Source organism: Alnus glutinosa, chromosome 13 (assembly GCF_958979055.1).
Source record: "Alnus glutinosa chromosome 13, dhAlnGlut1.1, whole genome shotgun sequence".
Lineage (NCBI taxonomy): Eukaryota > Viridiplantae > Streptophyta > Magnoliopsida > Fagales > Betulaceae > Alnus > Alnus glutinosa.
Genome location: NC_084898.1, coordinates 1,131,051 through 1,194,780, shown reverse-complemented (window position 1 = coordinate 1,194,780; position 63,730 = coordinate 1,131,051). Strand labels below are relative to the sequence as shown.

General features: G+C 36.0%; 5 protein-coding genes across 6 annotated transcripts; 1 reads left to right on the top strand and 4 right to left on the bottom strand.

Annotated features, from left to right (window-relative positions):
* Positions 1–10,149: 10,149 nt before the first annotated feature.
* On the bottom strand, positions 10,150–15,572 carry LOC133854062 (protein KINESIN LIGHT CHAIN-RELATED 1-like). Its single transcript, XM_062290092.1, has 3 exons — positions 14,647–15,572; positions 11,744–12,652; positions 10,150–10,635 (listed from the first exon to the last, which is right to left on the bottom strand). The coding sequence occupies exons 1-3, from the start codon at positions 15,291–15,293 to the stop codon at positions 10,401–10,403; spliced, it is 1,791 nt and encodes a 596-aa protein (XP_062146076.1). The 5' UTR covers positions 15,294–15,572; the 3' UTR covers positions 10,150–10,400.
* A 14,116-nt stretch (positions 15,573–29,688) lies between these two features.
* Positions 29,689–36,677, bottom strand: LOC133854206 (beta-amylase 1, chloroplastic-like). Its single transcript, XM_062290292.1, has 4 exons — positions 36,016–36,677; positions 31,089–31,299; positions 30,883–30,999; positions 29,689–30,726 (listed from the first exon to the last, which is right to left on the bottom strand). The coding sequence occupies exons 1-4, from the start codon at positions 36,561–36,563 to the stop codon at positions 29,932–29,934; spliced, it is 1,671 nt and encodes a 556-aa protein (XP_062146276.1). The 5' UTR covers positions 36,564–36,677; the 3' UTR covers positions 29,689–29,931.
* Positions 36,678–38,401: 1,724 nt separating this feature from the next.
* On the bottom strand, positions 38,402–43,302 carry LOC133854036 (importin subunit beta-1-like). Its single transcript, XM_062290062.1, has 3 exons — positions 43,146–43,302; positions 39,518–41,943; positions 38,402–39,405 (listed from the first exon to the last, which is right to left on the bottom strand). Exons 2-3 carry the CDS (start codon positions 41,935–41,937, stop codon positions 39,207–39,209), a joined length of 2,619 nt encoding a protein of 872 aa, XP_062146046.1. The 5' UTR covers positions 41,938–41,943; positions 43,146–43,302; the 3' UTR covers positions 38,402–39,206.
* Positions 43,303–47,824: 4,522 nt separating this feature from the next.
* Positions 47,825–52,155, top strand: LOC133853770 (endoplasmic reticulum chaperone BiP). The gene is made up of 8 exons (XM_062289793.1): positions 47,825–48,041; positions 49,213–49,480; positions 49,568–49,782; positions 49,869–50,111; positions 50,398–50,877; positions 50,974–51,128; positions 51,220–51,302; positions 51,395–52,155. Exons 1-8 carry the CDS (start codon positions 47,984–47,986, stop codon positions 51,894–51,896), a joined length of 2,004 nt encoding a protein of 667 aa, XP_062145777.1. The 5' UTR covers positions 47,825–47,983; the 3' UTR covers positions 51,897–52,155.
* Positions 52,156–53,516: 1,361 nt separating this feature from the next.
* LOC133854711 (glutamine-dependent NAD(+) synthetase) lies at positions 53,517–62,660 on the bottom strand. 2 transcript variants are annotated; one of them, XM_062290967.1, is made up of 14 exons: positions 62,496–62,660; positions 62,171–62,404; positions 61,403–61,708; positions 60,739–60,962; positions 60,410–60,513; positions 59,647–59,781; positions 59,247–59,415; positions 58,289–58,424; positions 57,464–57,602; positions 56,957–57,133; positions 56,412–56,579; positions 55,088–55,183; positions 54,051–54,179; positions 53,517–53,951 (listed from the first exon to the last, which is right to left on the bottom strand). In XM_062290967.1, exons 2-14 carry the CDS (start codon positions 62,362–62,364, stop codon positions 53,727–53,729), a joined length of 2,202 nt encoding a protein of 733 aa, XP_062146951.1. In that variant the 5' UTR covers positions 62,365–62,404; positions 62,496–62,660; the 3' UTR covers positions 53,517–53,726. The 2 variants fall into 2 exon arrangements, with proteins under 2 accessions (XP_062146951.1, XP_062146949.1); XM_062290965.1 differs by having other exon boundaries at positions 62,171–62,660.
* Positions 62,661–63,730: the final 1,070 nt, after the last annotated feature.

The window sequence follows — 63,730 nt, the reverse complement described above, 5'->3', positions numbered from 1 at the left end:
TATTAAAATGGGAGCAAAAGAAATTGCATGGTTAATTTACTCGCTAAAAAAATATATATATTTTGTAATCTTTAATATTTTTTGCTCCTAATAAAAAATAAATAAATAATTGAGAATAAATATTTAAATGGAATAGTAAAAGTGGAAAATTAAACTAAAATAAAAGGTGCGATGAAAAAGTGAGTAGTTAAAATAAAAAATTGTGATTTTTTTTAGTTAAAATAAGAGAAGAAATTTGCTTAGCCGAATGTGAATGATGTTAAATTATCACTTATCTTAAAAATTTAAATGAATAAAAAATAATATGTTTAATTATTTAATTAATACGTTTAACAAAAGCTAAAGAAGATATAGTGGCCATGTATGGAAATGTTTATGGCATATATTGGATGGATGGCATCAAACACCATAATGGTTTTGCTGATATCTCTAATGGCCGGGTTATATCTAATGCTTATGGGCAGGTGGGTCATGGTTAGAATGTGAGTTGAACATGCATATCTAATGTTGCATATATCAGGTGGTTATATTAATTTAACTCTCGATCTATTTAATTATTTGACTTTTTTGGCAATTGGCATTAATTAAGGTTTATATAATTAAAGAGACGTGTTTGATTTCATTTTCTACACGTCGTTTTTAATTTCTTTTAAATCAATCATTGAATTTGTGGGTCTACTTGTAGATCATAATATCTCATAAATTTAATGATGAATTTACACGTCTTAGTAATATATATATATATATATATATATATATATATATATATATATATATATATATATATATTCAGGAAAATAATATATACAGTGAATAATCACCATCTACGTACATAATCTAATAGCAAATATTAGTTAGTGTTATTGGTAGCAATGTGAGGCTGCTTAAAGAGGAAACAAAAGCAAAATCAAATTTGTCCTTTACTCAAGTACTTAAGCTGCATGCTTCAAGTCTCAGACGAATTCCAAACATTAATATTACAGTTTCTCTTGCAGGAACAACAAGGCAATGCATGGAAATGCATGCACGTCGACGTGTGTCTTCGATCGTGTTCTTCCATCGGAACTTGAACAAGCTTTTTCATCGTATATATATGGAGCAAAAATAAAAGAAAAAGTTTCAAAGGTGAAAAACTCGATCTCATATATATGTGTGTATATATATATATATATATATATATATATGTTCCACACTAATGAGAATGGAAGAAAAAGGGTCATGTTTTTTCAACTAGATTTTTGTACATACATTCGTCATACAATTGACAAAGTGAGAGTCATTAGGTCAGACTCACACTCAGACTGGTCATTGACTCGAGGATGACTCCATAGTCTTCAAAAAATTATTACTTTCGGCAGGCAGGAAGAAAAGTAGTCATGTGGACAGTGGACTTCGACTGTGCTGAGAACCGTTAGGCAAGCAGAAAAGAATTGTCTGCAGTTTGTTAATGTGTTTGTGAGAATTTTTTTTTCTTTTTAGTTTTAAAATATATATAGGGAAAAATATATATTAGCCCCCCAAACTACCACCCTTTCTCCGGATAGCCTCCCAAACTACCAATGCTTAAATTCTGGCCCCCCAAACTATCACTTTCTGATTTTTTGGCCCCATCCGTCTATTTATGCCGTCAATTTTAAACATAATTTCGAAAATACCTCTCCTACACTTTGAAATTCTCATGGCTAAGGGAGGGGTATTTTCGAGTTTTTGGCCAAATTCTGTTAGAATTAACGGTATAAATAGACGGATGGGACCAAAAAATTAGAAAGTGGTAGTTTGGGGGTTATAAGAGTGCAAGTGTTGGTAGTTCGGGATGCCATCCGGAGAAAGGGTGGTAGTTTAGGAGCCTAATATATATTTTTCCATATATATATATATATATATTAACGTTACATAAAAGTAAAAACAGTTAGTTTTGAGTATTTGGTATTTTTGGTTATTTGTTAATTTTTTTGTTTTTCTTTAAAAAAAAAAAAAAAAAAAAAAAAAAAAAAAAAAAAGGAGACAAAAGTGAGAAGGATAAGGTTTTAACAAACAAAGACAATATGACTAGGGGAAAAAAGAAATCATGTTAAATCACCACTAATAACGGTGGATCCGCCATGCATGGGAAAAATATGTTGACTATTTGATTAAAATAAGAGTATACTGTAGAGTTAAGGTTCAAATTCAAAATCGATCTCAATTTTAATAACATGCAAATTAAATCATCACTATTTATGTAGCTTGTTAAGTTTTTTTTTAAGATAAATAGTGATTTAACAAGTAGCATGGATCTATGTGATTTAATTTTGAAATTTCTTATTTGACATGCATAATCAGATCAGAATACTTACGCTGCTAACAGTAAAGAAAAGTTAGTTACGAAAATATTCACGTACATGTATAAATAATAATGAATTTTATTATTTAATTAATAATTTAACACTTTAATTAATATTAATTTTGATGTATATCTTTGAGCATATATACGGATATGACTTTTTCGCCAACATGTGGTGGAGAGGAAAAGATGTTCCATTTATAAGTTAATGTAATCCACGTTTTAGCATACATTGTGTGAGTTAGATTGTGAGTAAAGAAATTCGAGAAGTACTTGCACATATACAGATTCTGAGAGATGAGTCCCTTTTAACTGTTTGAAAAATGTTAGAATATATATATATTATTATATTTCATATTACAATGTTGATTTATTTTCTTATAATAATATTTTGGAAGAACTTTATTTAAGGATACCAAATTATTAGCCTATTTAACTTAAGGGTATTAAATTTCAAAACGTCTCAAACTAAGATATCCAATTTTTAAAACATCTCAATAACAAGTACTCCGTTAGGATTTGCAATTAAATCCTGCCAAAATTTTTAAAATATTCATGCATGTGTTTAGTTTTTTTAAAAAAAATTATAAAAATTTTCAAAGATTCAGGCATGGGTATTTTTGTGAATTCCGTTAAATTCTAATTAACACCTAATTCCTATCAATTTTTTTCACCCTAAAAAAAAGGGGGTATAGTTTGAGAATTTTGGCAGGATTTAAGTTAACAGCATATCATAATGGAGTACTTGTTATTGAAACATTTTGAAAATTGAATATCTTAGTTTGAGGCATTTTGAAGTTCAGTACCCTTAAGTTAAATAGAACGATAGTTCGATACCCTTAAGTGAAGTTCTCCATAATATTTTTTTCATATTCAATCTACAGGTACTCTTTTACAACACGTGTCGACAAGTGATTGAAGGTCGATCGGGTGTTAAATTTTTTTTTAGTGCATGACCGATCGATGTGACTCCAATCGCATGCTGGTATATATGCATGTGTCAACAAATTCTTAAAGACTGGTAAAAAAGTTGAAAGTCTAACATTACTCTTAACTGCTCACCCTAATTACATAATCCCATTAGCTAGCTAGGGTGGAAGCTGACTTGGACATTCACCAATCTTTTGACAAAAACTTTTTTGCCCTTTTTTTTCTCTGGTTCTTCGAAAGTGTGAACTACTTTCTGTGTGAACTTAATTTGTCCTCTTTCGTAGGGATAAAGAGTTATTCCCCATTTAACTCTTCACTAATTTTCTTCTTTTCAAAAGAGTAGGTGATCGATCATGAGAATTATAAGATCCAAAGCATTAAGCTATTCGATCTGCCAAAGAAGCTAGCCACCACCATCCATATTCTAGAAATGCACAGAAACCCTTAACAGTTCTCAGGGGACTTTGTCAATGGAGATCGACCAATGCTGGCCTTCCAGCACACCCGGACATGGAGTAGTGGTAGAAGAATTCAGTCCCTATCAAATGATATGTGGGCATCATTGTTCAAATCAACCAAAACCTAACTAGCTCCATGAATATATTCCTTGCCTAAGGAATATATATTAATGTGTTTAATCGTCTCTCATGCATGAATCAAATTCTGATATGATTGAAATGAAGAAGAAATGTGTTATGGAATTAATATGGGGATAAGTTACTAGTCAATCATGACTATTTTAGATAGTGGTAGTTATCTATTTAAATTAGTCATTTATTTACTTGTAGCACTATGTTGCAGAAGACATTTCGTAGTAGGTTTCTATTTTTCTTTGTAAAAGTTTATCTTCAATTTATATGAGTTATTTCCAACTAGTTTGTTCGTCGTAGGAGAGTTGATCTCTCATTAGGAGTTTATTTCCATATAATAGTTATCTCCATATCGATGTTATCGCTTATAGACGTTTAGTTCCAATGGATGTTTATCTTCACTTAATCGAGTCATGATAAGAGTTGTTTTCCGAGCTATGGAACTCAACTCTGCATAAGTTATGTTCCTCTCTATTTAAAGAAAGGAATTCATTAATAAAGTAAAGTAGAATTAATCCCAAAACATGTATTTAAAAATGTCTAGCTTAATTCCCTTAGAATCTCTAGTATAAGTAATTCCCTTAGAACGTAACAATTTATAATTTATCTCATTATGTTTTTGATAAATCATTCGCCTAACAAATGAAAGGACACGTGTAGACTCAATGGACACACCCTAGAGGCCAGGCCGATTCATTAGTAACGCTAAAAAGCTTGAAGGGACATGAGCGTAGACTCAATAGACACACCTAAAGGCCCATTCATTAGAAACGCGAAAAAGCTTAGAAGCATCTACAATGACGAGCAGTCAAACAAATAATCTAAGATAAAGGAGAACATAAGAGTCTCTTCCTTTCTAAATTCTCTTTATTCGTACTTATCATAGGCTCCCCACCAGCCTCCGACTAGCACCACTTCGGTGGTTGTTTTCTTGTTTTGCAGGTGGCCCAACCACCAACCCGGAGATGCAAAAATCTGTTTTAATTTGCAAAGTACGTGCATATATGCATAATGCATGCCCTTTTTTAACTTCCAAACGGTTGGAAATATACAACAGGTATGGAGAAATTTTCAAGTTATCCAACTTCCTTGATATAAGTAAAGGCTAACCAATAATTATATATACAGTCGCCCCATATTGTGTATTATATATTGCACTGTCCTTGTTAACGCTTCAAGCTAAACCAGTATGTGTTCATTAATGACCATGATCATCTTGTTCCATTTTCTTTTTTCTGAATCGGCAAATTTTAATTTTACTTTAATTTAGAGTCTAATTACCTATTTCATGTAAATTAGGTACAGTCATAGACGGAACCTGAGGTACGTACGTTATGGGGCCATGCCCTCTCCTAATTTTGAAGTTGAGTTCTATTTGTTTTTGTGTAAAATATTTTTTATATTTTTTTGATTTTTGGTGCGATGAAATAATAGTAAAATTGAAAATATTTTAGGTTTAACTGAATTTTTTTTTTTAATTTCCGTAAAATGGTTTCCCTTTTAAAAAAAAAAAAATCATTTTTTTGAGTTTGAGCTGGACCACATTTAGACCTCGACCGAAGTTTGGCCGGAACTCTTTCAAACCTCTGATGGACTACCATCAGACAATTGTCGAACCATCGTTGGAGGTTGTCAGATATAGAAACTAATAATAATCTAGGAATTCAAATCAACACCAAAAGTCTCCGGCCGTTTTTCATCGTAGCTCATTTTTTGTACTAGCCAAACATCAAAAAATATTTTTAAAAAAAATCATTTCTTTAATAAAATTTAAAAAAAAAAAAAAAATTGTCAACAATCCAGAATTTAAACCCGCAATCTCTCACTCAAATCTTGGAAATCATTATGTTTGCCAAAAGATCAGGGTGGTCTTGGATTCAGACTTATGAAAGATGTAAATTTATCTCTAATATCAAAACTGGGATGGAAACTGCTCTCCAATCACAACAGCTTATGGATTTCTCTTTTTCAGCAAAAGTACATTAGGTATGGTAATTTTTTATCTTCTCATCTTACATCTGGTTCATGGATTTGGAATGGCATCAAGGCTACTTTCTCTATCATATCTGCTGGAGCTTGTTTTATTCCTCATAATAACTCAAGCCTTCCTATATGGTCCGCACCATGGATTCCAGCATCCCCATCTTTTAAACCTATACCAAGATTGGCTTCTATCCCCTCTAATCACCCCTTAGCCATTTCTGATCTTATTCACTTCCCTACCATGTCCTGGAAGCTAAATATCTTGCATTTCTTGTTCGATCCCACTACTACTTCTGAAATTTTAAAAATGAAAATTCGTTCCCACTCTGACTCCCTTCTCTGGACCCCTTCTACCACTAGTGTTTTCTCAACCAAATCCTCGCATCACCTCATTAGCTCTCTCTCCCCTCCCGCTCCCTTCCCTCTCCCCAAATCTTGTTGGAAAGCTCTCTGGAAACTCAAGCTAAACCATCGTTTAAAACTTTTTCTTTGGAAGATGGTGTGGAATATTATTCCCACCAAATTTCGAATTTCTCTTTCAGACACCAGTTGCTCCCTTTGCTCATATCCCACAGACTCCATTTCTCATCTCTTTTTCACTTGTCCCATTGCACGCGTAGTTTGGTGACAATCTTTTTGGCCTTTGAATACAATTGCATGTTTTAAATATTACTAACATGACAGATTGACTCCTTATTATTCTTCATCCACACCGTATGCTTGGAGTTCCTCTAGCAGAGACTCATAGGTTCCAAATATTTGCTATTATTGCATGTGACTACCTTTGGTTTATCAAGAATAAAGCTCATCATGATGGCATTATCCGGAATGCTCTTTTTATATCTACTACAATTAACAGGACCGCTCTGGAGCACTATTCTGCGTGGAAAACCAAACATGATAAAACTCTTGAAATCTGGAAGATTCATTTCCGTCCTAATTTTAAAATAAACTATGATACTGCTATCAGAGTTACCTTTTCTGCTCAAGCTGCAGTTTGTAGAGACTCTACTGGTTCTATAATCAAGTGTACCTCCATTATTAGCTAACCTTGCTTTGCTCTTCTGGCTGCTCGTTTGACAGCTTTATTAGGATTATCCTCTTTTATCTTAGAGGGTGATTCTCTCAATGTCACAATGGCGCTTCAACAACCAGCAATTACTACTGATTGGCGAATTGATTCCATCATCTCAATCATTCACTCTACCGTCCCACAAACAGCTAGCTGAAAAGCTAGTCATATAAACCGAAGTACAAACTTCTGTATCTATCATGTGGCAAATTAGGCTGCAACCAGAATTCATTCTAGCTGCATTCCCATCATTTTCCCTCTATCCATATCTTTTTCTCAATGTTTTGGAAAAGACTCCACCTCCACTTTCTTTATTCCATAAGTTTTTGTTTTTTTCTTTTGGTTTCTTTACAATGTACTCAAAATAAAAATAAAAATAAAAATAAAAATAAAAATAAAAATAAAAAATCCAAACAAATGGTGAACAACCTCAAAATTCAACCCTTCTGAAACCCATTTAACTCACAACTCATTGACTTCTATAAATTTTGCACAAATAAAACATAAAATCCGATCGAACTGGCTTATGGAACATGTCTTTCTCTCTCTCTAAAAAAATAATCAATGACATGGCCCATGGACTTTTCAAAAAAGGCATGTTTTTACTTGTGATTTTCGCTTTGATTTTCCATATAGGACAAAATTAGACTTCATAACAAAATTGAATACGATCCACTTTCTTCTCAAAAAAAGGAATGTGTTTACTTTTGATTCTCCCACTAATTTTTCATATCGGAAAAATTAGACATAGTGGCAAAATTGAATACGAGTTTTTGACTCATTTTTTTATGCTCTCCATCGAAGGAGAAATTGCTACGAAATTTAGTAAAGTTACAATTATAAATTATTTTTGAGATCTAAATTAAAGAACTCTGGAGTCGATTTTAGCTTGTTATTGAGTTAAAAATTAAAATATATTAATAATTTGTGCCTTTTATTTTGTTAACTTTGTATTAATTTTATTTTTTTATTTTTGTAAGTAGAATTCATTAAAAGAACAAGTCAAAAAAACAACAGCAAACAAAAGCTCAAATCAAATAGAAGTTAGAAGGTAGATCTTTGCCACTACAAATAAGAAAAGAGGAAAAAGGATAAAAATAAGTGGGTATACAGTTAGAGTAAATATTAGCCGCCGCCCAATAAACTGTACGGTGGGTGCAGAAATTTGAACTTCTATAAACTTCTCGAGTAAAAAAATTTCATTCATGATTTAAATTTTTATTAAAAAAGATTCTTATTCGGTCGCGGGTTACTATTTAGAGAGTGGTGCATTTTATTATATATATGCTTCTTATATTCTCCTCCTTTTTTTCTTTTCTTTTTTTTTTTTTCTTTTTTTTTAACAACTTATATTCTCCTTTTTGTGATTAGACCAATGACCAAATGAGAAAGCCGAAAGGCAAATGACGAGTTGTCCTTCGCATGGACATCATTGGAATTTGGACTCCACTCCACATTCTTTTACGAAAATGATTCAATGTCATCATCACTAATGCCTAGACTACCTAGCAACGAAGTGTGCCAGCTCACCTTTGAGAATTGAGATGGACGGAATGATTATGAAGAATATATAATTGAATGGTAAGAAAGACAGGCTAAGCTAAGTAGCTAACACATGGCATGTCGGCCACATCAATACAAGTTGAAGGTACATGTTTTATCGAGAAGAAAAATTATTCCATCACAATTTTTTGCACAATTTCTATACAATCGAGATATATTGGTTTGATTCATTCATAGGAAGACTCACATGTATAAGCATCACTCATTATATTTTGATTGTGTGAAAGATATAGAAAAGGGATTTTACAAAAATCATACCCTATCGAAAATGTCATTTGTACTGCCACGTTAGTTAATAAGTTTACGAAACACTTATCAAGCTAACTACTAAATTTGATTACAATCAACATGACAATGCCACATAAATTGTCGTATCAATTCATATAAAAACTGTATCAAGCCGATTTAGCTAGAACTTAGAAGTAGGTTTGGCAATTTTTGATACGACCCGTGAACCCGGCACGAACACAACACGAAAAAATCGAGTTTAGGTTTAACATAATCGTTTATAATCATGTTTGGCGTGTTGACCCGCGAACACGATTATGACATGGCTACTTAAAAAAAAAAAAAAAAAAAAAAGTGAAATGTAAACGGAGAAGTGAGAACCCTAACCTCACAAGTTCTGGGTTTTGGCCATTTCTCTTTCCCTCATTTCTGCCTTCACAGAATCACAGCTTCATTCGTTTATTGTTCATGCAGCCGGTAGGGACAGTCACAGCCCACAACGCCTCACCGGCTTCAGCCTTCACGCAGCGCCCTTCACGCTTCAATTCACCAGCTCGCGGCCATGGCTTGGATGCAATCGCGATGGGCTTCACAGTTCACGCTCATCTTCTTCAGACGAAGACGAAGCTTCTTCAATTCTTCTTCTTCAGAGCTTCTTCAGCTCTGTTGAAGGGTTTGGTGCAAAGGACGCCAAGGAGACTGTGCAAGAGTGCATCTCTGAGTTCATAAGATTCATACCCAGCGAGTACGAGATTGATATTTATTTTTGGTTTTATTTTTAGTTTTCTTGTTTTGTGGGTTTAATTGGAGGGTTTGAACTTGGAAGACTACATTAATCCGCTGGGCACCGAGAGAGAACAATGAAATGCTTATCCTAAATCATCTTTCAATTTCTGGGTTGTTTGGACATTTGATTTGTGATGTAAATTCTTCTTGTTTGATTTGATACTTACGAGAATCAAGGTTCTTTTTCAGAGCTTTTTCAGCTCTTCTTCAGACAGGTTACCCCGGGTCGAATAACTCGGTTAGCAATCAGGTCGTGTTCAAGTTTAATGATTCAACCCGATTAATAATCGGGTCAGGTTAGTATTAGACCCAATTGTGTAATCAAGTCAGTCAAGTCGACACGAACCTGACCCGCCGACCTGAATTGCTAAGCCTACTTAGAAGTAACTTCCTACTTTGAAGAAGGAACATCCTTTTATAGTTGTATCGAGTCCTAAGATCAAGATTTTCTCTATTTCAAGTGAAATAGAGATGAGTCATTCCATGGTTCCTATTAGACTTAATAGATCTAATTAGTGTATATATAGCCACGTGGCGAAGATCTTGCCACATAATTTGAAATTTAATTTTTTTAATGATATATATATATATCTCAACAAAACAAAATCTTGAAGACCAGATCTCGCAATTAAAGAGTGTCCAAGAGATGTTGGAGGAACAAATGGAGCAATAAATGACCAGGAACAAACATTGTAATCAAATTTATTCACTCAAATGGGCATTTCCTTTCGGTGAACAACTTCAAGCTCACAATACCGACATTCAAAGAAAAACAATGAACATATCACAAAATAATTGGGGATTTCAAAGCTCAAGAAACAGAAAACCTCACCAAATTACAACTTCAATCCTGTACATGATCTTCTATGCTACAGAATGTGCACGTGTAGAGGAAAGCAGAAAGATGTGTAAGAGGGATGTTTTTTCAAATTCTGAAAGCCAAGCTCGGCCACCTCTTTGTCACTTCTTTCTTCGTCTTCTTTGAGCTGGGATCGATGAGATTTTCAAGTGATTTTGCTTTTCTGTCTCGGGTCCTGCCTGCCTCTTTCAGCAGCTCGGCTAGCCGCCTTTTCTCATCTTCAAAGTCGGGATTTGCAATCCCAAGCTTTTCTTCTCTTAATTTAAGGACATTCTCCAAGATTTCAATTGCATCTTCTACCCTGAAATGTTTTGATAGAGTATGTTAAGAAAAGGAGAATCATCATAGCAGAAAATTGTTCACGTTCTTGCTTTAAGCATTGGTATAAGAACTAACACTAAAAGATATTAGTACAACGATATCCTGAAATAGGCAATGATCTGAATCCAATCCAAAAGAAAAGGCAACGATTGAGGCAATTAAATATATCTGATTCATCATGAAGTCTCAGTCCCGAGCATGCGGCGTACAGATGATTGCAGGAAGGGATTAAAAAGAATGTACTGTAACACCCTGTCTTAATGTTATAATCTCATTATAGCATTAAAAAGAATGGTGAAATGTTGCAAAAATGCAGAAGTCACCCCAATGATACGAGGAAGCCCATCACCAAAAATAACAAACATAGAGAAAGAATAAAAATAGCAAGTCAAATACAGCTCAACAAATGTTATGAATATATAACATTGAATTACTCCTATTGTTGAAGTGCAATCGAGCTCAGGAAGCAAGAAAAACAGGGAGAGATAAGATTATATGCTAGGTCCAACTCCAAAATGATAACAAGAAAGACTGGAAATGCTACAATCAACGAAGAAAATATGATAACTTCCTAATAAGGACAGTGTCTGTTTTTCTGGATAGCTGGATTGCCACTTTTGGCGGCATGACAGGAGGCAGAACACAATCCTTACCATGAAGTTGTTAATTAACATTAATTACAGGTACCCATTTGTAAGGATTGGGACAAGGATCCTCACAACTTCATCGGAAATGAGCCATTTCATTTGTCAGGATTTAATGTTATAGCATCTAACAGTGTAAACGATGTCACATCATTTAAATTGTTTGAATGGTATGATACTATATTTATCACGTAGCATTATATACACCACTAGATACAACAATATTAAATCTCGACCATGAAATGGATCTTCTCTATTTAACTTGAAAGAGAGAGAATCCTATTCTAATGATTGTAGATTTCTCAATTGCAGAGAGAGGAACCCTGTAAGGCCCCTAGCCAAAAATTGAAACTCAACTTTTGGCTCAAATAATCAGGCGCATCAGCCATAAGCAAGCAGCTTGCGCCAACAATGCAGGATGAATAAGTTAAAATTATATGTTACCTCCCCATAGCATCATAGGTTGCTGCAAGATTGCTATATAGCCCAAGGGTATCTTGATGGCATGGGCCACACTCCTGTTCTAGAATCCCCCTCGCCTCTTCAAACAACTCAGCTGCCTCATCAATCTTGAACAACTGCACACAAGCTAATCCCATTTGGTTCAACACAACCCCAAAGAAGGCTGACTTCCTCTCCCCACTTGCTCTAAGTTTTCCTATAGCACTCTCAAAAGAGTTCCTTGCTTCTTCATACCTACCAACCATGTAAAGCATCACTCCCATCCGTGCTTCTATTCCTGCAATCGTGCTTTGATGTCCTGGTTTATCCTCCAACATTTTCACTGCCTTCTGCAAAAGCTTCAGTGCCTCCTCAGGCTCATCTACAGACTCATAAATGGCCGACACTTCAGTCAACCCGCCAGCAATCTCTTCTGCAGTGGTTCCAGGCACAGGCTTCGCATATATCCTCAGGGCATTTTCGCAGTAGGACTTGGAGTCTCGGAGCTTTCCGGTTCTGTGATATAGGTCAGCAAGGCGTACAAAGACAGAGGAAACAGAAGGGTGGTTGTCACCCTTTGATGATTTGAAGACGGTGAGTGCCTTCTGGTAGGAAAAGAGAGCCTCATCATAGCGACAAAGAGAAGTGTAAATGTTGCCAATGCTGACATCAATAGCAGCAACCTCAGTGTCTTGCCCATTTGCAATCATTGCCATGCTGGCAAGGACAAGGTGCTCAAGGGCTGTTTCATATTCTCCTTTTGCCTCAAATATGAGAGCCATCAGCCGGCGGTCAGCTGCTTCTTCAAGAGATGCTGGTTCACTGTGTGCACGGTGAATTTCAAGAGTTTTCTTGCACAACTCTTCTGCCCTAGCAAACTCCATTGCTTGAACATGGGCCTCAGCTAAGTACCTGCATTTTCAATATCAACCAACTTAAAAAATGAGTTCATCCACTGATCCAAGAGAATCAGGACACTGAAACCCACACCCTGATGTGATCCAAGCATGGAAAAGAAACAATTGTGAAAGCAATCTACCATTCAAATCTCTAAAGGGGGTAAGAGCATCTCCAGCAGATGCTCTATAAACCCCATATTGTGTATATTTAGCTAATACGTGGGAAAAATCACGTCCAACAGCTTATCTTCAGCTTACATAAAACACATTTTTTGCTACAGTGATTCTCAACTTGTAGATAATTACTGTAGCAAAAATTTTGTTTCATTTTATTCATTCTCATTGCTCAACAACAAATTTAGGTTATTTTATTGTTTCTCTTCTCAACACCCACGATGGAGAAATATGACCGTTGGGAAATTTTGACCGTTGGGAAATTTTGACCGTTAGAAAAATATGACCATTGGAAAAAATAAATAAATAAATAAACATATATATGTATATATATGAAGACCGTTGGAAAATATGACCGTTTAGAAAAGATGAATCTCTGAAAATATGAGTGTTGGTAAGAATATAATTAAAAAAGAATGAGGAATAATATTTAAAGAAAATAGAGAAGAGCATAGAGAATATGTTGAAGTGTGTACAAAAAAAGCAGTAACTAAAGTAGAGAATTGCACTTTTTGGTTAAGTAATTTACATTACATTGTTGGAGATGCTCTAAAAGCACTAATAGCAGCTTTCCTTAAATTTAGGAAACCAAACTACTTTTTGCTTCCCTATTCAAATAATCTTCACGATAACTTCTCTTATCCATTCTTTATACCATTTAAATATTATTTAAATTAAATGTTAGGGAAAAGAGAAAACCATTAAAACATTTTTCCAAATAAATGCTAGACGAAAGAGCAAAACCTTTTTATATTAAAATAATGGTAAAGAGCACTAGCACTTTTGGTTCCCTTGGTTTAGGGAACACCAAGGGAGTCTGTTGAATATGGTTTTTTAAGAGTTCTCCCTACAATTAGGAAAGGGAATGGGACTTGGGGAAAATGCTGCTAGTGCTCTTAACATAATACATTTAACCATGCAGACTTCACTACTTCCCTCCCAAAATAGCCCAATTGAGAAAAAGAAAGTCCCATAGAGTGCATAGCCATCATGACACACTCAGGAAAATTCACTTTGCATTAACTTCTAGCTGTTATCTTTTCCAAACAGTTCACACTAAAACCAAATCCTGAAAAGGAAACTTTCTTTGCATTGTCCTTGCCAGCAATACTCAAGTAATGAAGCCCATGTTCTAATGTATCGTTCCATCATAGAATAAAAACTTCATTCATGGTTATGAGCTGGTTAATTTTTTGCCAAAAAAAAAAGAAAAGCCTAATCCCCAGAGAATTCAACCTTCGGCCAGCTTCAATTCACCCCCAATGTAGCCATTGAAGAACATAGAAATGACACACACAAAAAGAAATCATATATCTCCTGGTTTCTTTAATTGAATAGTCATTTCCTTGACTTGTCAATGATACTATATATATATATATATATATATATATATATATATATATATATATATATATATATATATATATATATATATATATACACACACACACGCACACATAAAAAGGAAAGAAAAATTCACAGAAATAAACATAAAGAAGTCAATGTTCCATTTTCTAGTAATTAGCAAACAAAATTCAGAATTTCTCCAATTTTCTAATGTTTCAACTTTCTAGAAATTAGCCAAAAAAATTAGGAAATACCAAGAATGCCAGTCACTAACAGTCTCACTAATTTTCGGCAAAATTTTCAGTCAAAGCCTAACCTAAATTTTCACACACCGTCCATTTCCACTAAAATTAGACACATTTCTAAACTACGCGATCGGGTCCGAATCTAAAATTTCCGCAATTGTATAACATAATTAGCAAATTGGTTTTTTACAAGATAAAACTGAAAAACCACGATCAGTACCATACGAATACAAACACGAACCTGCATGTCTCACCGACTCTCGGATCGGACTCTCCCAAGGTCTCGATCTGGATCTTCAGCCCTTCCTCGTAGCAAGCGATCGACTTGTCCACCTGTCCAAGCATCGAGTACGTGTCCCCAAGCTGCATGTGCCCCGAGAACGCGGCCAGCGCGTGATCCGCACCCCTCGGAGGGTCCGGGACCTGGATCGCCCGCTCCAGCACAGGCACCGCCTCGTCGAACCTCCCCAAACTACAATATATCGCCGCCAGCACGTGCAGGCTCATCACCAGGTCCAGGCTGGGCTCGCCGTCCACGGCGCACCGCTCGAACGACTTCGACGCTCGGAGCGCGTAGTCCAAGGCCTTCGTCGGGCCCTCCCCGGACGCGATCGTGTCACGCGCCAGCTTCAGTAGGAACGGTCCCAGATCCGGGTTGTCGAGCGCGGACTCCGAGTTCGGGTTCATCTCCGGGTCGGGCGGAGGCTTCCTGGGCGAGAATTTCGACCTCGAAGGCGACGGCGAAGGAACTCGCTTCGGTAGCGGAGAAGGCGGTTTGGCGCTCCCGGGTTCGGATCTTTGGGACTGGGCCTGGGTTGGAGTTTCGGGAACGGAGATCCGAAGCAACGCCGTTTCTGGCGGCGTTTTAATGGAAACTAAACCCGGCATCGTTACCGCCGATCGCAGATGTTCGGAGTAAGTGGAAGACTAAGTGGCTGTGATTGTGAATGCCAAGCGAAAGAGATAAAGAAAGGAACGGATTAATTAAGGTGGAGGGAGTGATTAGGAGTAATCACTGGGAGCGATTAGAACTTCTCAACAAGAAATTGGTGATTGATTGATTGATTGGATTGAATCATTTGATAGATCAGGTGTCTCTGCTGGCAAAGTGTGTGAGTGAGGGGGAAGTTTCAGGTTTCAGTATATCGGAGGGCAAAATGGTCAATTGAACACTTGTACTTGCTTGTTATTTTGGGTAAGGGAATTGACTTGGAGAAGGTTGGGCTGGCGTGTCGGCCTCGGGCTGCGATGGAGGGTTGCTATCTTCGCATTCTGATCTGTCCCAATTGTCACGAAACGAAACGTGTAAGAAAAACCTAAACCTAAAAACATTAATTTATTGGGTGATTTATTTTTTTAAAAAAAATTGGGTTAGAAATAAATCCTTCTAATATATTATTATATGACTGTCATATAATTAAGATGATTTTATAATAAAAATATTCTTCTTTTTTTTTTTTTTTTACGAGTGCTGATCCAGTCAATATTTGTTTTCACGACTACATCATCAAGTTGTATAACAATCGTATAATAATCTACTAATTATTCATACAAGTTATGTCCTTAAATGCATGTAAAGATTATATACTTTAAGGATAGATTTCAATTTAAATGGATTGAATTGAAAAAAATTTCCTCCAACTCAATTTTTTTTTTTAACAAAAAAAAAAAATATATATATATATATATATAAGGGTAAGAAGAGTAGTTTAGAACCCATGCTATAGAAATAACTCATATTTTACCTTCATAGTCATGGGGTGGTTCGACTGCCCAACAGTCCGTTCTCAAGTGGCTGACCACTTTGCTCTAATTTTTTATTAATTTAAATTAAGTTAAAGTTATATTTGTAATTTTATAAGATTTTTGTCAGAAAAATCATCAAAATTTTTAGGAATGGATTATTTTATTACAAAGGCATAATAGGGATTTATAAGTTAATTTTAAAACCACATGGATTTATTTGTTATAATGTCATCCTACATGGACTAATTTAACAGTTTTCCTAATTTTTAACTAATTCTATATGATTATTTTAATTTTTGAATTATTGCAATCCATAATTTATTATATGAGGTAGGTTGAGATTTAGATTTTAAAATGTTATTAATTTATGGTAAATTAATTATTGTGTGCTGATTGCATGGAGTGGTTAAAGCATTATTGCACTAGTTAACTGAAATTTGCAGTGTAACTTTACCGGTATGGTCAAAGGCTAAGGTAAAAACGAGTTATTACTACGTAGAAGCAGCTAACGTTCCTTAGCTGGCTCTGGTCCGTTGGATTATTAAAGGTCAGATCAGAGTCTTGTGAATCTCGAGAAAGATGTGATCGGACGGTATGGAGAGCTCACTAGATGGGAACAAGACAAGCATATAACACTGATCCGTCAAACACGTTGACGGGTCTACTGCGCTCGGTTGGTCAATACACGTTATAGTGGTTGAAGACAGAGTCAGATATCATTGAATTACCGGTTTAATCAATATTCATTTTGGATAAGGATTCCTAAAATTTCAAAGAAGAAGATTTTTTTATTATTATTATTTTTTATTTTTTATATAAGTCGGAGGACTAAATTTTTAAATTACGTGAATTAATGCTTTTTTTTATAACAAATGGCGTGAAAAATATTAGCTATTAAAAAGTGGTATGTTAACAATGAAAACTAAGTCTATTTTCATCAGATTCTTTCTTTTTATGTTGTAAAAGAACTTTGATCTAAAAATTGTTTTTTGGGTTTATTAAAGAATAATTATTTCTTCAAAAGTAAAAAAATAAATAAATAAAAGCATTTTAGAAGGAAAAAAAAAAAAAAAAAATTGGATGCCTTGGTAACATGCCACCATTTTAGTAGGTAGCATTTTTCAAGTTGTTCGATCAAAGGAAATACCGAATTTCATATAATTTTAAAATTTACAATTTCAAAGAAATTGTAATGAATTCTAATCCACTCATTTCTTCATATATAACAAAAAGATAAAAATGAAATTTACATTCTGCCCCAATGAAGAGACACCTCATTAGCACTTAACCCCCAAACTAACATTTATGATGCATGACTCCCTTAAACTATTATTTTTTATGCAAAGAGTCGCGTATGGTAAATACCACGGAAAAATGAGCATGTGACGACATGTATGTGCTCATTTTTAACCTAAAATGTTGAAAATGCCCTCCTAGTAAATTAAAAATTATGAAAAAATAAATAAATAAACCCAAAAATGTTTAGTGATAACTCGGCCATCCTCAAGGGTGGTTTTGCCACCTTAGCAATGCTCCGCCATCACTTAAGAGGTTGCAACACCCCTAGGGTTGGTGGCTAACTACTCCTCTTTCTTTTTTCCTAATTAGATTATTAGATAAGCCAACTACTAAGTGTAGAAGGAGCAATTGCAACCGAAACTCAATATATAAAATATTTAATTGAAATAGTATGTAAATTTTAGAGAGAGTATTCAAACTCAAGATCTCTATTTTGATTCTATGTTGATAGGAATTGACAAGCCGTTTGATTAATCTGGTCATTTGGGGGAGGCCCCGAATTTTTTATATTTATTTTTTAAAAATGTTATTTATTATTTATTTTTTATTTTAGAATGATATTAATTAATGAGGCATATGGGACATGTGTCACATGACTAGCATTGTTTGTGGACTTGACGTGGCACACTATTAAATTATTGGATACAAGTACTAATTCCGTTTATTAAATGAAATTAAGTACCATCTACAATAGTTTTTGAAACCGAATAATATGTTTGATAACGCATTAAACCACGGATAGTAAAAGAGTAGCTATCCCTTAAATTAATATTTTAACACTAGTTAGCTCTTTTTTTTTCCTCTTTTTTTTTTTAGAACCAAGGAAAAAATTCCTATAGAAATCTTCAAAAACTACAAATCAGGATCCCACGACACTAGTTAGCTCTTAAGTAAACGATTAAGATATACATATTTGTCGAATCTCAAAGTAATTGAAGAGTGCTTCCTTTGTTAGATTAATTATTCATTTTCAACTTGTCCATGAGTTTAAGAGAAGTAGTCTAAGCACTCATTGCATGGCAAGAAGAGTTACACATTCTTCACAGCTATAATATCTAGCAAAACCCATGAACAATATTGTTCTCGACAAAAGCTCAAAAGCTGTAAAATGAAGCTTGAGTTGCTCAAGGGTTATTGCCTCCTTTACCACCAGAGCTTCCTTTCTTCGGGTCATGTATAGGATTGGCTGATGGGTCTTGATAATCCAACATTGCTTCAAGTCGTCCTATAAGCTTTCTCGCCTTCATTTGGATCGTCACCTTCACAAATGAAAGGGTAAAAGCCAACAAAAACAGAATATCAATAACATTTGCAGCGGATAATTAATCTAATTTTCATACATGCATGCAACTAAGCTTACCTCGCCGCGTGGGGATGTTAGCCGATCCATGCCATCTTTGAAGCCAGAAGCTGTGCCTACAAGGAAGAAACACTCTATCTCTGTTACCCCAACTATACAGTTTTTGGAATTATTTTACTGCTGTGAAACTTGCTTACCTGGGGATGAGCAGATGAGGAGTACAAGAAGGATGATGAGGATAAAGTTTTTGATCCAAGGAAGCAATATTGCTGATTTCTCCATTGTTTTTAAGGTGTGATTTGTGTCTTAGAGAGGGTGATTCAAGTGTGTTTATATTCTCAGTTGGGAGGGAATGCAGCCAAAATAGCTTGTCATAATGACCTTCCCCAAAAGCTTTGTGAAATGCTTCACCCCCCCATTGTCCACTACCTTAAAGTCAACTGCATGCACTAAATTATGTTACTTCAAAAAGTCGTGTCTCCTTTTATCTGCCAGAAGCAACTAGTAGTGTGAATGTGGGGGCAATTTTGCTCACCCTTTTGGAGTTCAAATTCCCTTTGATATCTTCTTTCAATCTGCTTTCAGTACCAGGGGCCATTTTCTCCTGTTAGGTATCATCCCATTCATATATAGTTAATGCACTCACGTCCTAGTAGTTAGTGCCCCCTAGCCTGATCATCATATACAGTATAAAACACACTTGTCATTCAACATGGGGAGACAAACATAAATTATTGTTCTGGAAATGAAATCATGGTGATGCTCCTTTGTGCTTAAATTAGGTAAACCTTGAATTCTAGCAATAAAATATTGATACTAATTTAAGGTAGAATTTATCTTTAAAAATTGGCTTAAAAAAAAAATATTTAAGAACTTATATACATATAATTAAGATCGTACTTAAGCCTGTAACATATTATTACACTATGTAATCGACATCCATTTCGGTTCACCCTATCATATAAATTGTTTTTTTTATGACTCGAACTCGTAACGAGATATTTATATTTATCGTGAATTATTGTTATTAATATGATAAATATTAATGAAATAGCCTTCCAGCTGGTGGATTGCATGTTGATACTGTTCTTGTACAGCTAGTAGGTAAAGGAATAGTAATGATGAAGATTCCATTCCCTATGCTTGTACAACATGAGGTTGTCGGCAGAGTTGACAACAAAGGCCTTCTCACTTCATATAACAAATAAGCTGTCAAAATAATGACTCTGTGCTCACCCCCCCCTGGTTCTTTAGAAACAGAGACGGAAAATTAGTTCTTTTGAGTTCAAATAAGTTAAGGATTGTTCAGATAGGTAAAAAGTAAAGAGAAAATGGAGAAAAAACAAAACACAGAGAATTTACATCAGTGCATCATTGTGTTAGTTGACAGAAATATATATTGAGGCATAGGACTATAGGAGTGATGGTGGTTACATCATTGCATCCAAAATACTTCCTCTAAAGTTGACATCCCAACTTTGCCAACCCTATGGTGGAAAACTGCAGTATTTACACTAAGCTTTAATGCCATCCAAGCACATGATGTATGTTTACTGCATAATTCTTCATATCAAATAGTACTATCCACACTGCCTTGACCCCAATTTAGCTTGGTTAATTAGATGTTCAAATTAACAATCCTGATGGAGATGTCATTGACAACATTTAGGGTAGGAAACTCACTTTTGGATAGGGCCTGTAATTTTTTACACGCTTCGCGAACCCTGTTAAAGTCCATTGAGTCTTACTATTTCACAAAAGGCACCTTAAGAGAAAAAAGTTTGTTCAAGGCTTATAAAGCTCACAACTCATGTATACCTTGACAATGTGAGACTTTTGACACGTCCCCTCACGTGTGGCATGTTGTAATATGTGTGTTACAAACATTATTTCATTTTTAGCCATCTTTAAATGTTTTACCATTTGATATTAAAATATATTCATGAGTTTTTATGGCAAAGAAAAAAATTGATTTATTAAAATATATATTTATGAGTTTTTATTTTGTAACCGTTGGTTATTAAAAAATTGTTTTTATGGCTTTTTGATCTTCAAACATTTTGTCATTATTAAAGTTTATTACTTTTGATTTGTAACGGTTAATAGTTATGAGTCTTTTGACTGTTTGTTATTCATGAGTCTTAAAAGAAAATCTATAGTGCTAACATTTTTTGACCGTTTATATAAATTGAGTTCCCAATGCATTTGAGAATAATCTTCTTCTTTGGCTAAAACCTCTAACATATTTTTCTAGTGTGCATTCATATATTCCAACGTGAATTTGGTTTTAAGCCATAAAGCTATTGTTATATTATTAGCTTTTCTACAAGAAAAATCATTCTTAAGTCCCCCATCTACTTTGATTAAAGGGTTGTTTTATTTGATCTTCGTTTTTGGAAGTGTGTCCTTAACGAAGATAGACGCTATAGTCTAATCCCGACGGTTTTACCAAAAAACGTCCAGAATTTTTTTTTTATAGACGGTTTTTAAAACCGTCTATAAAAAAACCGTCAATAATTCCCCTTTTTTTTGTAGTGATCAACCTTTAAGGACAACGCTCTTGCGTGATTCTATAGTATTGTGAGATCTTTCCTTAATTTAATTTTAATCTCTTGTACAGTATTTATTTTATTATTATTATTATTTCGGATCAATTTGGTCTAGTATCAACAATAATTTTTCAATCAATTATTTATTTAACAATTATTTATTTAATTGTTAATTTTCATATTGATATTATTTTATTTCAATAAGAACTTTGTGCACCATCCAAAATTATTTCCAACACTATTGTCCAAACACGTGTACAAAGGGAGGGAAGGTCCAACATTGTCTAAGGCCCTGAAGCTCTGATGTCATGTTAAAGTCTATTAAGCTTTACTCTTCCACAAAAAGCACCTTAAGGGAAGATATTTGTTCAAAGCTTATAAAGCCCACAACCCATGTATATATTGGCAATATCAGACTCTTAACAAACTCAATACGAAATTAACATATTAGTTTGATTATCCTATACACATGCCTCAATACGTCAACACGCGACATTTAGGGCTGGCAATTTTTTTATATAAATTGTAAACCATACACGAATATAATACGAAATTAATAAGTTAAGGTTGAAAAGTCTATAATTTTATACTGATACCTTGATACAATCCAAACACAATCTGTCACCCTCACTTTATTTCATCATGTGTAGAAATATTTGGAGAATATAGTAGCAAGTTAATCTTATTATCCTATACAAATGCCTCGATACGTCAACCCGAACTCAACTCGTGAGATTTAGGGTCGACAGTTTTTTATATAACTCGTAAACCAGACAAGAACATAATATAATTTTATATTAATAACTCAATGCAGTATAAACACAAATGGTCACCCCCACTTGATTTCATCGGGCGTAGAAATATGAGGAGAATATAGTAGTAGATATAATAAAGGAATTAGCAACTTAGCAGTACAAAGTACAAACTCATTCTTTTATTGCATCAAACAAGCCCAAGTGGGTGCACTACCACTGAACCTGTTGTAAGGTTTAAAGCTCATTTAAAGCTCACACATCTCCAATTTATTATAAAGAGATATCTCAGAGGCATTGGAGAGAGGGCAAGCAGGTCAGGGATTAGGATCAGCCACCACCACCAGGCTTCCCCTTCCAATCGTGCTTTGGATTGTGTTCAACTGATGAATAGTCATTAGTAGCAACTTCTACAAGCTTCCTTGACTTTATCTGGATAGCGACCTTCAAAGGGCACATGGTCTATGTCAGCTAAATAATTAAAGAATTTGATATAATAATTAGAAACATTAAGCAACAATATCCCCACTAGGATCTTAATCTTAACTTGACTTGCATAGATGATGAAAGCTTAATTAAAGAGAGAAGGGCTACGGACCATCTGCTCCGAACAATTTTTGTTTCGGGGTCAAGATTTTTTTATTTCTTTTAGGAATAAAAACATTGAATTTGAACAAAAATTAATTAAAAATATTAAAAAATAAAACTAACACACTCTGTGCTAACTTGAAGCTAACACTCGAAGGAATATGAACAAAATATATATATATATCACTCGGTGTTAACTCGAAGCTTGGAGTTCTGACGAAATTTTTGTCAATTTGACATTTTGACTGGGTGTGTTATTTTTTTTTATTATTATTTTTTTTTCCCGTTTTCTGTTTCTAAAATGAGAAATGATCCCTACACTCATTTTTCACAACAGTCCCACAACAAGCTGACGTAGCTGGTAATATTTTATTATTTTTTTACAAAAAGAAAACAAAACAAAACAAAAAAAATAATAAAATATTACCAATCACGTCAACTTGTTGTAGAGCTGTTGTAAAAAATGAGTGTCGGGATCATTTCTCTTCTAAAATTGTGAATATTTAAAAAAAAAAATCAAATTATGTTTGAATGGTTTAAAAAACACAAAAAAAAATTAGAAAAATATGTTTGAAAATGCAAATTAAACTGAATATATTACACAATTTATGTTTGGTTGATAGTAGTTTTTTTTTTTTTTTTTTTTTGGCAAAAATCAAAGCAAGGTAAAGATTAGAGTCTCAAAAACAAGGCAAAACTAATGATCGGGAATAAATTGTATGTACTTTTTTTTCAATTAAGAAAACCCAAAAATTAATTTCCAATTCTTCATCAATTTAACATTTTGGGTCCATTTTGAACAATTTTTTTTTTTTTTCTAGCTTATTGAGTTTATACATTCTGAATGGGTCTTTTGTCATCACTTTAAATAAAATAATAAAAAAAAATGGCATATAATCAAAAGATAGGCATGCAAGACCTATGGAAATCTTTCTGAACCAATCTTCATTGCATTTTGGACTGAAATCTTCGTCCATTTCATGAGCTGTTGAGCTCGGTTTCTATTCATCTTGATCAACGGTCAAGATAGAATTTTATTTCATCTAATGGTTTGAAATAACTCATTAAACATCCATATATGTGCCTTGATCTAGCTAATAGTATTCCCCCTTTGCTTTTTTTCTTTCTTTTTTTTTCCTAAAAAATATGAGTGATATTTTAGAAATTTTGGCACCCCTCCGTTAGGATTCAACGGAAAATCCTATCAAATGGGTGAAATCGAGAAAAAAAATTTGAAAAATTGATACACTAAAATAAGAGTTTTGAAGTTTATTAAGAAAGTTCATGGGAGTTAAAGTGAAATTTCTCCCATCTCTAATAATATGGAATCCAAATCCTAAGTTGCATATATAGAGTTAACCCAGGCTTATTTTGAGATGGTATGCTTCTTTTAATTTACTCTTTTGTTTCTAATTAACAACTCTAGTACTCTAAATATCAGCTGATGACCACTTCACCTCCAAATAAATCACATTTACTATGTTAAGCAGGTACTTATAGAGTGGAAATTATGTGATTATGCTCAAATTCTCCAAGAGTACTACTTATTAGAAATGTGTTTGCTAATTGGATGCAGTTATCATGAGTTAATTACCTTGCTTGGGGGGTTTGTAGGATTCACACCATCCATAAAGCCTTTGGCTCTGCCTACAGGAAATAGAATAATTAATCACTCAAGTTGAATAATCTTCACACATTTGCTTAATTAACACAATTATGAGAACCTGCTTACCTGAAGACATAACAGTAAAGAGTATGATCAGGATTAGAACAAAAGATTTGATCTTAGGAATCATGGTGGATGTTGGGGTAGTTGGTGTGTCAGAAATCAGAATGGGTCGATTTTGAGATGGTAGCTAGGTAGGGAGGCTGTGCTTTTTATATTAGGTGGGAGCCTGGAGGGGTTGAATTCATCCATAGTTTTCCTTCTGCAAAATCATCAAAACCTTTGTTGTGGAGTGATGACGAAAGAGCAGTTCCCATTAGTGATCACCACAGAGTCAACTAGACAAACTCTTTTGTAACATGGAAAACTAAATTGATTTTTGCAAAACCTTCATTAATAATCCATGATGTTTCATTATTTTTGCAGTATTCAAACTTTAAAAAATATCAATTTAGGGTTTCTATCTTTTAATATTTTTCAATTTCAACACTCCGTTAGAATTTTCCGTTAAATCCTATCAAAATTTCAAAAATACCTATGTGTAAAACTTTATAAAAAATTTCAAAGATTCAAGAATTGATATTTTTGCAAATTCCGTTAAATCCTGACTAACACATAAATCCTTAACAATTTTTTTCCTAAAATAATTATGGGTATTTTGAAAATTTTGAAAAGATTTAATAGAAAATTCTAATAGATGATTGAAATTAAAAAGAAAAATTAAAAGATGTATACCTGATACCCTAAATTAACATTTTTTGTTTGAGTACTTAATTACAAAAGTGATGAAAGATCGAGAGTTATAAGTGAAGTTTTCCCTTGATATTTTAATCCTTTGGATGGAAATGGTAGTCAATGTTTGCATGACTCGAGCTTTATCAGTGTTTGTTAGGGATATTACAATTTTTTATTGTAAGTCTTTTAAAATCTAATCCGGCATATTATAATTGGTAAAATGATTAATTACAACTTATTGAATGGAGCATGATGGATGTTACATTGTAAAGTGTACAATATTTGATTTAACATCCCAATTTCATAAATTATTAGTAATGCATATAGATTTTGCTTTAGATCACGATAAGCATTCAAATATTATTCTAACATGAGAATGCTAACTTATTCCATAGATCTCAATTATGTCTTCTAGTATGGTGTCAATATAATGGACTTCAAAATCTTGTCATCATGTAGATCTTGAAAAAAATTTAAAAAAAGAAGAAGAAGAAGAAGAAGAAGAAGATGACTAGTCCTTTAACCATGTCATGAAATCCCCTGCTCAAGGGCGGAATTACATTGAGGCTTGGGGGCGTGTTACTAAATTTTTTATTAAAAAAAAGGTCTTTATAATATTTTCAAAATCAAATTTTTACCCCCTAAAAAGGTTTTCTTTTTAGCTTTTTCCCCGCACCTAAAACTCTAATTTCGCTCCTAACTATACTTTGAGTTTTTTCTTTCATAATTAGCCTCCCCTGCTATTTTCTTTGAAAAATCTCAACTACATCAAATGGCAAACATGTTTCTTGGTTTGTCTGTCAATATGGCCATGCAAAACATCAGAAGAAGAGAAGAGCTAACCTTTGGCTGTCTCTTCAAGAGACAAAGCATCCACCAACCAATAGTCAAACTGATCATGATGTTTTTTACTAATACATGCTTACTTTGTCATATTTCCTCTGCATTTGGTAATGACCACGAATTTTTATTTTTAATTTATTAATTTTTTTTTATGTGACTATGTCACGTCTTAACGTCGTGCTGGTGTCATGTCGCACTATCATGTTAACGCATAAGCTAGCCATATACACCACTATCTAGAAAGGTCGCAACATGATCATATTCATGCCCCAGTGGCTTTTGCTCAGGCCATCGTGTGCTATCCACCTGTCCCATTTTAGAGCACAAAACCATGCAAAGAAAGTGATTTAAATATACATTTATTTCCTTTGTTCTTTTGTTTAATCCTAGTGGGGTTCATATTCATGCCCTAGTGGCTTTTCTATCTACCGCTCAAGCCATTGTGTGTTGTCTACCTGTCCCATTTTAGAGCACAAAACCATGCAAATAGGGTGATTTAAATATACATTTATAGGAGACATTCTAGATATTGAGATTCTGAATGGTTAAAAAAATATAGTAAGAAAGTGATTTAAATATACATTTATAGGAGACCTTCTAGATAATGAGATTTTGAATGGTTAAAAAATATAGTAAGGTCTCTTTTGGTTCGCAGAATAGGTCCCTGAAATGGAATGGCTATTCCATAGGAATAACTATTCTTTAGTTTGGTAGGAGTATATTCCATGGAATAGCTATTCCATTACGAAGAAAAATATCTATTCCTCTAAAAAATGAGAGAAATAGTTATTCCTTGGAATAAAGATGACATTTTTCAAAAAAAAAAAAACTCATTTTTTATTTTCTTTCAAATATTTTTTTATAAAAAAAAAAAAAAAAAAAAAAAGTAAATCTAAACCCCCAAAGTGGTTGGCAGACCACCCATTGTGGTGGTCGACCAACCACTGTGGAAGCCCAGGGATGGTCGCACCACCCCTAGAATGCCTCGAGGGGATCACTGAGGCGTTCCGAGGGTGGTGTGACCACCCTCGGAGCAAGTGGGGGTGGCACAGGCCACCCCCAGTTCTCGTCGGGGGTGGCTGGCCACCCCCAGAGGCCACTCGGAGGTGGCTGCGGCCACCTCCGATTCAACGGTGGGTGGCCTGCCGGCCACCAGTTTAGTTCAAATTTTTTTTGTTTTATTTTTTTTTTAAAAAAAAAAAAAAAAAAAAAGTCAATATAATGTAGGGTTTTTTTAGTAACTTTTTTTGAACTCCGATTAAAATGTGTGAGTTATTACCAAACAAAATAATAGAAATAGCCATTCCATTCCATCACCTTTTATTCCTAGGAATAGCTATTCATTTTCCTAATAGAATGGTCATTCCGCAAACCAAACGAGGCCTAAGAATGTGTGTACTTTTCAAGTAAAATGTATGCCCAATTGATCGGAATCCCTGAAATTAGGCTGACAATTGTGAGAGCCCCTAATAGGATTCAATTGTTTGAATTGAAAGTCGACTTGACCAAACACCTATATGTACGGATGGACCGTATCAAGAGCCTCTCACAATAGTAGGAAATCCGATTCTCCTTATTTGTCACACAAAAAAAATGATCTATAGAGAATCTAACATAGATCCCGATTGGAAAAGGCAATCCGATAAATTACAATAAATATTGAATTGCATAATAATACTATTATTCACACTCATTTATAATATCTATGTTATCAGTCACATCAATCATGTTGAAATGCAACACCATGGTAGTATGCCACTTCTGTTCATAGCTGAATGTTATACTGTTCAGCCTTACATTAAAGCCATTCAACACACACACATATGGAGACATGCTTTTCTCTTTATGGCTTGATTAATTATGAACCCTAGGCTTATCTGCAATTATAATATGGAGCAAACAGAAAAGCATAATATAAAAAATTTCAACACTCCGTTAGAATTTTCCGTTAAATCTTATCAAAATTTCAAAAATACCCATGTGTAAAACTTTATAAAAAATTTCAAAGATTCAGGAATGGATATTTTTGCAAATTCCGTTAAATCCTGACTAACACATAAATCCTTCCAATTTTTTTCCTAAAATAATTATGGGTATTTTGAAAATTTTGAGAAGATTTAATAGAAAATTCTAATAGATGATTGAAATTGAAAAGAAAAATTAAAAGATGTATACCTGATACCCTAAATTAACATTTTTTGTTTGAGTACTTAATTACAAAAGTGATGAAAGATCGAGAGTTATAAGTGAAGTTTTCCCTTGATTTTTTAATCCTTTGGATGGATCGAAATGGTAGTCAATGTTTGCATGACTCGAGCTTTATCAGTGTTTGTTAGGGATATTACAATTTTTTATTGTAAGTCTTTTAAAATCTAATCCGGCATATTATAATTGGTAAAATGATTAATTACAACTTATTGAATGGAACATGATGGATGTTACATTGTAAAGTATACAATATTTGATTTAACATCCCAATTTCATAAATTATTAGTAATGCATATAGATTTTGCTTTAGATCACGATAAGCATTCATATATTATTCTAACATGAGAATGCTAACTTATTCCATAGATCTCAATTATGTCTTCTAGTATGGTGTCAATATAATGGACTAAGAATGTGTGTACTTTTCAAGTAAAATATATGCCCAATTGATCGGAATCCCTGAAATTAGGCTGACAATTGTGAGAGCCCCTAATAGGATTCAGTTGTTTGAATTGAAAGTCGACTTGACCAAACACCTATATGTACGGATAGACCGTATCAAGAGCCTCTCACAATAGTAGGAAATCCGATTCTTCTTATTTGTCACACAAAAAAAATGATTTATAGAGAATCTAACATAGATCCCGATTGGAAAAGGCAATCCGATAAATTACAATAAATATTGAATTGCATAATAATACTATTATTCACACTCATTTATAATATGTATGTTATCAGTCACATCAATCATGTTGAAATGCAACACCATGGTAGTATGCCACTTCTGTTCATAGCTGAATGTTATACTGTTCAGCCTTACATTAAAGCCATTCAACACACACACATATGGAGACATGCTTTTCTCTTTATGGCTTCATTAATTATGAACCCTAGGCTTATCTGCAATTATAATATGGAGCAAACAGAAAAGCATAATACAATCAAAAAGGGTATATATGGCTTCCAAAGGCTAAAGCAGTATATTTTTTTCAAGGCCCACAGGGTACGTTTTGGCTCTTAAAAGACCAACCGGAAATGGTGTAGGTATTATTAGGATGAATTGCATGGTCCTTGTTCCAACAAAATAGAATTAATAATGTGCATGGATAATGCTCAGAGTCCAATAGCTTTTATTATAATTTTCTTACGAATTTACTAGTCAGCATACATGAATGTCCGACCAAAAAAATAATTATTATTTAGTGATTGACATTGCAATTCACACGAATACCACATTATAATTATTATTTAGTGATTGACATTACAATTCATACCAACACATTAATTTGTAAAGAATTTGTAATAACAACGGCCCGCTACTATTGAATTGATTACTCTAGAGATCGGTTGAGTTGATGACAATTTTAGAAACGCTTTTGTTTTCAAAACCAAAACATTTTAAATATAAACCCACAAAAAACAATTATCTTCTTTATATCACATCAAAATATTTTTTCAAATAAAAAAAAAAAAAAAAAAACACTTTTCTAAAAACCATTATCAAACATACTTATCATCCCTTCGTGCTAGCAATGTTGAAAGTAAACACATATCAACCACCATTTGTATCTCACAATCGAGTAAAAAGAAGCAAAAGTTGACAATAAGCCCACCATGTTAAAAATATGGGAAGGCACAGGCAATGTATTATGATACAATAAAAAAGCTCTTTCAGAAGAAGAAGAAGAAGAAATAATTTTTAAAAAATTAGGCATTACTACACATTTCACACCAGTAGGCCTGGTGTCATCAAATTAGGTATAAGGTATTCACATCAAACGGTGGTAAAAGTATTTTCCTTTTTCACCTTGAATGATCCAAATGGATGAAGCTAGCTTGTTTAAGAATATGCAAAAGCCAGTCCAAGTCTCGTCGCATCCAACATGGAAGACAGATTTATGTCACCTCCAGGACCTAGTTTGGCTCGAAAAATGCTGGCATCTGACATTTGCCTCACAAAACGAGTAAAACGAACCCAGTTCTGATATTCAAACATGTTTTTGTCCATCCTCATAAAGTTGAATGAGAAGGAGGGCTTCTCTACACCATTTGAATAAAACTTCCACATCTTTAGCACCTGTTGAAACGACTCATCATCCAAACCGGCTGCAGAGTTTTCACCTTCTAAGGGTATATCACAAACCCTAGCGGCTAACAGAAGCTGTCTAAGAAAACCTTCTGGACTACTGGATGGGTTCATCTGTTTCTCTTCCACATCTTGCATTTCAAAACCTGTGCAGCACATGGCAAATCCATACCTACCAAACATGCGTGCAATTGGTAGATATCCATCTCTCGTGGAAGTATTGTAATATCCAGCGGTTAACTCTGATGGGTGGGATTGTATGCCATAATGCCAGTGGATCCCAGCCACTTTTGCTGATGTATGAACTTCAGTACCTCTGAAAATGGTTTCGGCTTCCCTACATACCCTCTCTCCATGCAGCAGCAGCATTCCTGAGTACCATTCAAGAAAAAATTTACCATATGGTGTGTTCCAAGACCCATCGTCACTTCTGAAAAACTCAGTGTGTTCAGGATCATGCATTAGGTTGCCTGCTCCTATGGGGCCCCCATTTCCCCATTCACGCATCCCAATCTCACGTGCACAAGCATTCAAAGAAGCAAGCATATACTGACGAGCAATTCAAGGGAAAAAAAAAAAAAAGGAAACAATTAATATATCGGCTGATGATATAACACAACAACAGAACAAATTGAACATCAGTGCAACCTCCTACAGTTGCAACTACAGAACAAGCTTGTAAAAGAAGCTGAACTTTCTGCCTACCTTATCATAGCACTGAAACTCTCCAAGCTCACGTGAGCGCCAAGCCCATGTTAGCTTCTGGGAAGGGCATGAAGGGTATCTTAGTTCACCAGCAGGACCCATCCCGACTTGAATTCCCTGCAAAATGAACAGTCCATACATTGAGCACCTGTTTTAATATCAAGGGATATCTGTGACTATACCAAATTTTCATGGTATCATCGTACTGTTATGATAACCCCAAGAAACGGTCTAAATGTATCTCTGAAGTTCCTCATAAAATCTGTATACGCTTGAATCGGTGATCGACCCCTCAAAACAGGAAGAACATCACACCCAAGGGATATATACTCCATGTTTCTTCTTCCAAATCTGTCAGAATATGCTAAATCTGGATCTTTATTGATCTCTTCTAGTGCCCATTGTGGAAGAGGAATCCTTTAATTATACAAGAACAAGTTTCAAAGTCAGTAGCCATAAACAACAGTGTTTAAAGAAAAAACTCAAGACTATCAAAAATTGAAAGCAGGTTAGCCAAACACCAAACAAAGACAGCCAAAAAATATTAATGGGAAAATGACTAACTAGAAATCATCATATCGGCACCTACTATCAAATAGAAGTTGATGAAATAATCTACAACTCATGCTTCAAGGACTTCCTCCCGCTATGAAAGACTGATAACAGAAACGTGGAGATGTCAACTAAAAAAACCATATGCAGATATGAGGGCATGAAATTCTAAACATTTATACAGAAATCCTCCAAGTACCAGAAGGGATAAACCATAGGTGAAACTGTAAAAACCAAACAAGTTCCATTGATTCAATACCCCATAACAAGAGGCCAAAAAAAGCCCTTCGAGTGTCATGATGAAAATAAAGAAGATAGGGTATTGCATCACCAATCTTGACCGCTAAATCAATGTATTTTAGGTTCTGAAATTAATGACATGCCTCAAAAGTATTTAGTACGCAAAGAAATCAGGGACCAATTGTCCTTAAATGTGTCATTTGATTACAAGAAAACAATAGTGCTGAAAGAACCAACTGGAAATTGTTTGACAGAAATCACCATGATCCCAAGGATTTAAGACAATTCAACATTATCCACAATTCAAAACCTTCATAGGATCCACTAAATCAGTTAAGAAGTTTTCAACAAAGGTATTCCTCAATGGAATCATACTATGTGGAAGAGAATACAGAGATACTAACAATTTTCTATACTACAGTTTTCACACCCTATCTGCATGAAAATCACAAGACATCTGTTACGGACCTCCATAACAGGGGATGAACAATAATAATCTTTTTTTTTTATAAGAGGGATGAACAATAATAATTATGATAATTTGGGTAGATTTGGGTAGGATAAACCCTAAAAAACTCCCAAACAACTACAAGAGTTGTCTAATAATTTTCTTCTTGATATTATTTCATTCTTCAATACCCTATTTATAGGGTTACAAAGCTGAAAATACGAAACGATAAATAAATAAATATTACATAAATATTACTAAACCTAATGGGATATTTAATTCCCTTATTTCATTCCTAATAGAAAACCTAACATAATGGGATATAATTCCCTTAAATTAGGGATTCTTGCTTTATGAGCAAGAATCCAAATCCCTAAATAAATTTTATTTAGTCATTGAGGCATAATATATAATTCCATGAATGCCCTTCTCACATAACCCTAGCCCCTAAGTACGTAACACTCCTACCCTCTTCAAATGGACCTTGTCCTCAAGGTCCTAGAAAGATGACTCCAATAACTGCCGATGTGATCCACGTGGAGGGTAGCACTAGAAAAAAAAAATGTTGCATAAATATTTCCCATCTCCAGTCAGCACCGCACAGGTCTCTCTTTTCCCCCAATTCATGGCTTCCTCTCTCTCACCTGCAATCTTCCATTTAGGGATAAACAGATTTGGCAACATATTTCTTTCTACTACCGTTCCTGATTTCACGCTGCCAATGTGCATCCCTTCTCATAAATATTTCCATTTTCCTCTAGCAAATCCCGGTTTGAATTCTCCTTCAGCAAAAAAATCCGGAAATCTCGGGTACTGCCACAGCATTCTTCAATTTTTTTCCAGCAGCAGATTTCGGATTTCCATCTCCTTCAACCGAAAATCCAAAAATCTCAGATCCCATCTTCATTCTTCCTCCACCAGTCAAACCCGAGCATGCTCCTATGTCCAACTTGCTCACCAGAAACTGTCGATCGTGGGCCTATATATCTGCATCCATCACAGAATCGCGTGGAGGCCCGTCCCTGTTTTGGATGGAAAATTCTGGGCTGCCGTGATTCACGCCGAAATCACCGTCCCTTGCATAATCACCGTCTGGGGGACGTTTGGGTGGCCGCCGGAGACCGAAAAATTTGTCCAAAGGAGAAGTTCGTTCCGTCGGACCTCCACCCATCCTTCCGGCTACTGTTCTTGGCCGCCGGCCAGGGGATGATATTCTGGGCCACGGCCCAATTTGCAGTTCGGTCTTCTCCCCTAGCCCCTTTCTTGCCGCCGAACACCGAATCGCCGGCTTCATGGGACCACGGGTGTTGCTCCGAAGCATCTTTCTCATCCTCTTCGGTCCTCCTTTGCCCAAGCCCTTGCCTCTCTTCCCACACCCCAACATCTTCACACCCAAATCATACACTGCAAGGAACTCAGCAAGCTCTCCCTGGGTTTCGGAATCCCTTCTTGTGTCCATTATGCCAACTAATTTGCTTGGTTTGTACCTGGCCTTTTTCCTTCTTCTAAACCAATCAATGTGGAAGAGATTGGATTTCAACGATGGGGGTGGTTTTTCTGGTTTGGCTCTTTTGTTTTGTGGCTGACACTGGGTGGCCTTGAGGTATGGGTGACGCGGAATTAAGGGAATCTCGAAGAGGGTGGTTGTGCTTTGAGGTTTCGGGGGTTGGTACTGTGGGTGATGGATTGACTTGTTGATGGATAAACTTGGTGGGATTTTTGGATGGGAACTAAGTGGGAACGTGTATGTTTGTGGTCCTGGTGGGGGTTGGGCTTTCGGTTTTGGCCAAGAGGTGTCTTTTGTTTGGATTTTGGCTGGGATTTTGGGTAGGGGTGGTGTTTGTGCCGAAGGGCTGATACGTGGTGGTGTTTGTGGAGATGGTGGGGGTTGGTCTTTCTTTTGAGCGGTGATGGGTTCTGGGTCTTTGCATGGTGGTGGGGTTGGTGTTTCTTTGGTGGGTTGTTTTTCTGGTAGATTTTCTAATGGTGAAGATGAGAGTGATAGTACCTGTTTGCGTGCCGCAATTTCATCTTTCTATTGCTGGAAATACTGCTTTGTCCACTCGCGAAACTCTGCCCAAATTTCTTCGGACCATCTGATAGACATAGTTGGCTTGGTCCATAATCGCAACGCGGCTTTGATACCAAGATGTTACAGACCTCCGTAACAGGGGATAAACAATAATAATTATGATAATTTGGGTAGATTTGGAAAGGATAATTCGAGGTATCCTGGGCCTCCTAATGTTAGGATTATTCGAGAAACCCTAAAAAACTCACAAGCAACTACAAGAGTTGTCTAATAATTTTCTTCTTGATATTATTTCATTCTTCAATGCCCTATTTATAGGGTTACAAAGCTGAAAATACAAAAACGATAAATAAATAAATATTACTAAACCTAATGGGATATTTAATTCCCTTATTTCCTTCCTAACAGAAAACCTAACATAATGGGATATAATTCCCTTAAATTAGGGATTCTTGCTTTAAGAGCAAGAATCCAAATCCCTATATATATTTTATTTAGTCATTGAGGCATGATAAAAATTCCATGAATGCCCTTCTCACATAACCCTAGCCCCTAGGTACGTAACAACATCATTCTATCTGTTAAATTTTTCTATGCATCAAGTAGTTATGTGATGATGTCACTTTTTATGGCGTCAATATAGTCAATCCTTGCATCAAAGTCATCAACAAGAACGACAAAAAGACCGAACAGAACAAGGATTGAGGATCTGAGAGGCATATTCTGCTTTGAGTGCTCTATCTCAACAAAAATGAATTTTGGGGTTATGTACACATACATATACATACATATACGCCTGTGTATCAAAGGTGTCACAACAAACAAAGCTAAAGCCTTTGTAAATGAAGGTTAAACGAAATTTCAACAGAACATGCATGGAACACAGGATAAAATGATAAAAGACATGTGTTTTAACATCTCCAACTGCAATATAAAGCACTCCGAGGTTAATGTGAGAAGGTGATATGAAAATTCTGACACCATCACCATATCAGACAAACCAAATAATGTGAACTCACTAGGAACAAAACATAGAAAGGATAAATCGGCTACTTCGAGAGAGTTGTGATCTCCAATGGCTACTTCGAGGGAGCCTTGACCTCCAAAACACAATGAGATGTATTAGGTTAGATAAAATTCAAGCATACATTCTTATTCATTGTCCTTTCTTAAATAGAGGAATAGAAGCTACATGTTACAAGGGCTAAACTAGGTTTAGCTGTCAATAACTAGTAAGGAAAGATCCTTACGAATAGCCTACATCCATATTGGAAAAATATCTTCCTTATTAGACTAGGAAAGAAAAGGCTGAAAATAAATGGAGATTTACTCATTAGTTTCTACTTGACCCCCAAGGAACGACTACATTACCAGACCACTATGTGGCTAAAGGCAATCTAATTCGCTAAATGGGACCTATTGGATCAAACCCATTCTAAATCTACCAGCTAAATGTACATTGCCAAGGTAAATCATTCAAACCAACAACTGAATCATAACTATTAGAGTCCCTCTACAATAAATGAAGTAATCTCCGTTATCAACCAATCCCTCAAAGCCTTAATTCACTTTATCTAACTAAGCTGTATGCTGAACCTTAATTCATTGCATCTCACTTGTACCTCCTTAAGCTATATGCTGAGGTGACAAAATTTGAACAATTTAACTAAAATCCATTATTAGGCTGTGGGACAATATAATTCGCTTAGAACTTCATAATCCAATCGATGCAAAGAAAAGCACTACCTTCAACACATTAATCAATAAAATAAGCAAATATAATCATAACTGAACGCATGAAAATACATTTACAAAACAAGACACAAAGAGTAATTGAAGATAATGAGAATGAGACGCTGACCAGTGAGGATCGCCAGGACCGGTGCCGCACTGGTGAAACGCCATGACAGCGCGGACCTTCAGGCCGGAGCGCTTCGCAAGCGCCACGAGCTCCAAGTACCCTCGCCAATCGTAAACCCTAGGCTCGTCCTTCTCCACCAGGCCCCACCAGACATCCATCACCACGCCCTCGACGCCGGCCGCCAAGAGCGCCCGGAACGACTGCGCCATAGCCCGGCGCCGACGGACCTGCCCGGCGGCGTCCACGGCGTCGACTGGGAGCGTGACGAACACTGGCGATCCACGCCTCCGGCGCTGCGGGGAGAACCCGTGGAAGAGCTCGTACTCGTGGAGTTCGCCGCCGTTGTCCGGAGAGACGGAGCCTCCGGCGCCGGAGGGCGTGGACGAGTTGAGCCGGGACGAAACGGCGAATCGGCGAGTTGAAAGGCGGGGTTGGAGGATCCGGCGCGTAAACGACACCGAGGAGAAGCGCGTGAACCGAGTCGACTCGGTCCTAGAGGAGCACAAGGAGGCCGAGAAGCTTGGTGTAGAAGGAGACGCGATCGCCATTGAAGGGAAGTTTTTACGATTTGGGCTTCAAAAATGTTTGTATTTTCTGAAATGCGTGTGTGCGCGTGAGAGAGAGAGAGAGTTAGGAAATGAAGTTACAGTGTGAAGAGGGTGTATGTACACCAAGCTTGGGAAGAGAAACTGCCATCACATTTTATTTTTTTAATATAAGAATCTTAATTATCGGTACGGTAAAACTGTACGATAAAGTGCTAAAAATCTTAATTACTATTTTTGTTCCTTTACATTTTATTATTTTAATATAAAATAAAACTTAATAAGTAAAAAAATAAAATATTTAAATAAAATTTGAAAATTTAAGAATTTTGATAGATTATTTGGATTGGACGGTGTGGCTGAAAATAGTGGCTTGACATAACTACAAGATGGATGCATTTGAATTTTTAGATGCGAATACAGATTTTTAACATTCTAATTATTATTATTTGGACAATTTTTTTAATTCATTTTATTAAAATTGATACGTGTTTTTAAAGTACGTGATTCTCAGATACATTTTTAAAAAGAGTGATATTAAAAACTACCGTCTTATTTCATCACTATCACACTCTATATGTGATCGTGTCAATAACAATCAACTATTGAATCAGTTATTATTAAGAAATAAAAAAATAAAATAACTCTTTCCTTATCTTTACTTGAACATTTTAAAATTTACCATCTTAAAATAAAGGTTCATATATTAAGATAAAATTAAAAATAAATGGAAATGATAAAGTCATAAAATATGAATCAATCAGTTAAAAATAATAATTTATAGATTTTGAGAACTCCTATAATTTAAAATATTTAGAATCTTGAACAATTTGGACTTGTGAATGTGGGCTCCATGGAGTAGTGGAGTCAGGTAGACGGTTCGAATTAGACTAATTCGATTGATAAGATGGGGCATAACATGACCACAGGATGGATGAACTTGACAAATACAACTAAATTGCCTAAGGCCTATAGATTGTACTTCTTTTGTTAACCGGCCGAAACCTCTAGACCGCATTTGCTTATAACCGTTCTCTCGCATGCCTATAATTCGATGCCAATTATAGACCAGTCCAAATCAACCTCGTCTTATTCCTCTGAAACTAAAATGCAAAAATAATTGTCACAATGATTACTTTAGAAAGAATTTGTTTAAAACTTACTTATCTCATTGGATCACACATGAGTGAGAACTTTGGTAGCAAGCAATATAAAGTTTTGAGATATGACTCTACATATTTTATTTTAGTGACCATCTTATCAATTTGTAAATATGATAAATATCATATACATTATCACGTCTAAAGAACTTATAGTGCCCTAATAGCACTCTACACGAAAAGGTGAGGTTTCGAACCTCGCACATAGAGCATGCTAGCAAACTTTACATGTAACAATCATAGTTCATAAAGATAAACATATCATGTCATGGTGCCTACCCTTTAGATTTGAATTCTCAACAATTTGTTGTCCAGATTATTAGCAATAATGCAGTAAATATAAGAGAACTCTTATAAAACTCACATATTCGAACAAAAGGACAGACTGTCCAAGACCTACTTGAATAGGTGAATCACATAAGAGCTCTCATATTTGCTGCCTAACTTACTAACAATTCGGACAATTTTATTGTTAACTATCTCTATTCCTCCTCTTTTATCTTTTTCTTTAAATGTACACAATCAGAGGAAGTTAGTGCATTTCACTTGTTAAACCTAGGAAGACAAATCACCATCCAGTGGAAAACATTCAAGTTTGATAGATGCTGGAAAGTATATCATTACTATTCAAATAATCAGACCCAAGGGGAAATTTCATAGAGAGACATTACAGAAAGAATGTTGACAATACAAGACTGAAACTCCAAAATTTTGGAACTTGTATCAGTTCCCGGTAACCAAACCAAAAAGTAACTGCGAAGCTATACAAAAAGAACGGCCATAATAAGGCAGAAAAGGAGCAAATAAACGCAAGCTATGGAACATCAACTAAATAAACAACTACAGTAAATACGATGATGAAATATGATTGATGCATGAACCCAATACTATGTTGTTGCCATCAATCCGACATAATGAGCAAGTATACATGAGTACAAAAGGCAAGATACCCGACTCTATGAAAATTGACATGTAACAATGCAATACTTTTAAGACACCAAATTTTGGTGAGGGAAGAAAAGAAAAGTAAGGCCAAGGGATAAGAAAATGCAGGCTTTTACATAGCTGCTAAGGGCCCCCACCCCAGCTCCTGAACTGACTCGACTCTTCGGCACCATAGACTCCAAACAAATGGAACTGCTATCACTAGCCCATAGGATGCGGCAGGGTGTGATGGGGCCTCTCCTATCTCATTCCTCCCATACCATTAACTTGTTTTTTAACTGCTTCAGTAATAGTTCCAACTTTTTCTGCTAAGCTAGCAGAAATGTATGGGTCATCACCGCCGACTTCCTCAATGACAATGCAAAACTAAAATGAAACCAATTACAAAATCACCGACTCCGGGCTGCTGGTGAAACACTGACAGCCGAACGCATCTGTGCCCAAAAATGGTGACGACCTGACTCATTGTATGCAATCCCAGACCCCGACTCAACACACCCAATTGCATGCAAGAAATAGAGTATACGATGTAGACGCCACCTCAAAAAGAAATTGCTCGACTGATGGCCAACTTTGCCCATTCAGCAGATTCCCTAATCAAATGGTCATCTGACGACAAACATTCATTTAGAAAGTCTCTGCTTGACACAGATTGCTGAATCAAGGGGCTTGCATTACTACCCAGGGTATCAGCTAGATCTCCAAGGACCCCAATTGCTGTCTTAGACACCGCATCATCCCTAGAAGAAAACAAATAAGGAGGTCAAAACTGATGATTGACACTAAGAAATAAAGAATATACGATTTAAAGGGGGGAAAAAAAAACAAGATATAGATTCCAGCATAGCTTACATGTCCTTCTCCATATATAAACTATCCAGGAACTGGAGAATGTGAGGCGCATAAGGCATCAATAGCTGTGTCTTTGAAGAGCCCTTAAATCCCTGAAAGATCCCCGAGTATGCCTCTAGAATTCCATTTCTCAGAGAATTGGTATACTCTAACATGTCATCATCAGCACCTGATATATGGGCTGAGAGCTCTGCTGCACTTTGAAGCATGGGCATAGCATACATCAAGTACTTCTCAAAGTTTTCCCCAATTGCCAAAGCAATGTCACCAAAGCATGAAAATATGGGAGGCTTTACAGATCGGTGCAACTGGTTGCTTGACAAGTCCTTGAGTAGCTGAGTCATTATTCCATCACAGTAAGGCAATATCTTATCCTCCAATGCCCTGCATATATCCCCAACTACACCAACTGTAATGGCACAAACCTGGTAGTCCTCAAAATTTTGAAGACCCATTTCCAAATACCTATAAAATTCCGGCATATATTTTGCAAAATCAGCTCCTGCTGCATAAGCAAGAGCTCCAATAGCAAGCATAGCCTCCTCATGCGCTGTGGCACTTCGAGAAACAAATACTCTCAAGAAGAGTGCCATCATCTGATCAGCATACTGCATGAAGACATATTTTGTTGCCTCAGATGACCCCAGCTTCTGTATAATGACCTGCAAGCAACCACAGAGCAAGCCTTGTAATTCATTCTGCTTCTCCCTCTCATCGGATGAGAGCTTCTGCCCCTCAAGAGTCTGGTGAAGCTCCATCATAATGAGAGGAACTAGTTGCAATACCATTGGAGCTGTCTCATCAGTAGAACACCTCACAACTTCATTTAAAGTCTCATAGGCTGCGGTGCGGAGGCGTGACTCTCCAGCATCTTCTCGGTGAGTCACAGTGAGAAGAGCTTGAACAATTTCCTGGAAGAAAGGAGCTAGTGGAGAAGAGGAAGATCCTGCATCCTCGTAACCCTGGGCCAAGAAATAGAGAGCACCACATGCTTTCTCAGCAACATTCGGAACATCTTTCATGCTCTGAAGCAGAACTGTAATGATCTGTTGGATATTTGCCTGGGTAATTATGGGTGTCTCCAAAGCTGACCCATGCAGAAATTCAAACATTCTTCCAAGAGTCCAAGCAGTAGTGTCCTTCACATGGTTATTTGGATCTTTCATAAGGGCAGTGAGCATGAAGTTCAAGGCAATGTTAACAAGTGGTATGAGCTTGTCAGGTGATGGACCTTCCAGAATGGAACCAAAGGCATAAGTAGCAGCCTCCCTTTGCCTCCAATCTGGTTTTGTTATATTCTCTTCTATGAATGGCATTACAAGAGGAACAACATCATCTCCAACTGTCCGTGCAACCAAACCCAAGCAAGTGCCTCCAGCCATTGCAATGTTCCAGGCCCCTTCATCTTGATCCTGATCCTCCTCCTGCTTAAGCAGTGTCTCTAATAACATGGGAACAAGAACAGGGAGTGCCTGCTTAACAAAGTAAAAGCAGGGAATATCAGAATCCCCAGAAAATTCACCTCCGTATTCTTCTAAAATATCTATCTCCTCATCACAGACTGAACTCCAGAACTCAATGGCTTGAAGAGCGACTGGCTCCTCATCTTCCTTCACAGCCTTTGCGGTGATGTTAAAGATATCCTGGATGTAAGGAGCCAACTTCTCATAGTAGGTTGAAGATATGGCAACCAAACACTCAAAAGCAGCTTGTCGAATCTTCAGCTCTGGACAAAGAGTAGCCTCACAGACAACTCTCATGATGTAATCACGCTCCATATCATTGGAAAAGTTTGCCTGAGCAAAACCTAGAGCATTGTACAAAGCTCTAGTAGCAGCAAGCCTAACATCATTGTTACTCTCAGAGGAGTTCATACCCTGAACTACAGCTGTAAGTATCTTGTTAACTTGATCCTGATCTACCACATCTGGGGACACTTCTTCACAGATGTACCCAAGAGTTTCCAGTGTTGCCTGCTTTGTATGAGCCGGTAGCTGATGAAGATTAGACAAGAGTGCTACAATCAGTTCAGGCCACTGTTTATGCGGCAACTCAATACCAGCGACCTTGGCAACAACTTGTGATGCAGTTGATCGAGCATCAGGAGCAGGAGATGAGAGGGTCTTTAACAAACATGCTTTGATCTGGGCCTTCACAGAGGTGTCTAATGACAACCATCTCTGCACAAGCTCAAGTTTCCTATGCTGTTCTTTGGCATCCAAGGCATTCTTAAGAATCAAGCCTCCTAATTTACGGCTCTCAACAGGCTTATCATCATTGGACAATTCCCCAGCAAGAGAAAGCAAGAAACTTGGAAGATTTTGCTCCTGAAATTGTTTTAGATTTTCTTCTGCCTGCTTGCGCACAGTTCCATCTACTGCTTGTGCATTTAAAAGAATTTGAGTGACCTCCATTGCCATTTGAATCTGGGTCAAAAAAGTTGAATCCACTTATAAGACGTGTTATTGTATCTAACAGCCTCAGATATAAAATCAAACAAAGAGATAGTAACCCAAAATTAAAGCAACTCGCCAAGTAGCTCTAAATCCTAAAACTAATTAACCAATGTTATTTAAAAATAACCATTAAAAAAGAAGGGAGGGATGAGGAGGAAAAAGATCAAAGCATAAAACAATTATTGCCAAAGAAACTAAATTTAAGAAAACCAGGACTGTAAATACTCAACTGATGTAATGAAAAAGCAACTGAAGAAGAAGAATAAAAATTAAGACTTTCATCACCAAATAAGTATAAAACCAAGACCCATCACACTATCCTTACGATGTGGCAAAAGAGAAAAAGTCCAAATCGTAAGCTAATAAGATTGTTAGTTCCATACAACAACTCGTCTCATATGAATAAATTTCAAGATGTGACCTACAGCTGAAAGACAGATAAGCTAAATAAATTAATACCTTGCTTCTACACCAGGAATTTTTGGAAAGGAAAATAGGAAAACAAAGATTTTCAATCTAAACTCCATATATTCTTTTATACTACAGAGCGCTACACCCCAACAATTGAATCAAATCCAAAAGTTCCCACAACACTATTTTCAATCTTACTTGAAAGATGTGATAAAAACAAAATTAATACCAAAGTAACAGCAGACCAATCACCTTGACCATCAAATAGCACGTCGCAGTTGCAAACAAGTTTACCGCTCCAGTGAATCATCAAAGTCAAAATTTTGAACTGAACCCTAACTCCACCATTATGTTTGTTTACTAAGAAAATAGTAAGATACAAAATAAAATAACTTCTTCTCTGCTCAGTAAGCATCTGAGCAGTACCGTACCCGAAAGAACAAAGAAAAAAAGGGAAAAGCCCAAAGCTTCGGAGTCGATGGTGCTTTTCTAAGGTGTCAGAGCGAAAAATCAGATATCCAGACGTTTCCAAATCAGTACTTTTCCACCTTTTCTAAGCAACCAAACAGTGCATAACTAATCCGCGAAAACCCAATTCAAAAAGAGCGCTAGAAAACTGACTCAGTCATTCTGATCACGAAAATAAATCGACTCAATGCAAAACCATAAGCATAAATCCTAGATCAAAGTTTTCAGATCAGGGCTTTGAAACTGTAATCAGCGCACACAAACCGTCTGATGAGATTGAAGAGAGTACTTACCGAGTTGGAGAGTCGACTCGGTGAGCAAGCGATTGATCAATCCGATGGAAAAGAAGAAGAAAGGTGCGGCGACTCTGAAACCCTAACAGAGAGTGAGGGAAAAGCAGAGACGCCAATGTAAAGCTCGGATTTACGAAAAAAGAAAACTACATCTGATTTTCTGATTGGTATTCAGGTGCTGCCACGCGAGAAAATAGCACGTGAGCGCGTGGGAGTCGATAAGGGGTAGAGATTGATCAGACTTGTGGGCCAAGGTGGGAAAAGGAAAAGTGTGATTGGTTGGATGGGTTTACATGCAGTGTTGATGCGGGTGGGATTTGAAGGTCCAAGAATTACTATCACCGTTATCATTGAGTGTTTGTTGCATTTTTTTTTAATGTTTACCATAATACCGTTAGTTATATAAAAAATAAATAAAAATAATAATTTATCTCTTTTATATGTTTGCAATTAAAAATATTTTATATATAACCAAAAAAAAAACACATTTTACGTGGCAATAAACAAATTCTTGCTATGGATAATATTTTATAATGGTTCCGTTTATTAATGCTTTATAGTGGGTAAATTTTGTTTTTAAAATTAAATAAGTATTTTGTTGTGACATAAAGATAAAATTAATTTATAGTATTTTATGTTTTGAGTTATTTGTTAATTTTTTTAAGAAAAAAAATGAAAAAGTAAAAATACTATATAAAAAAATAATAATAATAATTCATGGTTGCCCATAACTTTGTAGAATTGTACTATCTTCTTGAACATCACCTTCATTAGAATACTACAACCCCAAAAGGGAATTACAATCATCCAAAAGACATCACAAATACAACATAAAAACAAAAGGCAAATCTAACACTTGAAGGCGAAAGCATAGCCCAAAGGTCGTTTTAGTGACCTGACCCAAAGGTCGTTTTAGTGACCAGAGATAAAGAATCTTCACCTACTAAGTCAGGATAAAACCTGACTTAAAGCAGCTATCAAGTACAATAAACTCATAAGATATGAACCTACATTTGGGTCTCCCAAGAACAATAAAGCACAACCCACCTAAAGCTAAGAGACCTGATCTAACCAAAAGCCACCTAAAAGTCCATACAAAATCAGCCCATTGCAATGATATACTGTGAAAATAAATAATATACAAAGACCAAACAGAAAAACAACCACTGCTATCGCCGGAAAAAGAGCCAACCATTGCCTAAGTCGGCGCGTACAAAGCACACACCATCTCCCAAGATACCCAACAACATCCAACCACCATAAACCACCATCAATAACCACAAACCAAGTATGAAAAGCGAGGCATAACCCTCACGCGCCGATCTGGGAAGCAAGTTCCCCTATGTGTATGGGCCACACGCCGATCAGGGAATACTGACACGACCGTAGCTTGAGACAGTTAGATCGGAAAGCGGTGACGAAGATAGCTATGCAGCGCGTGATGGGAGATCTCCGATAAAAACGCATAGATCTAGCTCAAAAATAAAACTTTACCAAGCACTGCCAGACAAAGCAAAAAACACTTGGAACTCTAAGAACAGTCGGTTCCAAAACCAACAAAGCCACTGGAGATTTTCTGCCGGAGAAAAGAAAAAACAAACAAACAACACAAAACTGTAAACAAAAGAAAACACTCCACAACCCCAAAGGATCAAGAGAACACCAGCCACCACCGGAATTGGTCCGGGTGGAACAAAACACCCTACCCTAATGGTAAGGACACAAAAAATCCTCCACTGGTTAAGCCATGGAGGGACAAAATCTCCAAGCTTAGGAGCTTGGAGGACGAAAGACCTGGAGGAGGGAGGCGTGAGACCTCCCTCCCCCGGCAAGTAGATTATACAAATTATCAATAACCACAAAAAATACTTCGTTCTTGAATTGTACAAATTATTATTATATGATTTTCTTTTTATCTTAATAAAATATTTCAACATTTACATAAATGCAGATTATTGTTAAAATTTCATACGCTTCTCATGTCACAAGCATAAATGGAAATTAACAAAATTTGATGCTTTCTTTCTTTCTTTTTTTGAAATCATGCTTTCTTTCTTTTAAGTGTGAGCGATATATTTTCGGTTATTGGTAAAACATATCAATGCATAATTAGACCAAAATAAAGTCGATTCAAACATGTCTTTTAGGTATAAAGCATGTGGAATCTATACATGAAACTTTACACGTAATTTTTTTTTTTTTTTTTTTATCACAATTTTAATAATCATCTTGAAATACATTGAATGTAAAGATATGAGAAATATAATAAAACAAATACTCAAGACCGTTAATTTAAATATTATATGAGAGAAATTTGTTAACAATTTACTCTTTCTTTATCTTGTTTAAGAAATTGATAATTAATACTTAAATTTCCATATAATACAGTCTCAAATTCTTGCATTACAAAATATGTACCACACTAATATTTAGATTCAAATTTATAACAATTTACTGTTCGGATTGCTAGCAATCTGTACAGTAAATATAAGAGTTTTTATGAAGTTCGTCTATTTGAGTAGAAGGATGCCTTGCCCGATACATGCTCGAGCAGGTGAGCCCTATAAAAATTCATCGCATTTATTATCCTAATTATTAGCAATTGGGTAATAAATTTTTTGAGAATTTCTAGCCCTAATATTTATTTGTCATCTCTTAATTTTTGCACCTCATGTGTATGCTATGCCATGCACTCAAATTAAATGTTAGCATTGAAACATCATTCTCATATGACATGTTATTAGCGGTTATGAATGGATTTTTTTTTTTTTAAAAAAAAAGTGATGATAGTACAAACAATTTTTTGCATATATATATATATCTTGGAATTTTTTTTTAATACAATTTATTAAATTGACATTTGTCTTTTGATTAATAATTCTCACTTTTAGAGAGAATAATTTATATAAGAATTTGGCACAAGCCAAGTCATTTGTGCCCTCCAATAAAACGATGACACATTAGCATGAAACAAGAAAAGTGAATGTTACGAGAACATGAGATATGGACCTTATTTATCACTCATCTACAAAACCAAACAAAAAATAAATAAATAAATAATAAAAAATAAAATATCACTACCACCGCCTAGGCCAACGACACCCTCCACTCGCAGAACTGTTGCAGCTACATCCAATGTTATTTTCACTTAGGGTCTATTTAGGTTTGCGATTTAAAAATAACGATTTTAAAATGCACGATTTGAAAATATAATTTTTTAAAAGCGTAGTTAAGTATTTGGTAAAATTGTAGTTTAACTTTTAAAATCACACCCCTTGCTTGCGAATTGAAAACATAGGTTTTCTATGTTTTTAAACTTGCAATTTTTTATTTATTTTTTTTTTTAAAAAAATTCCCAAATGATTCATTTTATGCGATTTGGTTTAAAATCTCAATTTTTGTCTACAAAATTATAATTCCAAATGCATTCATAGAATCACTCCCTTCATCTCCACTATTCTTAGTGATCTTAAGAACTCAATTCTCTCATAGGAGGAGTTGTGATTCATGTGGTGAAGCCTAAATTGGGCACAAACTATTAAGGTTTTGTTCAGAGCTATTTTTATGACTTGCGCATTTAGACTATGCAATTGATGATTGTCGAGTAAGTTGAATATGTAAATTGACATTTGTGGACTTGGCGAAACCGAGAATTTGAGAGGATAAGTTGTGTTTGGGTGGTCTTAGGAAAAATGGAGAGTTTTTCCTATTGCGAACACTTTGATGAGCCGATGTCGGCGGTGTAATTTGGCAGAGGGGAGGGCGCCATTGGCCTGGGCGGTGGCGGTGACAATGGGGTTTTTGTCTAAAGATAAGTGAGAAATAAGTAAATTGGTTTGGTGTTTTGGTAATATTCATTTTTTTTTATTTCACGTTGATGTATCATCCTCTCAATGGATGGCACAAATGACTTGGTTTGTGCTAAGTTCTTAAAGAAATTATTTTCATTATTAAATGCATGTAAAATTCATTTGATCGGTTAATCCTACCGGATTGAATAAATTTTTTCTAATCCAATTTAAATGAAAACTTTATCTGTTTTTTTTTTTTTTGCATTAATTAATATTGTTTTTTTCTTTTATATATTTCAAGTGATTAGATTGTACTAGAATCTTCTAAAATCCTTAAACTATTATAAAAGGTATTATTTTCCTTACATCTTAACAATTGATTTCAAATTAAATAGTTGAGATTTTATCACATTAGTAGACTAGTAGTTATCACTTTTACCAACCTATTTTTATTTTAAAATTAGTATATATTATATTTTATCACATTTTAAAAATGATAAATGAGGAGTTCAACTATTTAATTTAAACTCAATGATTTAAATGAACTTTGTATTAGTATCTACAACTTTCACGAAGCTTCTGTCGTTCACGAATGGCCGAAAACGTCCGTCGTATAAGGGCCTTAAATCAAATAATTTTTCGTTGCTTAAGGAAACAATAGGCCGGTGGGAACACTGGAAACGAACGGCGGAGATCATCCCAACACAAGACCTAATCTCATTGGCGGAGTGAGCACCTCCTCGCAATATCATTGGTCCACGTCACCAGCAATGACATGTTCGCACAATTTGCCTTTTGTCTGAGTCCACACGCGAACTCGTTGGACGCGGACACTAGACGTGAAGCTCCCTATAAAAACGCTCGGACCCTCACGCGCGGTTCCACTGAGAGCAAGCCAAGGCATTATATAAGCCTCTTCGAACCACTTCGCACACGCTCATTCCCAGGAGATCCATTTGAATAGCAGAGAGCCAAAAAGAGAGAGAGAGGGAGAGGGAGAGAGGGAGCGAGAGAGCGAGAGAGCGAGAGCTGAGAGATTCACACGCTATGGCTGGCTCGTGGAGAGCACGCGGCTCCGTGGTAGTACTAGCGATTCTTCTCTTCGGTAAATGATGCTTCTCGTTTCTCAGATCTGATTTGTTTTTGCTTGTTTGTGATCGTTGATTTGATTGTGTTTGATGTATTAGAGCGCATGTATGCGATCGTAGCGTTAGATCTGATCGGATACTGGCGTGCTAGATAGGGAATTGATGTTTGCAGAGATCTTGGAAGCATAGCATTGATAATTTTCTTGAATGGTTCGCTAAGAGAGTAGCTTGTACTTTCTGGTATATCTCTGTGTAGTTTCTGTTATAAAAAATTGTTGAAATGGTTGTTTTTATAACCTTGATCTGCTTTGTTTTGAGCATCGGACTGAATTGAGTGGTCTCTGTTTTCATTTTTATTGTTTTTTGCTTAATTTTGCTGCAAGTTGTCGAATGTGTGTGCGCGCGCGCGTGTTTCAAAGCTTTAGATTCATCATTCATGTTGTAGCGTACAAAAGCAAACAATTTGAAAAACTTACAGTTGGTGATATTTATGGTGATGACCGTACGAAATATTTTAAGTAAACAGTGACTATTGATGTTTGCGGAGATCTTACAGTTGGTGAGATTCATCATTCATGTTGTAGCGTACTAAAGCAAACAATTTGAAAAACTTACAGTTGGTGATATTTATGGTGATGACCGTACGAAATATTTTAAGTAAACAGTGACTATTGATGTTTGCGGAGATCTTAGAAGCATAGCATTGATAAATTTCTTGAATGGTTAGCTAAGAGAGTAGCCTGTACTTTTTGGTATATCTCTTAATTGTTGATAGTATTTTTTGTAATACTGTATTTCTTAGTAAAGAAAATTGAGGTTCTGTGCAATGTTCATCAATTGGTTAATTAGGTTTGTGTAAAAGAATGATATCAAATGAGCATAAATCTGGGATATTCTCACCTGCTCATAAAATTAATATAAATTTCCAGTGTTGATCCCTGTTGCATTCAAAAGACAGAACCAGATTTTAACCGGATTCTTACATTGCACAAACACCTAGTATGTTGTCTTGTACTTTATGGTAAATAGTGGCGCCTTAATGCCTAGCATTCTTTCCTTCGATCTTGCCTTTGAGTTTGATTATATATATGATGATGTATTTGTCTTTGCTTCGATTGTTTCTTTTGGATTGAAAATTGTTGGAATGTGTTTTGATTGGTAATTAACATGGGAAATGATGAATAACAGGATGTCTATTCGCAATTTCCATTGCGAAAGAGGAAGCCACCAAGTTGGGGACAGTCATTGGTATTGACCTTGGCACAACTTATTCTTGTGTTGGTGTGTACAAGAACGGGCATGTTGAGATCATAGCCAATGACCAAGGAAACCGTATCACCCCATCATGGGTTGGATTCACTGACGGTGAGAGACTGATCGGTGAGGCTGCAAAGAACCAGGCAGCTGTCAACCCTGAGAGGACCATCTTTGATGTCAAAAGGCTTATTGGAAGAAAGTAAGTTGTCATTCTCAGCTTGTTTGGTTGTGATTATTTGAATTTCTGTTTGAAAAAAAATGGTGACCGAGGTTTTTCTATCGACAGGTTTGAAGACAAGGAGGTTCAGAAGGACATGAAGCTTGTTCCATACAAGATTGTTAATAGGGATGGAAAGCCTTACATTCAAGTGAAGATTAAGGATGGTGAGACCAAGGTTTTCAGCCCTGAGGAGATCAGTGCTATGATTCTGACTAAGATGAAGGAAACAGCTGAAGCATTCCTTGGGAAGAAAATCAAGGATGCTGTCGTCACCGTTCCTGGTGGGTAAAGCTTCATAATAACATAATACTCTCTGCCATGTTGTTAATTTTGGCTTTACTCATTATTTTATGTGTTCAATATGCAGCATACTTCAATGATGCCCAGAGGCAGGCTACCAAGGATGCAGGTATTATTGCTGGACTGAACGTTGCCAGAATTATCAATGAACCAACCGCAGCCGCCATCGCATATGGTTTGGATAAGAAGGGTGGTGAGAAGAACATCCTTGTTTTTGACCTAGGTGGTGGGACATTTGATGTCAGTATCTTGACCATTGATAACGGTGTTTTTGAGGTTCTTGCCACTAATGGCGACACTCATCTTGGAGGTGAGAACATATCTTCTTAACCACTGTTTTATTCTTTATTATTTTTCCCGTAGAAGAAGACATGGTCTAAAATGCTTGATTTATTTGAGAAATGCATCTACTTATAAATTTTTATTGGAATGAATTACCAAATCCAGAGGTGCTGACATTGTGAATAAATCATTGTTGACAATTTTAGATTTGTTCGGGTGTGCAAAATTAATTTTTTTTTTTTTGGCATGAAAATATGAAACAATGCCTTCAGGTGTTAAAATTTTGCACTCATGTAAGATATATTTCCTTGCAGGTGAGGATTTTGATATGAGAATTATGGAGTACTTCATCAAATTGATTAAGAAAAAGCATGGCAAGGACATTAGCAAGGACAACAGAGCTCTTGGAAAGCTGAGGAGGGAAGCCGAGCGTGCCAAGAGAGCTCTTAGCAGCCAGCACCAAGTCCGTGTGGAGATTGAATCACTTTTTGATGGTGTTGACTTTTCTGAACCACTTACCCGAGCTCGGTTCGAGGAACTGAACAATGATTTGTTCAGAAAGACCATGGGACCTGTGAAGAAGGCTATGGATGATGCTGGATTGGAGAAGAACCAGATTGATGAGATTGTTCTTGTCGGTGGAAGCACCAGGATTCCAAAGGTTCAACAGCTTCTTAAGGACTACTTTGATGGGAAGGAACCAAACAAGGGTGTGAACCCAGATGAAGCAGTTGCTTATGGTGCTGCTGTACAAGGAAGCATCTTGAGTGGAGAGGGTGGTGAAGAAACCAAAGGTATTACTTCTCATTTTCTGTGTTGATGCTAGCAATTATGTTATTTATGAAAGTAGAATACGGGAAGCATTGACAAATGTGCATTCTGAATGGCAGATATCCTTCTTCTGGATGTGGCTCCGCTGACCCTCGGAATTGAAACTGTTGGTGGAGTGATGACCAAGTTGATCCCAAGAAACACGGTTATCCCAACAAAGAAATCTCAGGTGTTCACTACTTACCAGGATCAGCAGACTACCGTCTCCATTCAGGTAATGGTTCTTGTATGTTGTTTACTTCTCTTCCAGCACGCTTTGAACTCCGTTAATCTTAGTTGTAATGGCTGCTGTTATGATATCTCAGGTCTATGAAGGTGAGAGGAGTCTCACAAAGGATTGCAGGAATCTCGGGAAATTTGATCTTTCTGGAATTCCACCAGCTCCAAGGTTTGCTTTTGCTTTCTCCTCAGTTTATTAGAAAGTTTGCCTCAACTTCTTCTTGCTGGGATTTAACATTATTTCACTCCTCAATTTAACAGGGGAACCCCTCAAATTGAAGTCACATTTGAAGTTGATGCAAACGGTATCCTGAACGTTAAGGCTGAAGACAAGGGCACTGGCAAATCAGAGAAGATCACCATCACCAACGATAAGGGTCGCCTGAGCCAGGAGGAGATTGACCGCATGGTTCGCGAGGCGGAAGAGTTTGCTGAGGAAGACAAGAAGGTGAAGGAAAGGATTGATGCTCGCAACAGCCTTGAGACCTATGTGTATAACATGAAGAACCAGGTCAACGACAAAGACAAGCTTGCTGAAAAGCTCGAGTCCGATGAGAAGGACAAGATCGAGTCCGCCGTGAAGGACGCCCTTGAATGGCTCGACGACAACCAGAACGCCGAGAAAGAGGACTACGATGAGAAGCTGAAGGAGGTGGAAGCCGTTTGCAACCCAATCATTACCGCTGTTTATCAGAGGTCGGGTGGAGCCCCAGGTGGCGAATCAGCAGAGGATGATGAGTCAGAGTCACATGACGAGCTCTAGACGAGTTCAATTTCATCGCGTACTGGTGAGAAACCAGGAAACTCGAAACGAGGATGAGGATGAGGATATAGGCTTTAGGAAGCAATGAGAGACTTTTACTGTAATTTTTCTGGTGGTGGAAGTTATGGAGAAGAATTCCCCCTACTTCGCTCGTTTTTTGAGGTGAAGATACTTTGAGATATTTTGTTATTACTTAATATTTGTTTTCGTTTTTGTTAGAACAACTCTCTTTTTAAAGTCTACTCGTTATTCGCTGGAATTCTTGGTGCCTGTGTGTGGGGAATATGTTTTTGGTTTGTTTTGTCTATTGGAACGAAGAAATTTTGTCGTATTATTAAATATGCATGTAAAAATTGCATGCTTTTTAAGGACACGTGGGACACATGTCAGCATTCGAACAATTGTTTTAACCCAATTTGGATTAAAAAAAAAAAAAGTTGTTCATAATGTGAGACGTGATTTAATAAGATTGGAATGGAAGGCCCTCATTATAGGGAGGAAAGAAAAAAAGAAAAAGAAAAAGAAAAGGGAATGTACATTTACTCTCTAATTATTAAGCAATTTGAAAGGTCTCTCTCTTCCGGACTTTTAATTGTTGCAATGTTCTCCTCTAAAACTATCATTGCCATTGCAATGTATACTTTACACTAGAAATAACAAAAAATACCATTCATAACAAATTTAGAAAAAATGAAAAGATAATATATATATCCTGAATTTTTGTCATTTTTTCTAAATTGCACGAAAGTGGGACATTTTAGCCCTAATGGTAATTTGGGGAGGGGGTGGAGGCATTGCAACAATTAAAAGTTTGGAAGGAATAATGCAAATTACTTGTAGTTGGTGCAAGTAAATATACTTTCCCCTAAAAAAAAATTACATGAAGCTGCTAAATGAAAAATTCAGTTATGAGGAAACTAGATACCACTAGATACAAATTCCACTCGTAAATTACATGACCGTTTGTTTCGGTGCAAAATACTTTTTGAAAAATGTCGAGGTGTTTGCTGGAGGCAAAAATAATTGTCAACCTGAAAATGATTTCCGTTTTGACCTAAATTTCGAAAAATGATTTATGCTTTTTAAAAGTGTAAATCATTTTTTTCAAACGGCAGATGCAATCGACCATTTTTTAAACAACGCATTCGACCTTCGTGCTCAAGCAGTCGACCATTGCTGGAATCCGACTAAACTTGCCGAAATCCGGCGGTATTGTGCCGGATTTCAGCCAACTGGCCGGGATCTGGAAAGAATGGCCGGATTTTGGCCAGAACGATCGGCTTCCGGCCAACTGACCAGAATCCGACACAAATGGCCAGGTTTCGGCCACCTTCACCCGAATCCGGCCAACCCTGATTCCGGCTTTCATCGCTGGAATCCAGCAACAATAACCAGAATCCTACCGGTCAGTGACGAAATCTCGTCGCCGGTAATTTTATCTGTTAGTAATTTTTTCATAATAACTAAACGCTGAAAAATATTTTTAAGGAAATCATCTTTTTTGAAAAATGATTTCGTTGAAAATATCTTACGACATAAACAACAAATGGAGCATTAAATAGTCTCCTGCATCATGCAGAAGTGAGTTGTTTCAAACTTTCTTTAATTCAAATCCTGATATTATAAATCTTTTTTTATTTAAATCTGTGAATAAATATAGAGTAGCCTTGACATGAGGCAAAGTTACAATTATTTGGGGTGATAAATACCCATGAAAAATGGTTAAGAATACAATTTAATTACATAAAGACCAACATGACGAGAAATAAACTAAACAAATAAATCTGTTTGCACCAATTTAGTTCACGTGTAAGGTTGTACTTATTTCAATTAAAATCCAACATTTGGATTGCCTGAGCCTGCTGCAGCAACTCCTAGCCCTCCTCCACCATGTGATGTAGCTCCCAAGTCTTCATGGTCACCTGATTCTGTAATGGCAACTTTGTCACCATCCAACTCGCGCACGAGTTCGTCGATCTTGCGGAACTGATACGGCCATCTTGCATTGTAGAGAAATTGGCGAAGATCAAACCGATTATCCTCCGGTGAATAACTCTGCATTTAATTTAGAAAGGTGTAAGCTCTTACTGGATTTGGATAAACAGAATAAAAGATTTGTTAATAAAGTTCCCAGGCTGGTCAAATATTTCTTACCTCAGCATGATAGGAAGGTGTTAATACAGTCATTTTGTGTCGATTTATGGAGTAGTACTTGAAGAAGTGTTTTACTTTATCAGCCACCTCCAATGGAGTTAATCTTGCACCCCATCTGTAGCAGAGATTCTGCAATACCACAATAATAATAATAATAAAAAAATAAATAAAAAACTTAATAGGATCAAATCACCTTGTAGATTTGGTAATGCAGAAAGTTATCCCATATGTAAAGAAAGAGGACAAATACCAACACTACTAATTCAATGAGTTTATTTTTTAATTAGTAAATGTATTGATAGATAATAAGGGGGCACAGTCCAAGCAAACACCCAGTATAAAAATAGAGAACATACCCAGAGAAAAGCTGAAAAAAGCACAGTAACAATAAAATTAGAAAAAGGGAGAATGAGGCATGGTGGCATCTGCCATCCATGTGAAAAGAGTTCATGTAAAGGAGTTTTGAACTCAAAAATGGAATATAAAACCCTTGAGATGTCTGATTATTTTTCTTCATCCGAAGGCCAAAACAAGCATAATGGAGGCTTTCTGCGGCCAGTAACTTTTTCCTGGCAAACCTACGGCCCCATTTCTAAAAACCTAAAAAGACAAAAACTGATCATGGAAGAAGCCAAGAAACTCCAATGAGGTTTAATAATGCAAAGACAGATGGAGCAGGATCCAAGTAACATGTCCCTGGTATGATTTTGATTATGCTTAACTTATACTGGTTCCGTCTTGTATTGCTATTATTTTCAGTGAATATTCATTTTTTATTTTCTTCTGATATTGCATCCTTTGATTGGATGAACTTTATTATCATAATTCTATTTTACCACTACAATTTTCAGATAACCATAAAAATCTGATCAAAGACAATTCAAAAATGGAGGCACTCCATAAAGAATATTTCTTGATCTGAAGCAAGCAAGAAGATTCTCCTAACTACACCACCTTGTGATTCCCTATCATAGACTAATTCAAGAGGAAGTAAAAACATTGAAGCTACATGAGAGATAGTGAAACATAAAACAGACCTGGAACATAGATACTGGACCACATCGGAAAATTTTCCGCAACCTTCCATAGACGGAGAGCTCCTCATATGTCATTCCCATGTCCACTTCATCTAGCTGTTTTACACAACATAGACTTAGACTTCTTTTTTTATGAATACAACATAGAATTAGAATTCCCAGCAAAAGTATAGTATTGACTTACCCATCTATAACCTAGTCTTTCACCCAAAAATAAAACATAAAGATGAAATGCCAGTAACAAGAAAGAAAATTTGCAAATGTTAAAGCAAAGAATGTCAATGCGAGTCAAGACACCCAAAAGCAAACCATTAACTATGTGTTGAGATGAAGAATTTTGATCATTTAAATACTACAAAGATTTAGCCTCCACATTGTCGACAATCCATGTTATCTGATGTGGGCATTTTAGGTTATGGACATTATTTAAACAAACACAAAGGGTTTGTTTGCTAACATTTTGAGTAGTGTTTTGGATTTTGAGTTTTGAAAAAGGTAAAACTTGATAATTGATTTGGTGGGGGCCATGTTTGAAAAAAATATTGTATGTGGGGTCTACAAACGAAAAATCATTTGGTAAAATTTAGAGAAGTATTTTCTAAAAATAAAAAATTAAAGGATGTTCCCCAAAATAAAAGAAAAAAGAAAAAGAAAAACTAATGCAATTTACCCTCCACGATGGTGGCTGGCCTGTAGCAACCACCGCGAGGCCCATCGGAAGTTCATGGTGGCCACCACGGGCCGCCTGAGGTTCATGGCAACCACTGTGGGGCCGCTGGAAGTTCATGGTAGCCACCATGGGGCCATTAGAGGTTCATGGTGGCTACCGCAAGGGCCTTCAAAAGTTCATGGCAACCTTCACGGGGCTATCGGAAGTTTATGGCGGCCATCACAAAGCCGTCAAAGGTTCATGGCAGCCATTGCGAGGGCCACCATAAGCTCTTGACAGCCACCGCAGGGCCACCGGAAGTTCATAGTAATTAATTTTTTTTAGAAGTGTTTTGTTTTTTATTTTTTGAAAAATGTTTTATGAAAAGTGTTTTGTATTTTGAGAAGACTTTTGTGGTTTGTTTTGGAAAATGTTAAGTGGTGGGGGCCACATCTAAAAATCCATTAGGTTATCTAGTATTTGAGAAGAGTTTTCAATATTTGAGAAGTGAAAAGAGTTCTACAAAAGTTTACCAAACATGCAGAAAACTAATTATACGATTGGTAGATCCTGAAAATTAAAATCAAATGGAAGAAAGAATATCTTTCGTGGTTATTCCCATCATTTAACTCTCTTTACCAGAAAAAAGTACATAATTGAAAGAAAATCCATTACCTGACTGTAGTTGGAACGTATAGGCTCCAGTTCAGCAGTTGGAGGGGCTGCTTCAATATCTGCCAAGGATGAGTAACCAAGATTGATGGCAGCCCATCGTAGAAATGCTCGAAGATCCTGCTTACTAATACTTCCGATTGGATTAATATCTGCAGAGCTGCAATCATACTGAGTAAAAGAGATGAGCATGAGTTCTAGCATAGTTGAAATATAACAACAGAATCAAGATAAACATGAGTTCTAATATAATTTAATTATGACAGAATCTAGGCAAATCAACATTATACAGAATAGAGAAATAGCCCAACTAACTCATATATTGAGTATATGTCACAAAGTTGAAACCAGAACTTGAGGAGCTTGAGTAAGCCATTCAAAAAAATCAATATAATATATAAAACCTAGAGGGGGAAAAAATAAAAAAGAAGAACAAATCCACACCTGACAGACATGGATCAGGATGACCCCTTAACAAGTTTCACTGCTATAAAGAAGGTTGTCTAAGCAATATCTAACCTGTAGCATAAGTTAAAATTGTATGATACCTTTGTTAGGTAACCACGCAATGCTTCGTCCACATTGGAGCTACCCAAAACAAGATAAAATCCGGGTTTGTTGTGCACCCATGGCAAGAGTGATGCTAACATAAAAGCCAGCACCATTCTGATTCGAGCTTGAATGTTCTGCAAGCCTAAGTTCTCAATGTTAGATCCACCGTCTACCTGTAAAAACAAACAGCAGATTGAAGAATTATTCAAACATAATTTCTTACACTTGCTAATGTTAATATGGTCAAATATCTACTCCTTTAACTAAGAAAAAGGCCCAATGTACCACATGGAAAGCATAACACAAGTTCTCAGATAATCACCCCATAAAACATATTAAACAAAAAAGAGAAAGAAAGGAAACACAATCTCTCTATAACATTAAGATCACATATCCTCGGAAAGGTGGAGCAAAGCCAATATAGTGATTTGGTTGATGACCCAAAATTATTGAGCACAAAACAAAAAGTATAATTGGAAGAAACAGAATCAGAATCTTTTTACCTTATATCGTGGTCGCTTTCCTGTAAGTTTTTGAAACAAAGATAGAAGTGCAGAAACAACACCATCTATGGAAACATCAAGATGCCATGAGCCAATCTCATCTGCTAGTACCTTTGCTCGTGACTTTGTGACTTCAGAACTGTAAGGAACAAACCCTGTTAGTGGACTACAATACTCTCAGCATGTAAGCTGAAAATAATATCTGAAAAGGAACTTATTCAATTAAAATCTAATTGGCTTGTTGAAATGCAGTCTACAGGCAATAAAACTATTAATATCACAAAATATTTTGTGTTATTAGAAATGAATCCTGGTGTCTTTCCTTGGAGATATCATACAGCCTTCTCACTACCTATGGTTTTCTACAGAACGCATATACACTCCTTGATGGGCCTCATAAGGTAATATCTTTCATTGGCCAGCCAATAATAATCTAGTCAAAATGCCAAGCCACACAAGGAATTGCCTGGCACTTTAATGGTTGCAATCAACTGTCACATGAAATTCATACAGCATCCAAGAGAGAAGAGTGGTTTTCTTCAATGTAATGTCAAGTATCCTGCAATAATACAATTATTTCGTACCATTGAAAGAATTATCTGCTATTAATTTCTTTCAAAGGTCTGGCCAGCACATGAAACAAAAGGAGAGGAGATATTTTTTTTTAAAATAATAATAATAAAAATAAAAAACAAAATAAACAAAATAAAATTTTGAGAAATTATGCTTATTATGGTGTTCACCATGGAGTACCCATTTTAACACAATTACAAGAAGAAAATATGACACTACAAGAAAGCATTGGTTTCGTGTACATGGACCCACCTGTTTTCAGATCCCATAAATACTGTATAAAATATGCGTTTTGCAAATTCTCTGCTGTCGGTAGGAAACTGTCCGCCAGTATAATTTCCAATACGAATTGCATCAGCTTTGACTTGTTCATCCCCATTTGCTATTTCTGCATGTAAATGTGCATCACATTTAATAATTTACAATCAGAAAATACAACACTTGGGTCAGGGTTGTAAAATATGTCCAGCTCTCTTCCTGCCTCTGCTGCACCCCTAGTACTTATGGCAGTGGGCAGGGAAGATACAGCCAGGAACCCCACAGAAGTTACACTTTACCAGCCCTAGTACAATGGTTTCATGCTCTGGAGGAAGTTGATAATCAACTTGACCAATTCAACACAAATATCCTTCACTCTATACAAAGAGACGACTCCAAACAATAACATGTACTTTTTGGTAAACATCTTCAGATTACCACTCTTGGCTAAAATGGATAGACGTCCTTTCTGAAATATTTTTTAAGTCTTGACTTCCTTATCCACCTAATTAAATTCACCAGTGTGCACTAGGCCATCTATGAGTTATTAAACAGCCATGGCTAGTGATTGGCTCATTGAAACTCTTTCTAGCCTTTGATTAGTTTAGCATGATTTAACTGTTCAGTTAAACTAACACAATATTACAGGTAATCAAATTGGAGGCTAACAAAAGCCTGTTATTGGTCACCCACCCCAGCCAGTCATCCTGAAATAATTTTTTTTATAAGTAATCGAGATATCATTAAATGCATAAGGCGCCTCCAAGTACACAAGGAATATACAAGAGAAGCCACCTAACTAGTAAGAACTCATCCTAAAATAATGGTCCTTTTATATTAAATGCAGCATGTAGCCCATTAATTATTTGAAACAAAAGTTGACAGTCAACAGAAATGTGAAATGCACAGTACAAGAGTACCGAGTCGATATGTTATGCTTAATAAAACCAACCTTTTACAACAAGCTGGCACATGCAGCCAACTATAGCAGCAACAGAGGAGCTATCCGCTCCACCAGAAAGAGGAAGCAAAAAACCAGAAGCTCCACTTCTTCTTAAATAATCCCATAACCAGCAACCTGGTCCAAAGGCTATTTCCTCCTCAGGATCATGATACTTAATCTGAATCATGTTCAATTTAGCAAGAGTTTGATAATTAGTGACATTCTTGTGAAAAGAATTCCACTGGCAAAAACTACGTAATCACAAATGAAATCAAATTAAATTCATTTGCAGAAAAATTCTATGTGAAAGCAAGACTGCTATTTTGATACTGTTTATTCAATTATAGTGAAGCCCTAATCCCACCAACATGAAATTGGTTAAATAGTCCTTTCTGAACCAAGAACTAACCTTAAGTGGAGTGGAAGGACACGTTTTCAGGGTAAAAGGCTGAGAAAGCTTGTATGGTACAGCCACCGAAGGAACTTTTGTTTTGCAACTTGCTTGCTCTTGAAAGCTACTTATAGATCCTCTAAGACTAGAAACCTATGATCAAGCAAACAAGTTAAGGAACAAAGGTCAATTCTTTATATTCACAATGCAGAGTTATAATCCAAAGAAATGCAATGAATTTGAATTGATGCAAGTAATATCATATTAACAGCACGGGTATCAAAGTAAATGCCTATTTTCAGAGACCTCTTAAGTATTTTGTATTGGCAGGCTTGCTAAACAACCAACAACAACTACCAGTACATACTCAAACAACTCATACATTGACAGGGTGACGTGTAAATATGAATCATAGAATAGAATTGATGCAATACATAATTGTCAATGAAAATAGAGGAAGAGTAGTAATGGGTGATTTATTTTCGAAGTAGCAATCTAAGTTGACAAACCCAAATCCCAAACTTACATGCTTATGCACTAGTATTTATCAACATAAATTGAAGCTATGTCGTATAGTGCCTGTAGATATGATTTGATATTGCTGAATGAATGCCACTATATATTGCAATGTAAAATTTGCATTCCATCACTCCAACAACTTTCTTTTGTAATTTAGGGCAACTCCTACATAGTTTTGTTCGTTAAATTCATCAACCAACCACTTAGGCACATGCACCTGTGCACATACATGCACACACAAGGAATCCAAGATGTTTCATACCGCATCAAGATCTACTTGAGCAACCACAATCTCAATATCCTTCAAAGAAAATTGTGAGCCTTGAGCAACCACATCTCCATTTACAACAACGCAAGCACATCCATCTGTGACAAGTGACATATTAATTACATTAATTGAACAAGTTCATCCCAAAAAAAAAACCTATATTAAATAGTGGGGTTAGCAGAAGAGGTAAACTAAAACAAGCACCAAACAGAACGTAAAATGTTCATAGATAGAAAAATGGACTGCTCCTGGTTTTTCCTACTAAGAAAATAAATAGCAACCCTAAAGTGCAAATATATATTCAACTAAGAAATAGTATGTACCATAGTAAAGGCGGCTGCCATCACATCCTTGGTGATTGCTGTACATGTAAACCCCTCCACGAGTATGAGTAGCACCTATAATAGCACGAAGCCGAATATCAAGCTTTCTGAGTTGGTGGTGACTTCCACTTGCATTCATAAACACTTCAACCCCATTCAGCGCAAGTTCAGCATGAAGAGGAACAGGACTATAAAGCTCTTCACAAACTTCAGCCGCAACAGCTCTAACAATGAGAAAAATGCTTGACATTTAACATTTCATCAAGGGTCTGATAAAGTGAGAAAACCCATAAAAGTTTTCGATTTATTTGAGCATTGGAACAAGCATAAAAGCATACAACAACCTAAACAATATGTGGGGGCACCTACAGCCTCCGGCATCCCACAAAATTTTCTTATAATGTCCATGATTTTGTAATTAGTTGATATCTATGCGCCTATGGGATCTGTAAGAGAACTTTTATAGGAAGAATGAGGCATTGATATTTTCTATCTAATTTCTTTATATCAAACAAAATAATAATAAAAGGGCCTATGTGCAGTGACACAATTTTCCATAACTTCAGTTGCACCTGCCAATCCAACCTTTCACTGCATGTAACTACAAAAGAGACGGGCAGTATAAGTTACCAGAAGGACAACTGCTGGTAATGTTATCACTTACGTGTCTATAAACTGGATGAATCCATAGCCAAAAGGCGCTGTTTTCTGTGATATATGCTCAGAAATTTCAACTGGGAGTTGAAAGTCCACAAGTTGGTCTCTTTCCTTCCATCCCGTGAACCATCGGAGTTCCCTGTAATTGCCATCATTTGCAAGCCACATCTTCGGGCGTATAATAATAATTTTTCTGTTAAAACATAGAACTTGACAATTGTAACGCTCCGACCCTTTGATGACAGGCATGCCAATGCTGCATAAGATGCCGTCAGTCCAATCACCAAGTAATAGATCTTTCAAACACTCCCATCTGCAAGCACATCAAACACTGCCATCAGCAGGTAATCAAAATATCTTCTCATGAAAACAAAGCGTTTTCAAAACCAGTTTTCGTCAAACAAGAGCTGGGTGTCCAGGATTTCAAAATCCCAGGTAAATTCAATCCACAAAATAAGATTTACATAGCATTGTAACACAGCTATCATGATGTCGTCCGTTAAATCATTTACCCATAGAATCTGACAACACTTTTTTATTTATGGTTTTACAATTGATATACTTAACAAGTAAAATCAACAAATAAACCAATTTCCTTCAACACATAAATTTACTCAGTAAAAATCCTTTGCACCACATAATTCACCCCCTTCTCCACACACTTTCTTCTAAATTGAGCTCCAAGTTTACGTCCTTTCCAAACAACATTTGACAAACCAAAACCAAACCAAACTCTCTATATTAATATAACAGTAACAAAGCAGAGAAAACTTACGCATGAGTGATGGTGTCGAGCTCCAAGAAGTGGTCTTCGCACCCATAGCCAGTGATCTCGAGCTCGGGGCCGAGCCGAATCGCCGCACCGGCTTGCTTAGCCATGGCTATGGACTCCTTGATATTCTTCAAGTTGATATCGAAATCCATAGCCCACTGGTTCAGATTACACGTGGCCACCTTCAACAGCCTCATCTCGAACAATCTCCTTCTTCTCTGAGCTCAAACCAAACAACTAAAAGCAGTGGATTGCGTGGAAAAAGACCGAAACTTTGTTAAGCTCTGTTTGATTGCTGAGAAAATGAAAGATTACGACTTTCGCTCACCTCGTCGATGCTTGTGAATCAATTGTGGAATATGGAATTGGATTCAATGTTAGGGTTTATATAAATTTTTGGGGCGTTTGGAATTTGAGTAACGGTTTGGAATTTAGTCAGCACCGAGTGTTGGACGGGTTTCGACTCCCGGACCCCTCGGACGGGTTAAAGAAAGCGGGAAATTTTCTGGAAGTAGTCAATAGAGGCAATATTGCCGATAAATGCTAGATATTCCAATATTTTTTGTCAACATTTAATTTTGAAATGATGTGTCACAATTTTATGAGATTGTAATATAATTTTTAAATTGATAAATTTCATAAGATTGTGACATATCAGGTTCAAACTAAATTTTAAAAACAAATATTTAAATGCTTAGCATTCTTCATATAGGTTTTTACGACCACGTTCACTTACAATTTCTTTTTGAGTATTTACATTGGCCGAGGTAAATACTCAATAACATGTTTTAAATGCCTACTACTTTTGTGTTTTTTTTTTTAAATAAAAAATATATATAAAATAATTGATATTGTTATGAAAAATTATTAAAACACACTACATTAATTAATGTGAAATTGGTGTAAAAATTTAGTATAAATAATAACATTATTCAAAAACAATTATATTTTTTTTTGGATAAGTACAACTTTTATTATAATTTTTAATAAGCAGATATAATAATTCCTTTTATAGTGTTACGTCAATTATAATTAAATATAATTATTTTATTTATTGATGTGATAAGCATTATGTGAAGTTATATTAACGTGATGTTGTCATGTTAATTATAATTAAATTTTATGGAAATTAGGCACTTTCATGCAAAGACAGTCGAACACGTCAGAAAACTCAAGGACCACGGGTACATTACGGCAAAACTCTACGGCAAGTTGAAACACATAAAAAAAAACCCATGCATATGCAAGAAAGTACATCTAAAGACCCAGCTGCTAGGCAAATATTGTATAAGGAGGAAGGAATTCAACTGATGGCATTGGCTATAGTCCTAACCCAACCCGACAGAAATTTCTTACAATTTTTTTTTTTTTTTTTTAGGTACGTTAAGAAGAAATTACATTAAACTAGGGCTGGGCAACCCATAACGTTAAGAAAAAAAAAAAAAAAAAAAACATTAAAACCTATGAATGAAAGTACGCGGAGACAATACTTCCGAAGATGCGGGCCTATTGAGCCTTGACACGGATGCCAATAACCTGGGCCACCAGTAAAGGTGGTAAAGG

Excerpts from the sequence above, each read along its gene's own strand:
- LOC133854062 (XM_062290092.1), bottom strand. The coding sequence starts at position 15,293 with ATGCCGGGTTTAGTTTCCATTAAAACGCCGCCAGAAACGGCGTTGCTT. Across the intron at positions 12,653-14,646 it reads AGAGTCGGTGAGACATGCAG|GTACTTAGCTGAGGCCCATG; the intron begins GTTCGTGTTTGT and ends TTGAAAATGCAG. Across the intron at positions 10,636-11,743 it reads ACCTATGATGCTATGGGGAG|GGTAGAAGATGCAATTGAAA; the intron begins GTAACATATAAT and ends AAAACATTTCAG.
- LOC133854206 (XM_062290292.1), bottom strand. The coding sequence starts at position 36,563 with ATGGCGATCGCGTCTCCTTCTACACCAAGCTTCTCGGCCTCCTTGTGC. Across the intron at positions 31,300-36,015 it reads GGTCCTGGCGATCCTCACTG|GATTCCTCTTCCACAATGGG; the intron begins GTCAGCGTCTCA and ends GTATAATTAAAG. Across the intron at positions 30,727-30,882 it reads AGTTTCAGTGCTATGATAAG|TATATGCTTGCTTCTTTGAA; the intron begins GTAGGCAGAAAG and ends ATTGCTCGTCAG.
- LOC133854036 (XM_062290062.1), bottom strand. The coding sequence starts at position 41,937 with ATGGCAATGGAGGTCACTCAAATTCTTTTAAATGCACAAGCAGTAGAT. Across the intron at positions 39,406-39,517 it reads TTATATATGGAGAAGGACAT|GGATGATGCGGTGTCTAAGA; the intron begins GTAAGCTATGCT and ends GTTTTCTTCTAG.
- LOC133853770 (XM_062289793.1), top strand. The coding sequence starts at position 47,984 with ATGGCTGGCTCGTGGAGAGCACGCGGCTCCGTGGTAGTACTAGCGATT. Across the intron at positions 50,878-50,973 it reads GGGTGGTGAAGAAACCAAAG|ATATCCTTCTTCTGGATGTG; the intron begins GTATTACTTCTC and ends TCTGAATGGCAG. Across the intron at positions 51,303-51,394 it reads GGAATTCCACCAGCTCCAAG|GGGAACCCCTCAAATTGAAG; the intron begins GTTTGCTTTTGC and ends TCAATTTAACAG.
- LOC133854711 (XM_062290965.1), bottom strand. The coding sequence starts at position 62,364 with ATGAGGCTGTTGAAGGTGGCCACGTGTAATCTGAACCAGTGGGCTATG. Across the intron at positions 55,184-56,411 it reads TACGTTCCAACTACAGTCAG|CTAGATGAAGTGGACATGGG; the intron begins GTAATGGATTTT and ends TGTGTAAAACAG. Across the intron at positions 53,952-54,050 it reads CACCTTCCTATCATGCTGAG|AGTTATTCACCGGAGGATAA; the intron begins GTAAGAAATATT and ends AATTAAATGCAG.